This window comes from Schistocerca gregaria, chromosome 3, assembly GCF_023897955.1.
Source record: "Schistocerca gregaria isolate iqSchGreg1 chromosome 3, iqSchGreg1.2, whole genome shotgun sequence".
NCBI lineage: Eukaryota > Metazoa > Arthropoda > Insecta > Orthoptera > Acrididae > Schistocerca > Schistocerca gregaria.
Window position 1 is genome coordinate 408,567,058 of NC_064922.1, and position 72,089 is coordinate 408,639,146.

Genomic DNA, 72,089 nt, shown 5'->3' on the forward strand with positions numbered 1-72,089 from the left:
AAACACCAATAAAAAGGTGTTAGCATGTGGACGTAATGTTCTGTTCCAGTCTCTTCTGCATCTAAAGTCAATCACCGTTCCCTTTGGATCCCTACGTAATTCGTTGCTCTCCGATACACACGATCGAACAGCGGAGGAATGGTACTCAGGTTACAATATCTCCGGATGTAATTAACGTTTTACAATGCAACAAACGGCACTGATTACGTATTTGTTTATATATTAAGATGTGCTAACAAATCTAACGGGGTTCCATTTAAAAAAAACGTAGGTTTGTGTTAAAAAACATAATTCCGTGCATTTTTTTCTGTGGTTTGTATTAACCAATTACACTAGCCCCTCTCCTCACGTTTGGTCTGGGGAATCGATTCGTCAGTATTTGATGTGGTTTACGAAATATATCCAGCGGTAAGGTTAGGTGACTCACCCTGTATATGGAAAGTAAGTCGTGAAGCTTGTTCTTTCTCAGTATGTATTACTCGTTAATATGCATCAATTACATACACGCCAGTAACGCTTCAAATAACGGCATAAATGGCTGGTTTTCTAGGCCCAAAATTCTACTATGTGGTGGCCTTCAGAGAGTTAAGATCCAGTAGCTGACGCACCCAGTAAATGATGCACCCAGCAGCTGCTGGATAACTGAGTACACCTTGAAAAGTTGAAATTAGGCAGATGGAAGCACAGCAACCCTTATTTCGAAGCAATATGAAATGCAAAGATACAACACACACATTTCAGACTAAGTTCCCTTGATGACATGTATCTAAAACTGTGCATGCCTCTGCTGTCATGTTCCTCAGAAATTTGGAAACTGAGATAATTTTTGATACTTGTGTTATCAAGATATGGCTTGCCGGTTAATGGATTTTTCTGCGCGTTGGAACTTTTTGACTCAGCATTGCGGTGTATAACAAATGTGAAACATTATGTTGCATGAGCGTGTGACATGGCAGTTAGCCTGTTATTGTTGCTCCACTGTAATCTTTGCCATCATTCAATTCTTTTCTTTTTGCATGCAAAATGTTAGTATGAAATGGTTCAAATGGCTCTGAGCACTATGGGACTCAACTTCTGTGGTCATCAGTCCCCTAGAACTTAGAACTACTTAAACCTAACTAACCTAAGGACACCACATACATCCATGCCCGAGGCAGGATTCGAACCTGCGACCGTAGCAGTCGCACGGTTCCGGACTGCGCGCCTAGAACCGCGAGACCACCGCAGCCGGCAATATAAAATGCACTCCACACTACTTCTACTAACAGAATTTATCTTTTGCTTCTCAACTTTTGTTGTAACACAAGAGAACAGGTATTCTTCTACTTCCGTGTTATAGAGCTTGAGGCACCTCAACACAGGTAGAAGCATAAAATACACTGAAAGAATATAAGCGTTGCAGAATTATCACCATCCATTGTTGAACGCGAGATGTGACAACAACAAATCTAGAGCAACGATGCTGCTTTATCTGAAAGACTGCAAAATATATATGCCTATCAGTGTTGGTGAACTTGATTTTCTCAGCAGTGCAGCAAAATGGCAGCGTGTATAACATATTAGTTCCTACTCACACAGTGTCACGCAATGGAACTATAAGGGAAATTCGTATTTGCTCTCCGAAAGAAGGTTACTGTGGTTTCATGTTTCATTCATAAGAGCGTTTGATTCTCATATACAAATTTGTTACTTTTGCTTTTGATCCAAACACTTTTTCAGAAATGAGTGCGAAAACAATGCACTTATTTGAGAAGTAGTGCTTTAAAGATACTGAACACTTTCTTGCATTTTAATTGTGTGAAAGGTATGAATGTATTAATTGACTGAACTGTTTCTTTTCAAGTATGACAAAGTGGCTGGTTGTCACATTAGGGACTGTTATTCATGTTTTATACAGTTTGCTCATAAACTGCAATTCAGTCCTATTTCGGTTTTATTAATGCAGACAAAGTAGTCAAAATTTGGCTGTCTAGTAGAGTCGTCTCAAATACTTTTTTTTAAATTTATTAACAAAAAATATTAATTTTTCTGCAGAAAATATTTTTTTTTAACTTCCTAATGGGGGAATATTAATGAATGTAGTACCAGAGGTGGTTTTTTATGTTATACAGAATCTCTGAAAATTTCATTCATTTATCTATGATAGTTTCTGATACAATGGGGCACATGTACCGAAAATTTTAGTTTGCGGTAAATTGACTTTAAAGAAAAAACTTTTGGAATTTGTTACTTACAGTTCATTAAAACTGTCCTGCTGCATATGACGGCCCTTCTTTGGCCTCTAGCAGGTCTTCCAGCTTCTTTTTCACCTTCCTTGATTTTTGTCATGCTTTCTTGGCGATATTAGATGCAGACCTGTCTGCATCGGCTGTCCTCATTTTATTGCATTGTTGCAGCGCAGTGATCATATTTTCACCAGGATTAATTACCAGCTTTTTCAGTACCCAACTCCTTCCAATATTACAATTGAGTGTAATAACAGCAGCATAAACTCCTAGTTTCATTGTATGCATACCTACAAATACAGTTTTAGGAAGGCGATTCCGAATTATGCTGTGAAACATTCATTCGGATTCTGTGTCTGCGCATGCAGACATTTCCTTGGAAGGTCAGGATGAGCCAAAGTCTCTGAAAATAGGTTTAACTGCTGTAATAACAGCAGCAGGAAGAGAGTGCTGGTGAGAATAAGATTCTCCAGTTGCCTGAGCCATATTGTATTTGCACCACGAATTTTCTCCTGATGGACACAATCCATGACATGGCTTACCATCAGTAGAGGACTTTTGGAAAAATATGGCCCAAACATCTCTCTTCATTACCTCCAGATTTTCTTTATTTCTCCTAATTATCTGCCCATAGTATACCTGCAACTTTTCTGTAACAACTACTCGCAATCAGACTTTAACAAAACCAACCACGTGTTCGAAAGCGTGTTGTTTACAAACAACAGAAACAAAAGAATACCATGCGTTGCATTCCAAAGATAGCTATAACACTCGGGAGTAAAAAAACCCTAACGTGCAAATGTAGGGGATATAAAGATCTAAAATATGTGCAGAGAAGTGGGTGACAAAAAAGTGGGCTTGGCACATAAACACATGTGGTAGGAAAATGCTCTTTAAATGCTCGAAAAAGATTTTTCTCAGCAAAATACTTTTCAGAGTACTTCAATAAAACCTTAATCTATCAAAATGTTATGAAAACCGAAAATCGATTTTTTTCGAACTCAACCACGGTGTGGTCCCCTTAAATTTACAAGAAATTTCTGAAAAATCTGCTTGTATCAAACATAAGTCCTTACTGTCCGAGGAAGAAATCTCTGATAACATACGTTTGGAGCACAGCACTTCATGGCAGTGAAACACTGACTGCCGGAAAACCGAAACAAAAGAGATTAGAAGCATTTGAGATGTGGTGCTACAGAACAATGTTGAAAATTAGGTGGGCTGGTAAGGTGTAGAATGAGGAGGTCCACGGTATAATGGGCGAGGAAAGGAATATGTGAAAAACACTGACAAAAAGAACGGACAGGATCATAGGATATCTGTTAAGACGAAGGGAATAATGTATATGGTTCTCGAGGGAGCTCTAGGGGGTAAAAACTACAGAGGAAATCAGAGATTGGAATGCAGCCAGCAAATAACTGAGGACTTTGGTTGTAATTGCTACTCTGAGATGAAAAGAATGGCACAGGAGGGGATTTCATCGTGGACAGCATCAAACCGGTCGGAAGAGTGATGACTCAAAAAAGAAAAACAGAGGGTTGAATTGGGAGGTTGGGGAAGTAAAACTTTATGTTGGGAAAATTACGTATTGCAAAGGTCCACACTATTGAGCATACACCAGTTACATGTGTACCTGTAAAGTACGGAAATAATGCTAGGAAAAATAAAGTTGGTTGTTTGCTACCTAAATTACAGAAACGTACATTTTTATTTTTGTTTGTTTTTTAGGAAAAAATCTTCACATAATACTGGGTGAGAGTTTTTGCACACGTGGTATCACCACTCCTCGCGGCAGCGGCCGGCGCCGTGCCGCTTGCCGCCGAGGCAGACCTCGCCCGGGTCCACGATGCGGTCCGGCGCGCGAATGATGTGTCCCTCGCGCACGTTCTCCTTGCGAAGCTGCTCCCCCTGCAGCACTTTGGCGCGGCGCGCCTGCGCAGCCTGGCCCGGAGCTCGCACCAGCACGCGCCTCACAGCGTCCACGCTGGGTGGCAGCACCGTCAGCAGCAGAAGCAGCGACGCGAACGCCAGCGCCGCGGTGGCCGTCCCGCGCATGACGCTGCACGCTGCAAACAGTGGAAATTGGCACAGGTGACGCGAATTATTATTTGAAAACAAAGTCTTAAAAGTTTTTACTTCTCTCTGAGCTGTAATTTATTTACAAATTCCTCATTGGATTCGTTTATTGCTTACTCACTGTATAGATTGAATGACACTGAATATAGGCAACGAAACTCATTCCGTGCTCATATACTGCCTGCTGTCATATCGTTTGACTTGCAAATGCTGTCTGGTTTCTTCACAAGCAGGCGATCATTGTAGGCAAAACCACCCCTCCCTTCCGTCTCCTCGACGTCTATATCACCATTTATGGCCATCCTATCACCCTCACCCCCACCCTTAAGTACCTTGGCGTCATCCTTGACCGTCGCTTCTCCTGGACCCCCCATCTCCGGACAACCCGAGCCGAGGCACATTCCCGACTCCGTCTCCTCAAGCTCCGTTCTGGCCACACATGGGGTCTGGACCCCTCCACCATCCTCCACACCTATAAATCCCTCATACACCCTATCCTCTGCTACGCCCGTCCCGCCTGGATATCTGCTCCTCCTACCTTTTACACATCCCTTCAAATCCTAGAACGCCATGCGCTGTGCCTCGCCTATTGCATCTGCCTTCCCTTCCCCACAAGGATCCTGTACGACCTTATTCCGTTCCCACACCTCCACCGCTTCGTCGAACAAATACAGATCCTCTACACTTCCCGTAAACTTCATCTCCCTCACTCGCTTGACTCTCCCATCCTATCCCACCCCGTCCGCTGCTGCGCTGGTATTCCCACGTCCCACCTGCTCTCCATCTCTCAACTCTTCATACCCTCTCCCAAGGTGGCTTCTGCCAACTCCCCCTCTCTGATGATGCCCTCATCCCCTCCATCTACCCCTCCTCCCAACTTTAAACTTCCCCTTCCACCCCCTGTGTCTTTTCCCACAGGTACCCTCTCTCCCTTCTCCTTTCCTCCCTCCCTCCTCTCCCCTGAGCTTCCTCTACCCCACTACCTTCTTTCCTCCCCCTCCCATCTCTTCTGCCACTGGCATTACACCCTCCCCTCTCCCTCCTTTCCCACCTGTCACCCTTTGGCAGGTCCCCGGACTCGTACACGTATAGTGAACTTTTGCGCACTGGAGATCATCACCTAGTGTTTGTGTGTGCCGTCGTGTTCGTGTTCCAATGTTTCATCGTTTGTGCTCCATCATTCGAGTGTGTCATCTCTGTCATCTCTGCATGTGTCCACGTTTCTGAACAATTTTTATTTTGGACACTGTGCCCGTGAACGGCTCCATGTGTTTGAAGTTTGTATGTCTACGTGTGTATACCCACCATGTCTGTTTTTCGATTGTCTCCATTTGTATCGTTTGTCATATCTGTGGCCGAAGAGTGGCGTAGTATGGCGCTGCCGGCCTACCTGTGTCAGGTGTGAAAATAACAATAAAGGAAAAAAAATTCTTCACAAGCTGCACACAGCCTTTGAGACTCACATTTTGTCTCTCTTTTCTTCACATTTCCAAGTTAACATTGTAATTCCTCTATTCTAAATCTATGAACGCCATAAGCGTTTTCATCTGTATTCAGTCACCTACCAACGCCATAGGAGGAGTTTTATCTGTATGCGTTGTATCTGCTACGATACGTCGTAAAATTGTTGTTGCCTCGCACATTCTTATATTTCTCCAAAACCTCAAATGCTTCATCCATGGGTCGGATAATTGATGTGAGTATTTTGGAACCAACACTTACTAAACTGATGGTTCGGTGATATTCACACCTATCAGTATCTCTTTTTATTATTCTTTTATTTTTTCGAATATTACATACTTCTTGTAACATTTATGGCATACACCATTGGCACTTGGAAGAACATAGAAGTATTTAAAAAATTGAACAGACGTTCTTCTTTCTGTTAGCGTTTACCCCGACGAGCTGCCGACTCTGCTTAACTCAGGCTTTGGCAAATTAATTTTTATTTAACTTTGCTGTCGGATGCCTTTCCCGCCGCCCGAGTCGTCAGTTACCTGACGGAGGGAAGTCGCATGCAACACATATGCGAATGGTGTAAACTTTGCTCTGTGTGTGACAGTGGTGGCAGCACAAGAGCACGTGAACGCCCTAACTTTTGATACCTAGCGGTTTTTTTTTAATCCTGTTAAACGTAATATAGATGTGGTAATCTGAAATACACAGAACCAAATCTACCACGCTGTGCTACATATTGCTCCTATAGACTCGGTGAAACTTGACATCATCATTAGTGTTGAGAGCACAACTTCACTTGTGCACGTTTTAATGAGCTTCTGCACATGGGCAACTGGAGTGACGTAATTGCCTTATGGGCAAATACTTACGGCATAGATAAACAATGTGCAGGGGTCACTGAGAGCCCCATACCAGTCAACTGCAAGTTTACGTTAATGCCACCAGGTGGTAGCACATTGCAGCAGATGTTTATCTACGCTCGCTTGGCATAAATTCCGCTAGGCAGTAGCACACTTCACAGATATGCGAATTCACTCACTATATAGTAAAATTAGATCGGGCATCAGAAAAACGTATTTTGTGGGGTTATGAATGAGACATGGTACATTAAGTTTTGGATTTTATCATAGAGGAATCCATTTGAGACCCTAAGAACCGTTAAGCACATACATCTTCGATTGTGAGACTGTAGTAGCATTTATTCATGTTTCTGACAAATGTTGATCTCATCGTGTGTCAGGCTTATCTGTAATGTAGGCCCACAATGTATGTATATATGAAGATTCACGAAAAGTTGTCTCACTGGTTTCTCTTATATTTACTTAAATATGGTCGAAGACGGTGTGCTTTTGGCGTTATGGCTCTCAGCGCCTCATTTGTATTCAAGTCAAGTGACCTTGATGGTTGATAGTGCTGTTGTTGTTGTTGTTGTTGTCTTCAGTCCTGAGACTGGTTTAATGCAGCTCTCCATGCTTCTCTATCCTGTGCAAGCTTCTACATCTCCCAGTACCTACTGCAACATACATCCTTCTAAATCTTCTTAGTGTATTCATCTCTTGGTCTCCCTCTACGATTTTTACCCTCCACGGTGCCCTCCAATGCTAAATTTGTGATCCCTTGATGCCTCAGAACATGTCCTACCAACCGGTCCCTTCTTCTAGTCAAGTTGTGCCACAAACTCCTCTTCTCCCCAATTCTATTCAATACCTCCTCATAAGTTATGTGATCGAAATGGTTCAAATGGCTCTGAGCACTATGGGACTTAACACCTGTGGTCATCAGTCCACTAGAACTTAGAACTACTTAAACCTAACCAGCCTAAGGACATCACACACATCCATGCCCGAAGTAGGATTCGAATCTGCGACCGTAGCAGTCACGCGGTTCCGGACTGAGCGCCTTAACCGCGAGACCACTGCGGCCGGCAGTTATGTGATCTACCCATCTAATCTTCAACATTCTTCTGTAGCACCACATTTCGAAAGCTTCTATTCTCTTCTTGTCCAAACTATTTATCGTCTATGTTTCACTTCCATACATGGCTACACTCCACACAAATACTTTCAGAAACGACTTCCTGACACCTAAATCTATACCTGATGTTAACAAATTTCTCTTCTTCAGAAACGCTTTCCTTGCCATTGCCAGTCTACATTTTACATCCTCTCTACTTCGACCACCTTCAGTTATTTTGCTCCCCAAATAGCAAAACTCATTTACTACTTTAAATGTCTCATTTCCTAATCTAATTCCCTCAGCATCACCCGACTTAATTCGACTACATTCCATTATCCTCGTTTTGCTTTTGTTGGTGTTCATCTTATATCCTGCTTTCAAGACACTGCCCATTCCGTTCAACTGCTCTTCCAAGTCCTTGGCTGTCTCTGACAGAATTACAATGTAATCGGCAAACCTCAACGTTTTTATTTCTTCTCCATGAACTTTAATACCTACTCCGAATTTTTCTTTTGTTTCCTTTATTGCTTGTTCAATATACAGATTGAATAACATCGGGGACACGCTGCAACCCTGTCTCACTCCCTTCCCAACCACTGCTTCCCTTTCATGCCCCTCGACTCTTATAACTACCATTTGGTTTCTGCACAAATTGTAAATAGCCTTCCGCTCCCTGTATTTTACCCCTGCCACCTTTAGAGTTTGAAACAGACTATTCCAGTCAACATTGTCAAAATCTTTCTCTAAATCCACAAATGCTAGAAATGTAGGTTTGCCTTTCCTTAATCTATTTTCTAAGGCAACTCGTAGGGTCAGTATTGCCTTACGTGTTCCAACATTTCTGCGGAATCCAAACTGATCTTCGCCGAGGTCGGCTTCTACCAGTTTTTCCATTTTTCTGTAAAGAATTCGCGTTAGTATTTTGCAGCTGTGACTTATTAAACTGATAGTTCGGTAATTTTCACATCTGTCAACACCTGCTTTCTTTGGGATTGGAATTATTATATTCTTCATCAAGTATGAGGGTATTTCGCCTGTCTCATACATCATGCTCACCAGATGGTAGAGTTTTTTCAGGACTGGCTCTCCCAAGACTGTCAGTAGTTCTAATGGAATGTTGTCTACTCCGGGGGCCTTGTTTCGACTCAGGTCTTTCAGTGCTCTGTCAAACTCTTCACGCAGTATCGTATTACCCATTTCATCTTCATCTACATCCTCTTCCATTTCCATAATATTGTCCTCAAGTACATCGCCCTTGTATAGACCCTCTATATACTCCTGCCACCTTTCTGCTTTCCCTTCTTTGCTTAGAACTGGGTTTCCATTTGAACTCTTGATGTTCATACAAGTGGTTCTCTTATCTCCAAGAATTTTCCTGTATGCTGTATCTTATTCCTAGTGAGATAAGCCTCTATATCCTTACATTTGTCCTCAAGCCATCCTGTCAATTGTTCCCTTATGCTCTCCCTGAAGCTCTGTACAACCTCTGGTTTAGTCAGTTTATCCAGGTCCCATCTCCTTAAATTCCCACCTTTTTGCAGTTTCTTTAGTTTTAATCTACAGTTCATAACCAATAGAGTGTGCTCAGAATTCACATCTGCACCTGGAAATCTCTCACAATTTAAAACCTGGTTCCTAAGTCTCTGTCTTACCTTTATATAATCTGATACCTTCTAGTATCTCCAGGATTCTTCCATGTATACAACCTTCTTTCATGATTCTTGAGCCAAGTGTTAGCTATGATTAAGTTATGCTCTGTGCAAAATTCTACCAGACGGGTTCCTCTTTCATTTCTCTCCCCCAATCCATATTCACCCACTATGTTTCCTTCTCTCCCTTTTCCTACTCTCGAATTCCAGTCACCCATGACTATTAAATTTTCGTGTCCCTTCACTACCGAAATAATTTCTTTTATCTCAAACATTTCATCAATTTCTTCATCATCTGCAGAGCCAGTTGGCATATTAACTTGTACTACTGTAGTAGTCATGGGCTTCGTGTCTATCTTGGCCACAATAATGCGTTCACTATGCTGTTGGTAGTACCTTATCCGCACTCCTACTTTTTTGTTCATTATTAAACATACTCCTACATTACCCCTATTTGATTTTGTATTTATAACACTGTATTCACCTGACCAAAAGTCTTGTTCCTCCTGCCACCGAACTTCAATAATTCCCACTAAATCTAACTTCAACCTATCCATTTCCCTTTTTAAATTTTCTAACCTACCTGCCCGATTAAGGGATCTGACATTCCACGCTCCGATCCGTAGAACGCCAGTTTTCTTTCTCCTGATAACGACGTCCTCTTGAGTAGTCCCCGCCCGGAGATCCGAATGGGGGACTATTTTACCTTCGGAATATTTTACCCAAGAGGACGCCATCATCATTTAACCATACATAAAGCTGCATGCCCTCTTTAAAAATTACGACCGTAGTTTCCCCTTGCTTTCAGCCGTTCGCAGTACCAGCACAGCAAGTCCGTTTTGGTTAGTGTTGCAAGGCCAGATCAGTCAATCATCGAGACTGTTGCCCCTGCAATTACTGAAAAGGCTACTGCCCCTCTTCAGGAGCCCGCATCTCGTGGTCGTGTGGTAGCGTTCTCGCTTCCCACGCCCGGGTTCCCGGGTTCGATTCCCGGGGGGGTCAGGGATTTTCTCAGCCTCGTGATGGCTGGGTGTTGTGTGATGTCCTTAGGTTAGTTAGGTTTAAGTATTTCTAAGTTCTAGGAGACTGATGACCTAAGATGTTAAGTCCCATAGTGCTCAGAGCCATTTGAGCCAACCCTCTTCAGGAACCACACGTTTGTCTGGCCTCTCAACAGATACCTCTCCGTTGTGGTTGCACCTACGGTACGGTCATCTGTATCGCTGAGGCACGCAAGCCTCCCCACTAACGCAAGGTCCATGGTTCATGGGGATAGATGATAGTAGGTGATAGTACTACCTGAATTTAAATACTTTTACAAACGCAAGTTTGTGTTTGGAATTGGTTTTCTACTGTGCACGAATCGGATTTCCCGTGGAGTGTCAACACGAACTCTGTTGAAACCGTATTAAGCGCCAACAGAAAAGAAAATTATCACTAAAATTTAGGCGCAAAGAAACTAGTGCATTCCAGACCATATCTGTTGTCCGAGAAAGTGACGAAATCAAATAAGCGTAACCACAAGCGAACATTTAACAAAGAAGTTTTTGTGTGGGTGGAACGTAATAATGTCTGATTTTCAGCCCAGAAGTTAATTCGTTACTAATACATGTACCTTTGTCCGAAAAAAATGAAAATCCCACCTACACAAAAATTGGAAACAGAGAGTAGTGGAAGCTTTAACAATATTTCGTCCTTGCCATAAACTGTACTTAATTATGTGCAAAACAACAAAACTCCGCCAAAGCAATTATTCTTTTATTCAGACAGGTTATGCATATTACTACTATAATTACTGTTCTTATTGCTATGATTATTATTGTTATTACTGACAGTGGCTGAAGTTGTATAAATAAGCATAACTGTTATACAGCAGATACTATAAATTGAGCAATTTCTTATTTATCTGAATTTAAAATTTTTTGGACATCCAGAATGTATATCTACGAGCCACCACTGGTGTGTGGTCATATATTAGCTGTTTGTGTAATGTACTTGCTTAGGCGGAAACTGGTGAACAGCCCAGAGTTTGCCTAATCGACGATGAAAAACCGCCTGGAAACCATTCCCAGGCTGGCTGGTGCACCAGCCACGGTCGTTAATTCAGCTCGCGGAATCCATGCGGGGCTGCTGACCTTCCCGTCTCGAAAGCTAGCGCCCTGCCGTTACTCTTTACAAGAATGTGATTGATGTTCCAGAATAATGTTTATTTTACATTTTCTTTCCAACCGGCTTTCTGCTTTGTAGATAATCATCAAAATGATAACATCCTTCGACACTCATTTCTAAACGGAAAATGAAAAAGATCTCATACTGAAATGTTAATACCATATTTTACTGTTTTCAGTATTACATTCTTCTTGAAGTATGAGAGTTCTTCCCCGTGACTCATAACCTGATTGGTTTCCACATGTATCTTAATACTCCTGAGGGAATTTCTTCTACTCTTTGTGCTGTATTTCTTTTACCCTTCGTAATATCTAGATGACTAAGACAGAAAGGTTTGCTGTGAGCCGGCATTGATGTAAATTAATGGGGAAAATTAATAATATGTGCCACACCACGATTCGAACCTGGGGCTTCTGCTTAGTAGGCATTTGCGTTGACCACTGTGCTATCCAGACACAGTGGGCATTACAACCGCATTCACTGCCCTAGCACGCCTCCCTTCACACCCAGATTCTCAACCCATCCACACTCTACTAATGTAGTGTCCCTTACCCATTATCCCCGTTAGTCAAAACATTTCCCCGATTCCCGTAAGAGTTCATCTACACTGAAGAGCTCTTTCGACATCCTTGCCTCATTTATAGAGCGTGATTTTTTCCATCGTGTACAAACTCTAGGGATTGATCGATTAGAGGATACGGAACAAAAAAGATCTAATGTACTTATGTCTGGAAATGCATGGTTTCCATTCTAGAGACCTTTTATTCCATCATCATTGCTACAGTTAGAGTATGTGTTGGTTTCCATGTGCCTCAACACATGCGTGTAAGCGCCATAACATGTCCTGTCTCACATGTTCACACTGCCAGGCTGAATCCGAATAGTGTCAGAGGCAGCATTAATACGGTGCTCCAGTGTCCCCACATCTGGAATGGGCTCTACACACATGATTCTTTTGAGATTACCCCATAATCAGAAACTGAACGGGTTGAGATCCGGTGAACGAGCAGGCCGTGCAACTGGACCCCCTCGTCCAATCCATCGACCAGGGAAGACACGATTGAGATGAGTGTGGACGTTAATGGGAGGGTGCGCCATGCAGCCGCTGTGGCCGAGCGGTTCTAGGCGCTTCAGTCTGGAACCGCGCTGCTACTACGGTCGCAGGTTCGAATCCTGCCTCGGGCATGGATGTTTGTGATGCCCTTAGGTTAGTTAGGTTTAAGTAGTTCTAAGTGCAGGGGACTGATGACCTCAGATGTGAAGCCCCATAGTGCTTAGAGCCATTTGAACCATTTTGAAGGTGGGCTGGAGCACCATCATGTAGGAGTCACACAACCCTTCGAATCATCAATGGCACTTCTTCCAGTAGCGGAGATAAAGTCACCTGCAAGAAACGCCAATAATTCCGGCCTGTTAGGCGACTTGGATGGAAGACTATTCCCAAAATACCGTCGCCAACTATCCCGGCCCGCACGTTCCAGCTGCACCGATGCTGATGATTCGCTGTCACCATGCCAGAGACGTTGTGGATACTAGCTCATAAATCGTGGTTGCCTTGTGAAGAAATAGTGACAAAACTGCTCCCTATGTGGAAAGTCTGTCGGTAGTAAGATCTGCACACGCTGTAAGTGATAAGGTAGTAACAATTATTTTGGAGAATGTTCCACACGACGTTCTGGCTTACCCTGAACTGGCAGGTCACCTGCCTGGTTCTGACACGGCGGTCGCGTTCCACAGTATTAATCACACTGTCCTCCAAGTCTGGTTTCCAAACATTTCGCGTATGTCCTTAATGATTTCCTGCTTCCTGAAACGACACTGTCTCACACAAATGGCGGAACACTGTCGCAAACATTGAATGCTGTGGTTGTTGTCGTCAGGAAAGGTCTCCTGATAGAACCTTGCTGCCCTACGCCCGTTGCCATTTGCCTTTCCGTAAGTAAACACCATGACGACAAGCTCTCAATCCGAATACGTAACGACTGTGCACAAGGCTGCATCACATCCACTACAAGGTTAGTCAGCAAGAGAAGTGAATTGGACATAATATTACCAATTACTACTGCAGGAGAGGGCGCTAGAGGATGACACATGAGGAACAGTACCACCCTCTAGGAAGAAACCATTCATACCATACCTGTGGCTGCATGGTACAGCGGTATTAGACCGCAGTCTCTGTAACAAAGTATGACTGCTTAAATGGTCTCTAGTATGGAAACCCATCATTTCCAGACATAAATACATTAGACCTTTTTTGTTCCGTATCCTCTCATCGATCAATTAAAAATGGTTAAAATGGCTCTGAGCACTATGGGACATAACATCTGAGATCATCAGTCCCCTAGAACTTAGAATTACTTAAACCCAACTAACCTAAGGACATCAGACACATCCATGCCCGAGGCAGGATTCGAACCTGCGACCGTAGGGGTCATGCGGTTCCAGACTGAAGCGCGTAGAACCGCAGCGCCACACCGGCCGGCCTCATCGATCAAGACCTGGAGTTTGTACACGATGGAAGAAATCACCCTGTATAAATGAGGCAAGGATGTCGAAAGAGCTCTTCAGTGCAGATGCACAACAGGCTTGAACTCTTACTGGAATCGGGGAAATGCTGTTATTAACGACGATAATGGGTAAGGAACTCTACATTAGTAGTGTGCGGATAAGTTAGGGATCTGGGTGTGACGGGAGGCGTACTAGGGTTGTGCATGCAGTTGTGATGCCGACATCCCGATGCGACGAGGACTTGCATATTTAAATGGACCTTCTCCTAAGAAGGAAAAGTCAAGACGAAGGTAGAATACCCGACGCAGCCACACCCGCATTTTTCGTACATGGTTGGGGAGACGAGGTAAATATCAGGCCGTACACCAAAATTCAAAGGAATTAATCTTCAATGAACGTTCCAGAAATGCCACAAAGTCTCTTAATGCGCATCCATCCACAACTTCGTGCATTTCTAGGCTTACAATTACTGTTGCAGCTAAAAGTGCATTAGTATAACTACGTCAGCTCTAAACAATTCGCATTATCGCTCTCCCTAACCACCATATCCCGCGATCTATACTAGGACGTCGCCATCGAGAGAGAGTTAGCACGTTTGTAAAAATATAAAATAATTATATATTTTTTTAAGTTTTGTATTATACTAATTGTTGTCTTTCTCTGTTTCATGAGTGAGATACTATACTATCTCAACGAGGATGGAAATTACACGATGTGCAAAAGTTTAAACACAATCAATTGGAGAATTAATTCCGGAAGCAGCGAAAAAAACCAACGAAACGCAGGAAAGTAAACGATCTATTGCGTGCACGGCTGCGCTTCGTAGCGTGTCTGCCAACAGTCATCGTAGTACCTTTACTAATCCAATTCCCAAAAGGAAGCATTCTCTTAACATACGTAGACATTTGGACAGAAAATTAATTTTGAGTAGAGAAACCTGTGCATGCAATTGAGTTACGCAGAAAATGTACACTACTGGGCATTAAAATTGCTACACCAAGATGAAATGCAGATGATAAACGGGTATTCAGTGGACAAATATACTATACTACAAGTGGCATGTGATTACATTTTCACGCAATTTGGGTGCAAAGATCCTGAGAAATCAGTACCCAGAACAACCACCTCTGGCCGTAATAACGGCCTTGATACGCCTGGGCATTGAGTCAAACAGAGCATGGATGGCGTGTAGAGGTACAGCTGCCCATGCAGCTTCAACACGATACCACAGTTCATCAAGAGTAGTGACTGGCGTATTGTGACGAGCCAGTTGGTCGGCCACCATTGACCAGCCGTTTTCAATTGGGTGAGAGATCTGGAGAAAGTGTTGGCCAGGCCAGCAGTCGAACATTTTCTGTATTCAGAAAGGCCCGTACAGGACCTGCAACATGCGGTCGTGCATTATCCTGCTGAAATGTAGGGTTTCGCAGGCATAGAATGAAGGGTAGAGCCACGGGTTGTATCACATCTGAAATGTAACGTTCATTGTTCAAAGTGCCGTCAATGCGAACAAGAGGTGACCGAGACGTGTAAGCAGTGGCACCACGTATCATTACGCTGGGTGATAGGCCAGCATGGCGATGACGAATACGCGCTTCCAATGTGTGTTCACCGCGATGTCACCAAACACGGGTGCGACCATCATGATGCTGTAAACAGTACCTGGATTCATCCGAAAAAATGACGTTTTGCCATTCGTCCACCCAGGTTCGTCGTTGAGTACACCATCCCAGGCGCTCCTGTCTGTGATGCAGCGTCAAGCGTAACCGCAGCCATGATCTCCGAGCTGATAGTCCCTGTTGCTGCAAACTTCGTCGAACTGTTCGTGCAGATGGTTGTTGTCTTGCAAACGTCCCCATCTGTTGACTCAGGGATCGAGATGTGGCTGTACGATCCGTTACAGCCATGCGGATAAGATGCCTGTCATCTCGACTGCTAGTGATATGAGGCCGTTGGGACCCAGTACGGCGTTCCGTATTACCCTCCTGAACCCACCGATTCCATATTCTGCTAACAGTCATTGGATCTCGACCAACGCGAGCCGCAATGTTGCGATACGATAAACCGCAATCGCGCTAGGCTACAATCCGACCTTTGTTAAAGTCGGAAACGTGATGGTACGCATTTCTCCTCCTTACACGAGGCATCACAACAACGTTTCAGCAGGCAACGCCGGTCAACTGCTGTGTGTGTACGAGAAATTGGTTGGAAACTTTCCTCATGTCATCACGTTGTCGGTGTCGCCACCAGCGCCAACCTTGTTTGAATGCTCTGAAAAGCTAATCATTTGCATATCACAGCATCTTCTTCCTGCTGGTTAAATTTCGCGTCTGTAGCACGTCACCTTCGTGGTGTAGCAATTTTAATGGCCAGAAGTGTATTTTGACACATGTTAGCGAGGCACCACTGAATAGATTTCGTAGTGGTTTCTTCACTATTCCAAACAGAATATTTAATTTTCAGAAATACTATTTATTTTGTAATTCTTTAAATTATCAAAAAATGAGTACACAAGATAGGCACATTGTTGCCAATCCGTTGCTGGAAAGCCAGGCATAAGATATCACCAACATGGACATTGTAACAAACGAAATCGAAACAGAATATGTCGGTAGCAGTGATAACGACCAATTACATTTTTCAATTACCATGCACACAGATGACAGGGACATTATCATTCGCAATGATACTACGTTGACAACAGATCAGACAGGGTCACAGTTTTCTCCAGGGAGTACTTTTTCTCTTGGTGAAAACGTAACGGGCGTCAGCGCAGACTTGTTAAATCTTTCTTTGCCTAGTGCAAACGTGATTGGACAGCGTGCACTGTGCACACCGGAAACCCCGAGCAAGATACAAATGCTACAACAGTTATTTAAACAAGGCTTCAATGATTTCAAGAACGAGTTTAAAGACGAGCAAAAACACACAAACAAAGTATTGATGAAAAATTTAATGATTTTTCAAAACAACAGACAGTTACACAAAAGGAATAACTTGAACAGCAAATGCCAATTATTGATTCTTTCAAAACCGACATAAAACAATAGTTCAGTGACTTGGCAAAAGATTTGTGTAGTGATCTTTCACATGAATTATCGGATGAACTTGTAGGTGTGGGGGAAAACCTAAAAACACAATTTCTCACCGATTTGTCACAAAATACGAGTATAAATAATTTAACCCAAAAACTGCCATCAGTAGGCGATATACAAGAACAGTTCACGGAAAAGGTAAAGACGTATCTGAGTCTCAGACAAAAATGCCGCAGGAGCATTCACAATTGTACCAGAATATAAACACACTAGCGGGTACCGTTGACGAGTTGCAAACAGCGTACAAAGGCTACCTGAGCAGGTGAAAGACCTGTCATTCCAACTGCGTAGCATAATATTAAATACCCAGTTCATGAGAAAGGAATAAGAAAAGATAGATAAAGACATTAGGGGAGTAAAGCATAGATCCGACGCTGGTATAGTGGACCAAGACAGTAAACTGTCGTAGAAGGTAGTCCAGGAAAACAAGGTTTATATAGACGTGATCGAGAAATCGATGTATATCAGAGGTTGAAAGCAGTGAAGAAAAATTGCGCAGTAACGTCGTTAGTAAAATTGAAAAGGAAAGGGAACATTCAACCCCAGGCTATAAGATGTCAACAGACGAGACAGATATTTCGAACATCTATCCGCACTTGAACTCTACCTGTCAGGTCTAGAAGAGCGTAGCGTTCCAACTGATTGGAAAAGGGCACAGGTCATCCCCGTTTTCAAGAAGGGACGTCGAACAGATGTGCAGAAGTATATCTCTAACGTCGATCAGTTGTAGGTTTTTGGAACACTTATTATGTTCTAGTATAATGACTTTTCTGGAGACTAGTAATTTTCTCCGTAGGAATCAGTATCGGTTTCGAATAAGACGATCGTGTGAAACCCAGCTCACGCTATTCTTCCACAAGACTCAGAGGGCCAAAGACCCGGGTTCCCAGGTAGGTGCCGTGTTTCTTGACTTCCGCAAGGCGTTTGATACAGTACCCCACAGTCGTTTAATGAACAAAGTAAGAGCATACGGACTATCAGACGAATTGTGTGATTGGATTGAAGAGTTCCTAGATAACAGAAAGCAGCATATCATTCTCAATGGAGAGAAGTCTTCCGAATTAAGAGTGATTTCAGGTGTGCCGCAGGGGAGTGTCATAGGACCGTTGCTATTCACAATATACGTAAATGACCTTGTGGATGACATCGGAAGTCCACTGAGGCTTTTTGCAGATGATGCTGTGGTGTATCGAGAAGTTATAACAACGGAAAATTGTACTGAAATGCAGGAGGATCTGCAACGAATTGTCGCATGGTGCAGGTAATGGCAATTGAATCTCAATTTGGACAAGTGTAATGTGCTGAGAATACATAGAAAGAAAGATCCTTTATCATTTAGCTACAAAATAGCACGTCACCAGCTGGAAGCAGTTAATTCCAAAAATTATCTGGGAATAGGCATTAGGAGTGATTTAAAATGGAATGACCATACAAAATTAATCGTCGGTAAAGTAGATATCAGACTGAGATTCATTGGAAGAATTCTAAGGATATGCAGTCCTAAAACACGGGAAGTAGGTTCAAGTACATTTGTTCGCCCACTGCTTGAATACTGCTCACCGGGGTGGGATCCGTACGACATAGGGATGATAGAAGAGATAGAGAAGATCCAACGGAGAGCAGCGCGCTTCGTTACAGGATCATTTAGTAATCGCGAAAGCGTTACGGAGATGATAGATAAACCCCAGTGGAAGACTCTGCAAGAGAGACGCTCAGTAGCTCGGTATGGGCTTTTGTTGAAGTTTCGAGAACATACCTCCACCGAGGAGTCAAGCAGTATATTGCTCCCTCCTACGTATATCTCGCGAAGAGAGCATAAGGATAAAATCAGAGAGATTAGAGCCCGCACAGAGGCATACTGACAATCTTTCTTTCCACGAACAATACGAGACTGGGATAGAAGGGAGAACCGATAGAAGTACTCAAGGTACCCTCTGCCACACACCGCCAGGTGGCTTGCGGAGTACGGATGTAGATGTAGATGCAGCAGTCGTTGTCATTCTCAGTCCCTGTCTCGCAGAGCCATTGGGAATACGATCCGAAACATCCAAACAATGCCCGCCGGCAAGAGACACTTCTGCATACCTTTCTTCTTTGCTCGCGGATGAAGGCCTGTTACGACACAGGCAGTTTCCGATTTTTTCTTCCGAAGATAAACGAACAAACCCAGTCGCGTTCACAAGTGCCTTCCGGAACCTTTTGCCAAGGGACTGGACCGAAGCGCAGAAGATACGCTTTGTGATAGATTATACACAGTGTGATGTCTTGCTTGGGGGCACTGACATGGCGGGAAATTGTCACACCTACGAACAGTTTGAAAGGGCATTCCTAGACAAGTTCTGGTCTATCGCGGTACAAGAGTGACTTTAGCGCGAAGTGTTTAACCCGGCGCCATTCAGCAGTAAACACGGAGGGCTCGGAAGATGTTTTCAGAAGTATCTAAATAAAACCCGTTAGTGGACAAACCCGGTGTCACACGTAGATGTCCTAAAAATTTTGGGAAGCTGACTACGAGCTAGCATACGTGAGAAATTAATCGCCTCCTCTGAGCACGACATAGAGAATTTCCTCTCAGTTCTCGATTCCACTAATCTTATCTACTAAGAGAGACCTGAGCAAGCACGAAGTGATAGCTCGCAGGTAGAATCCAAACGAACTAACGAATAACACGGTGGGAATGGCAACAACAACCAACACGGTTGGCAGCCATATCTCCTCTCTGCAATACCAACAGGAACGAATTTGGTAACAGAAAGGGACAAAAATTCAAGTTAGGATAGAAAAAGGATACAAAAATAACCAAAGACAGAATTTCAGTCGGTCAGGATTTAATGAGCAGAGAGGTTACAGTCAGCAAGTCGGCAAAGCGCCGCCAACCGGGGGCAATGGCCCGAACGGCGACTGGCAGGGACAGAACGCAACCGGGCGACAAAATAATCTGCCGCCGCCTGACTGTAATCAGTACAATCAAAATTACGTTTCGAACAGCTCCCAGGGTCGGCGAAAGTTCGAACCAAAAGCCGCGTAAGATGCTAAATGGCTAAACCAGACGCATAATGTGCAGTATTTGAGGTTACCCCTAACGGAGATGGTCATTTCTCAGGGTAATTCGGAAAGCTCGAACGAGTCGCGATAGGCTCCCGTTCGATGATCAGTAACAGGGATGGGGGCGTGGAACTACTTAAAAGGTGTTTTCTTAGATACAACTGTGGTGATATCAAAGATGACTCGTGTCAGGAAGATCTAGCAACTGAGAAGATTAAAATGAAGGCACACTACAGACAGTAATCAATGCACAAATACTTGGTTTAAGGGTACGCATAGCACTGGTCATTGGAGCTACCACGAATATAATCTCACGGGGGGTGTTTGATCAATTGCAAAAACGAGGACACATAACGACACCTACAGTCAAAAACTGTAAATCCAATAGTTGTAGGAGATAAGTCTAAAGGTGTGAAATTGCAGGCATGGATTCCTATCAGGTTCAGAGCTTCTCTTTACAATGCATTTTTCTTGTGGTTGAAGGGCTAATAGTAAACCTCATGTGGCGTGGGTACCTTTAGGAAGTACCAAGCACAAATTGACATTGTTAAAGGGAAGTGTCATCTCGTTGTGAACGACCAATAGTATTCAGTACACCTAGTCAAGTCATACGCGGAGAAAGCTAACCAAAACACACTGTTAAAGTTCGAATACAATTCTTCAACCCAACCACACCAACGTTTATAAGCACACAGGGAATTGAGCAATCTCAGGACGTGGAAATGGGCTCTGATATCGTGCACGCCAAGGTAAGTGAATCAGCGTGTCTTACGGAAGAACAAAAGAAAGAACTGCAGGAGCTTTTAATATGTCATGTTCATGTTTTTGAACGACGCCCCGGAATAATCAAAGGATACAGATACAAAATGGAGACGTATCCATACGAAACCTTCTGCTCTTCGTCTTACCCCATTCCTTGGTCCAAGAAGGAGGCTGTGATGAAAGAGATGAATGGACTGCTAAACGTGTAATTAATACAACCATCCTTATCTGCATACTGTAACCCCGGTTTGGCCGTTAGCAATTCATACGGTAGTGTCCGCTTTGTGCTCGACGCACGAGGAATAAATAAAATTATTATGCCTGTCAGGATGCGGCCTGACAACCTGGAAGAACAACTTCGAAAATTCCTTCACGCTTATTACCTCATCATTATGCCAATTGCATAACATGAGGCCGGCCGGAGTGGCCGAGCGGTTCTAGGCGCTACAGTCTGGAACCGCGCGACCACAACGGTCGCAGGTTCGAATCCTGCCTCGGGCATGGATGTGTGTGATGTCCTTAGGTTAGTTAGGTTGAGGCAGTTCTAAGTTCTAGGGGACTGATGACCTAAGAAGTTATGTCCCATTGTGCTCAGAGCCATTTGAACCATTTTGAACCACAACATGAAGAGAGCCGTAAGTACAGTGCCTTTCATACAGGGACAGAAGCTATGAGTTCGGTGTTCTCTCTTTTGCTTTAAAAGTCAGTGCAGGCGTGTTTATTTAGAGCGAGTTTTAGGACCTGAATTGTTAAGTAGGATCACTGCGCCCGTTGAGGATTTATACTTAAGCTCTTGGCTCAAATCCTGTATAGGTTTATAGAATACGGGGTCGCAGCCACTCTAATGAAGTCACATATCGGTAAGGAAAGGGTTAAATTCCTTGGACACTTACTGTCACCTCAAGGCATACTTTCAGACCCTAAGAAGCTTAATGCTATCAGACACTGCCCTGTACCTCAAAACAAGAAAGAATTGAAGGGATAACTTGACACAGTATCTTTCTTCAGAAATTTTGTACCACAGCAGCTTTTAAATAGTGATACTTGATTGAATCTTCTGCGAAAGAACCACCACTGGCTGTGGAACAAGCAATACCAAACTGATTTTGACAACATTAAAGAACTTCTTTTGAATGCCAACATCTAACGTCATCCTGACATGATCCATGATTTTCGTCCATGTACAAACGTGTCCTCCCAAATCAGTGACACGAATGGGGAGCTTAACAGCAGGTTAATTAGTTTTGCTAGTAGTAGCGTATCGGAAGCTGGCCGAGCATATTTAAGAAGGGGAGCTCTGCAGGTAATACGGAAATGTATAGTGTGCCAGAAAGCTAAGCATACAAATAAGTCAAAACTAATTGAAATACACCCGATAATGCCTGAAATACCCTTGGAGATAGCCTCCTAGGACGCGATTGGACGATCTCACAAGGGAAAGGAGGTGTAAAATGCGTTGTTGCTCTATACGACATTTTCTGCAAGTATTTAAAATTGTATGATGTGCGTTCAGTGACTGGGAGCACCATCATCAGAAGAATTACTACGGATTATCTACCAATAGTAGGCAAGCCAGAAATACTGATAACGGCCAATGTATCATAGTTTACAGGCAACCGTTGGAAAGAGTTCGTGAACATTCACAACATTAAACATACGCTTGCATCCAGGTTTCACCCAGATGTAAGTCCCAGAGTGATGATATTTAAGGAATTTAACAGGTTTATCTGGACTTTCACTCCCCACAAACACACAAAGTGGATTGATACGTAACTCGATTCCCGCACCTTGTGAACAATTTCCCACATAGCAAAACCGTTTCTACATGTACGGAATTGGTGTTTGACAAAAGAGAAGCAGACAGTTGGGAAAAACCTCTACCGAAGGTTCCTAGGAAGGAAGTACCCCATGAGGAGAAAATACGTCGGGCACTGGTTAGCATTGACGAAAAGCCAGAATACAGAAAAAAATTGTATCCTAAGAAATTAGGACGCACTGTACAGGACCATGTAGGAGAACAAGTATTCCTCAGGACTCATCCAAAATCGACAAACGATGGTAATTTGATTCGGAAGTGGCAACTGCTGTACACAGGGCCATTCGTTATATCAGGAAGCCCTCATCCAGGAGCCTACAAGTTAGTATACTTAAGCAGTGGTAAGGGAAAAGGTCTCTACCCACAAAAAGATTTACGTGAATTTCAGCACTTATCAGAATTTGAAACTGATCATGCACGGCTTAGAGTTATGTGTGTAAATGTATACAAGAGATGACACTCTATCCGCTTGAATATACTTATTACGATGGATGTTTAGTCTTAAGGAATGACTTTTTATGCCATTTTCATGTGTGTTGCCTTACTAGGAAGTAAGATTTAATCATGCAAGATTTTCATCGTGTGTTTACGGGCCAGAGAAGCTCAGAAAATATTACCCTCGCCGAGGGCGAGAAATTATTCACCTTGACACTTGACCGTTTAAATACACAGAAGGTGTACGATTGAGATGCAGCACGTGGGAGGGGCGAAGTGGAGTGAGGACAGAACTGCGCGCGCAGTAGCTAGCTTTAAGGTTGACAACCTTCGCGCAGACGGGATGTACAGCGTAGGCCGACGGATCGCCGGCATACGACGGTAGCTTGGCAAAGAAACGCCGAGTAGTCTACACTTATACAGGGTGTTACAAAAAGGTACGGCCAAACTTTCGGGAAACATTCCTCACACACAAAGAAAGAAAATATTTTATGTGGACATGTGTCCGGAAACGCTTACTTTCCATGTTAGAGCACATTTTATCACTTCTCTTCAAATCACATTAATCATGGAATGGAAACACACATCAACAGAACGCACCAGCGTGACTTCAAACACTTTGTTACTGGAAATGTTCAAAATGTCCTCCGTTAGCGAGGATACATGCATCCACCCTCCGTCGCATGGAATCCCTGATGCGCTGATGCAGCCAGGCAGCCCTGGAGAATGGCGTATTGTATCACAGCCGTCCACAATACGAGCACAAGGAGTCTCTACATTTGGTACCAGGGTTGCGTAGGCAAGAGCTTTCAAATGCCCCCATAAATGAAAGTCAGGAGGGTTGAGGTCAGGAGACTGTGGAGGCCATGGAATTGGCCCGCCTCTACCAATCCATCGGTCACCGAATCTGTTGTTGAGAAGCGTACGAACACTTCGACTGAAATGTGCAGGAGCTCCATCGTGCATGAACCGCATGTTGTGTCGTACTTGTAAAGGCACATGTTCTAGCAGCACAGGTAGAGGATCCCGTATGAAATCATGATAACGTGCTCCATTGACCGTAGGTGGAAGAACATGGGGCCCAATAAAGACATCACCAACAATGCCTCCCCAACCGTTCACAGAAAATATGTGTTGATGACGTGATTGCACAATTGCGTGCGGATTCTCGTCAGCCCAATGTTGATTGTGAAAATTTACAATTTCATCACGTTGGAAAGAGGCCTCATCCGTAAAGAGAACATCTGCACTGAAATGAGGAGTGACACATTGTTGGATGAACCGTTCGTAGAAGTGTACCCGTGGCGGCCAATCAGCTGCTGATAGTGCCTGCACTCGCTGTACATGTTACGGAAACAACTAGTTCTCCCGTAGCACTCTCCATACAGTGATGTGGTCAACGTTACCTTGTACAGCAGCAACTTCTCTGACGCTGACATTAGGGTTATCGTCAACTGCACGAAGAATTACCTCGTCTATTGCAGGTGTCTTCCCCAGTCGCGAGTCATAGGCTGGAATGTTCCGTGCTCCCTAAGACGCCGATCAATTGCTTCGAACGTCTTCCTGTCGGGACACCTTCGTTCTGGAAATCTGTCTCGATACAAACGTACCGCGCCACAGCTATTGCCCCGTGCTAATCCATACATCAAATGGGCATCTGCCAACTCAGCATTTGTAAACATTGCACTGAGTGCAAAACCACGTTCGTGATTATCACTAACCTGTTGATTCTACGTACTGATGTGCTTGATGCTAGTACTGTAGAGCAATGAGTTGCATGCCAACAAAAGCACCGAAGTCAACATTACATTTCTTCAATTGGGCCAACTGGCGGTAAATCAAGGAAGTACAGCAGACACTGACGAAACTAAAATGAACTCTAACATGGAAATTAAGCGTTTCCTGACACATGTCTACATAACATCTTTTCTTTATTTGTGTGTGAGGAATGTTTCCCGAAAGTTTGGCCGTACCTTTTTGTAACACCCTGTAGAAACCTTATGGGTTGGCTAGTAATGAAATAAAACGTTTACACGACAGAAGAAAAGTAAGATTAAGAAATTAGGAAGAACTAAGCTAAGGAATATCAAATGAAAACCTTAAATTTGTAATAACAAATCGAAATTTCGCGCCGTTATCCTGTAAGATGGTAAACGTGCTGCAAACAGCGTGGCGTGCAGAATGGCCTGTAGATGGCAGTATAGTGTACATGGACACATACCGTCGCAGTATCAGTATAAAGATGGCCGCCCCACTTGCGACTTGCACCAGGGAAGAAAAGCGATCTGTTATTCGGTTTTTGCGTAGCGAAGGTGTGAGACCTGCTGAAATTAATCGACGAATGAAGGTTCAGTACGGTGATGCATATTTGTCACAGCAGCAAGTCTACGAATGGAGTAGGAAGTTCGCGAATGGTATAACTTCAGTGGAAGATGCTCCTCGTCCAGGTCAGGCACAGCGAGTTGTGACTCCACAGAACATTTGCAGCAGTTGAAGGCATAGTGAAGGAAAACTTCCGAGTGACACTGAATGACATTGCAGCATGTTTACAGATTAGTCGTGGGTCAGCACACCACATTGTGCATGATCTGCTCCAGTTTCAAAAAGTGTCTGCAAGATGGGTGTCACGGCAGCTGACTCCTGAAATGACAGAATGACGTGTTGATGCTTGTGAAGTACTTCTTCGACACTTTGAACGAGAAGGTGATGGCTTCCTTGCAAGAATCGTTACTGGGGACGAAACCTGGGTTCACTTCCACCAACCGGAAACAAAGAGAGCGAGCAAGGAATGGCACCAATCCTCATCACCAAAAGCATAGAAGTTTCGAACAGAACCATCAGCAGGGAAAGTTATGCTGACTCTCATTTGGGACGAAAAAGGCGTCATTTTGGAACATTACATGCCTAGATGGTCCACTGTCAGCAGGGCCTCATACACAGAGCTCCTAAAAAATCGTCTGCGGCATGCATTCAAATCAAAGCACGTGGATTGCTGTCAGCAGGTGTCCTTCTGCAACATGACAATGCAAGGCCTCACACTGCCCATACAACAGTTGCAACAATCACAGACCTGCGTTCTGAGTGTCTTCCTCATCCACCATACTCACTAGACCTTGCCCCAAGTGATTTTCATATGTTTGGACCACTCAAAGACGCAACGGGAGGGAAGAAGTTCCGCTCTGATGAAGAGGTACGCCACGCGGTGCATGAGTGGTTGCGCGGACTACCAAAAGAATTTTTTTCTAAAGGAATTTAGGCACTTTGTTAGCGCTGGAGGACTTGCATTGAGCGTGGGGGAGTTTATGTTGAAAAGTGATACAGCTTTGTACTACTTCTGCACAACAAATAGTATTTAAAAAAAATATTTATGGTTTCCATTTGACTCACCATCGTACATAAGAGAGAGAGGGAGAGAGAGAGAGAGAGAGAGAGAGAGAGAGAGAGAGAGAGCAGATATCTGCATGATGAATGAAGGGGACATATGTACTATGAGAGATAGGATGTGCCCCGCTTACAACGACACTTTTCTTTAGAGGTGGAAAAAGCTAAGTCAAAAAGACAACCGCAGTACGAACATGTGCGCTCTTACAACTCACAAAAAACTGATAAAGAATGAACTGCGTACTGATAGAAACCGATCATATGAACATTGACAACGGTGCAAAGTCAGGTCCTGGGTAAAACAGGGAACACAGCAGTTGGGTGTTTGGTACCAAAGCATAAGGGCCGTACCGAAAATAAATAATCGTATGTATAACAATATGTGTGAGTTTGAATGTGTGCATGAAAGAGCTACAGTAAGCCAGATGTATAAAAAAGTTGAACTTAGGTCTTTTGCTACAAAATGAAAAGGGCTCAGACCAAGCACTAGAAGTCCGTGTGACTCAGAAGAGCGCCAAGCAAGAGTTATTACCGTGCATTTGCACACGAACACCAGCTGTTTCAACATTGTTTTACACTTGTCCATTGGCACAATTCTCGTAGAAATATGGTATATTCACGCACAATATAATACAAAAGAGTGATATCATGTAGCACAAAGAAGTATACGTCACCGGCATTGAAGTATACTGTTTACAACAGATGATGACAGTTGGATAACACAATATTCTGCTGTCAGAATGTATCGGTAGATAGTAAGTGGATTAACACGAGTAGATAGACATGAAATCATGTACTCAATAGTTCTCTCGTGATGAACGGAGGACTGCAGTAGTAGAGTAAAAATGAATGCTTCTTACTGCCCATAACATTTCCTGTAGACCAGTAAGACACATCCCAGTAAACTTGGCAGAGGCTTAGCTAAACATAGTTATGTAGGCTTATCGCGATTTCTTGTTATGAGGATTCTTTCCTCAGCATTTTTAACGAGGGATACTCGCGTCAGGTGCGATGTCTAAACACAAAGCGAGCGAGGTGGCTCAGTAGTTAGCACACTGGACTCGCATGCGGGAGGACGACGGTTCAATCCCACGTCCGGCCACCCTGATTTAGGTTTTCCGTGCTTTCCCTAAATCGCTACAGGTAAATGCCGGGATGGTCCCTTTGAAAGAGCACGGCCGACTTCCTTCCCCGTCCTTCCTCAATCCGATGAGACGGATGACCTCGCTGTCTGGTCTCCTCCCCCCAAACAACCCAACCCCTATGAACACAAAACTCATGCACGTCATGTGATAATTTTGTATGCAAATATTTTGTCAATTCCGGAAAATAAGACTGAAAAAATGACAGCCTGAGAAATGTTAAAGTAAACTGAGATTATGATTATAGATTGTTCACAAATGAACATTCAAAAAGATAATGCCCGAGAGGAAAAGTGATAAAAATGGTAATGTAAAACGCGAAAATGTTACGTGACATAAAATCACAAGAAATGTATGTAATATTAACTGTCTCGTATGGATAATTTCTCTACAGTGTTTATTCAAATCTTTGTACAGTATTTAAGTACAGAAATGTAAATTACATATGAGTTGGGTTGCTTGGGTGAGGAGACCAGACAGCGTGGTCATCAGTCTCATCGGATTACGGAAGGACGGGGAAGGAAATCGGCCGTGCTCTTTCAAAGGAACCATCCCGGCATTCGCCTGGAGTGATCTAGGGAAATCACGGTAAACCTAAATCAGGATGGCCGGTCGCGGGATTGAACCGTCGTCCTCCCGAACGCGAGTCCAGTGTGCTAGCTACTGCGCCACCTCGCTCGGTAAATGTCATATGAAAATGTGTATGCGCGGAGTAATAAATACGCAAACCTGGCGTGTCAATATATTTTAAAATGTAAATACCTAGGTTATCGTAACAATGCAATGATGAAACGTAAAAACTACGTATTTGACGCAGTGTCACGCGGAATAGGTTTTCCAGGACTGCATATATGAACTAATAACTGTAAATGTGCTACGAACATTTTGTGACACACGTAATTCCGTGTGTTCTCGTAAAAAAAAAACCCTCATAAAAATGCTGAGCGGTAACGAACATTCATATTTTCAGTGGACTCGGGTATCAACAAGACATTCTACCACTGACAGGATATGGAAACGAATAGAGGCATTGGAGAATTACCTTGAACCCATTCAGATGTTTTCGGAATGCTGATAGCGTGTGCCTGGTTAAACCACTGAAACCTGCAGCTAAGACAAGAACAAATGCCTGGGCCGTAAATGATGAACCTCCTCGCCATGGCGTCGATGGTTCCAACATCCATAAGCCTCACCACGTTGCAGCAATGGGTTGAACGCTTTAACTGACTTTGTGTAAATAAGTGAAATTGCAACACACTCATGGACAGCTCAACTGAACTACAGCGTTAACGAACTCAAGTGAGCGCCCAGCACATGTCATGTGAGGTGCACGTGCTAAACAATGCCGCAATAGCAGCTGTTAGATTTCAGAAATCGATCTACAGACTCTGAATTCAAATGTGCCTGTTGATGCAACCTTTAAAACTTTTGTAAGTAGTAGTAGTAATAGATCGTTAAGTCTACATTAAACAAAATTAGATATGTATATTATGTAATGACACTTTCTGGGGGCAAACGAGGTAAGCTTGGCCACGAATAAAGATCTCAGTACTCAGACAAGCCAAGAGTTTAAAGTACAAAAAAGGTGCAAATAGTGTAATGCACCATCACTCTGTACTGATGTCTTATGATATGGACCACGCCAGTATTCAGAGGAGGGGAGGGGCCAGTCGTGTAGGTTCATTAGATGGCCTACACGTATAAATATTTGCAATGATTCTTATTAGCGCCGTTTTCGTGAGGCAAAGATATCGTAGGGAGGTGTGATTGCATCTGAGTAAGCTGACAAAAAATTTAAAGCTATACTATCAATTTTTTTGTACCTTAATTGTTTTTTTTTTTTTTCGCCGATCTCGGTGGTGCGATAAAGAAGTATGTACTAGCACTCTACCACTATTGCGTTAATCAAAAGTTATAATATACGGAAGTCGCAAGTTTTCATTCTCCTACCGAGCTACATCCTAATGTCAACATCCTGATGCGATGAGGACTTGCATTTTTAAATGGACCTTTAAGGAGAAGAAGTCATGACGAAGAGAGAATAGCCGACGCAGCAACGGCGGCATTGTTGTACATCGTTGGGGACATGAGGTAAATAAGCCGTACACCAAAATTCAAAGGAATTTATCTTCCAGAACTGCCACAAAGTTTCTTAACCTGCACGCATCCATACCTGCGTGCATTAGCATAACTACGTCAGCTCTTAACAGTTCACGTTGTCTCTCTCCCTAACCACCATAACCACCATAGCGCGCTTGTTCACATGGATGTAGGGTGCAATAGTTATGCAAAGATGAAGAGGTTTTTATAAAGTGCAGTAATCAGCCAGCTCCTTCAAAACAGTTTTTAGGATAGAAGAAGACGAAAACAACAACAAACCGCTGAGGACGCATCAGAAATAATTATGATGCTAGAACTTTTAAATGTGAATCACTGAAAATTGGAGACGCCCTCGTTCCATTACCCTACTCCCTTTCTGCCAGTAACACCGAATCATTCTAAATGATGACATAAAAATTATAAGCAGAACATTGTGAAATAATTTTAGGGAACAATAGACAGCAGATAGGGACTCTTTATGGTCAGGATAAAAGTGCATCGCAATATTCCAGACAATGAAATTGCGATGGTCAAGCGCAAATTTTCACCGTCCAGCTAAACAAGTCAGTTTCAATAGATAAATATCGGCGCCCCAGTTAGTTTTTCACATAAAAAGGCATACAAAGGCAATATGGTCAAGCCAAAAGTCTGTAAGAAACAAAAAAAACATATATCTATTCATCTGGTCATACATGATCAATTAGGTTCAGCTGAAAACTGTTCCTGAATGTTTTCAAAAAAGTTTGCACTTGCGTACAACTATTGTTGTTACTATAAAACATTATTTTCCAATTAAGCAAGTAAGAAGAGCCAAACAATTGTTGTGAGTGAGGAGAGGTCGATTACATTCTGCTCGGTTACTTATACAAGAAGCTGCTCTCAAATAATCAATTTTTTTTTTCTTTTGTGAAGAGTCATAGACCTAGACCGCACGTTACCTTCAAACTGAGTGGCCGTACTGCCTATAAATGAGCGAGGAGAGGTCGATTACACTACTACTTTCTAAATATCAATTTAACATAATTTACATAAGTGGATTAAAATTTGCTGGTGCTTTACCCAACAAAGTTCTGTAAATGACAGTTGTTTTAGAAGTGTGTGCAAGGATTCGGAAATTAGCTTCAGAGGACAAGGATATTTAAAGAATATTTGCTATGTCAACTCGACTAGTATTTTATTTACATACACAAGTGTTTAACAACGTCCAGAAATGCTGGGCTGGTTCCACATCCCCGATTCAGAACTGCAGCACATAGTTTACACAATTTATTTATGGTAAATAGTATCTCTCCAGGTCCTTTCCAGTTTCGCTACTCACTTTCAATGAAGCGTCGGTGAGTTTACGAGATTTGTATATAGAAATAATGTAAAATATAGGATGAAACATGAACCTCCGCGCCATAGGGACTAATGCTAGAAAAGACAAAGTTCTCTTTCCAGTCTCTTTAATTTTCCCTATAGCTATACAATTTTACTATCTAATTAATTAAGTAACAAAAATGATTGTTAATTAATTACCCAAAGTATTCAGTACTCACGTAGGTAGGTGTAATCGTTTAAAGTGGGACGAGGTATTATTAATAATATGAAAACCATTAACATCAAAATAAGTAAATACATAAATCACGTTCCGGATTGATAGTCTGTTCCCTACATGTTGTTATAGCTTTATCGCTAAAATACCATCATAATCATTAACTGTTAACTCTGAGCTATGTTCTTTAAGCTTACCTGCTGATATGCCACCTTGTCATCTCATTCTGGATCCGGATCAAAATTAGGAGTAGTTCTCTCAGTCGAAGTTGTTGGAACAGCTGTAGTTGTTGGGGAAGCTGATGAAGTTGTTGTTTGTAGAGTTGTAGTAGTGGTCGTAGGGGCTAAAGTAGTGCTCGTGGTAGTTGTCGTTGTAGGGGTAGTGGGGGTCGAGGTCGACGACGGTGAAGTAGTAGTTGTAGTAGTTTGTAGTGTGGTAGTGGTGGTCGTTGGCACTGTAGCAATAGTCGTGGTCGTTTGCAAAGGGGTGGTGGTCGTCGGCAATGAAGTTGTAGTTGCTTGTAGGGTGGAAGTGAAGGTAGCTGGAGATGAAGGAGTTGCTGTTTGTTCGGTGGTGATTGTTGCTATGGAAGCTGCAGTTGTATTCTCAGATGTCACCTCTCCAGGAGATGACGTGGTCAGTGACGTTGCAGTGGCGGTCGGAGCCGACGGTTCTTCGGAGGAGACTGTAGAGATCGTCGTCGTTGTAGTAGTGGTCCGTCTCCGTCTTTTTGTTGTTCTAGGACGCCTGGTGCTCGTTACAGGAGCAGGTGTAGTCGGGAAGGAACTTCCTGATGCGGTGGTGAGCGTCTCCAGCTCTGTTGCGTTTGCTGGCAGGGTTGTAGTTGCTGAAGGTTGGCTTATTCCAGTCTCAGTACTTGCCGAAATCGTCGATGTGGCTCCAGTTGCAATGGTTTGATGAGTAGTGTTGTTGTTCCCCGCAGCGGTTTGCGACGTGACTGTAACAGGCAACGAAGTGGAACCAGTGCCAGCAGCTGTAGCGATGCTCGGAGTCGACGTCTGTTCGGTGGGGACAGTTGTGGTGGTGGTCGTCGTCCGTCTTCTTCTTTTTGTTGTTCTAGGACGCCTGGTGCTCGTTACAGGAGCAGGTGGAGTCGGGAAGGAACTTCTTGATGCGGTGGAGAGCGTCTCCAGTTCTGTTGCGTTTGCTGGCAGGGTTGTAGTTGCTAAAGGTTGGCTTATTCCACTCTCAGTACTTGCCGTAATTGTCGATGTGGCGCCTGATGCAGTGGTTTGATGAGTGGTGTTGTTGTTACCCGCAGCCGTTTGCGCCGTGGTTGTAGGTATTGGCGTGACAGTGCTTGTGAATCTCTCTGTACTGGGTGACATCGTAGGTTTTTCAGTGATAGCTGCTCCTGTGCCTGAAGTGGAAGTAGTTGTTACTTCCAGAGTACTAATTACGGTATTTCTCGCTGTGGTAGTCGTCGTCAGTCGAGAAGCAGTTGTTCCAGCTGTAGAGGAAATCGCTTCCGTCGTAGTTATTGGGACTGAAGCAACGGTTGTCGTTGTAGGCTTAGTGTTTCTAGACTCTGTCGTGGAGACTGGCGTGGAAGTAGTTGTAGGTGCTGCAGTTGTCGTTTGCTGACTGATCGTGGTAGTGGTAGCTGATAGGCTTGTTGGCGAGGAGTTCTCCACTGTTGTTGTTGTTGTTGTGAACGATGTAGATGTTGTTTCTGGTGTTGTGCTCCTGACTGTAGTTCTGGGCGGTGTCAAATCAGTAGGAGTTGGCTGTGAAGTAGACTCGGTCGGCGGCCTTGTCTTAGGAACAAAAGTCGTGGTGGAAACTGTGTCACGACCAGTTGTTGCATGCTGTGTTGTAGCTGACTGAGTGACTTCTGCATTTTCGCACTCGTAGCAGAAGACGTAGTAACCGTAGGAAAGGCACGGTCCTGGCACAAGTGCACCGTCTGGCATCATGTACATGCACATGATCGGCTGAGCAGACGCATACGTGCTCAGAAATAGGTTACACACCAGAAGTATGACACACGTATTTACAACTGTGAAAACACTCATTTTTAAGTGATACGTTTACCTTATTAACTTCTGTATAGATAACTAACGACGATGATTGGTGTCAACTGCGTCCACACTAGAAATGATAACCACGTTACGGAAAACACACGTCGCAATAAACACTCTGGTAAAATTACCGTATATTCGGTCTGACGAAAGTCGGTAAGTTAACACGAACATTTCCACAAAATAAATCATTCCTCCTTAGACCATTGTCACAGAGTCGTCAACGACACTTCTGTTTAAGCGCACTAACACGCAAAACTTTATTTTTCAGATGCGGTGTTATCTGGTCTACTTTGACGCCGTCACCGCGCAAATAAAATCACAAACTACCTAGAAAAATTAAAACGTACAGTAAGGCAGTTTTGAAACGACACGACTGCTTCGAAAACTTTCGCTTGCTTCAGAGGAGGATGGTTGTTTATTAGGAACATCTTGGCACACTAAAGGTTTATCGGAAGAGCTGAACTTTAGCGATATTTTTTTTTCTTACTGACCCGCTTTTCTCTTTGAACGCACGATAACAAGAGAACTAACAGCTAATCTATTTGCAGCGGCAGAATCCTCTGAATGTTTATGGCCGTTATTTATTTTTAGTGCCGGCCGCGGTGGCCAAGCGGTTCTAGGCGCTTCAGTCCGGAACTGTGCGACTGCTAAGGTCGCAGGTTCGAATCCTGCCTCGGGCATGGATGTGTGTGATGTCCTTAGGTTAGTTAGGTTTAAGTAGTTCTAAGTTCTAGGGGACTGATGACCTCAGATGTTAAGCCCCATAGTGCTCAGAGCCATTTTATTTTTAGTATTACGGGTGTATGTATCAGATAATTATTTTTATGATACAGCTTCTCTCATGGCTGATCGAATCTTGGTGACGTGCTCTCACGTAATTGCTAATCTGTGGGAATTTAATACACATTTGTAAAGACGAGTTGAAAATGGGTGAAGTGTACGTGTAGACAATTTGACATAGCGTTATTTTGGACATAATTTGGCAACGAAAATTGCTCTATAGATTGTCATCAGTAACAACTGTCTTGCTCAAATAACTGCCGAACTGTTCAGACCCCTCAGAATAGAGAGCACCAAGTAGATTACAGAAATCATCAACATCTTAAAGAGTGGTGTCATCCCGTACTCGCAGAGGTAAATAAGTACACTAGACTACATTTCTCTAGAACATTGTTATGACTGCTGAAGTTGTGGAGGAATCAAACTTATATCGTACAAATAAAAGATATCTGGAAATCTTCTTCCCTCTTCCACACTGTTCGTCCTGGCGTTCGCAGTTCGCTGTTCACGTGACTTGACAAACTGATTTTACTTTTCTCTTTGTAAGCGGATGCCATTCTTATCACCACAGTTGTCATTTAACCTACGGAAGGGAAATCATGAGCACCATCTGTCAGAGCATCGTGTAATCTTCGGTCTGAGTGTATTTTAACTGTTTGTGTGCTGCATTTTTCTGAGTTGGCGATTGGGAACCAATTCCACTTTTGATACCACCGCGAGTATTCGATCCGGACCTGGCTCACCTCCCCGTCTCGTAAACTAGCGTGGTGCGCGTTAAGCTACACGAGCATGTAAAATGAATGCCTTCTCGTAAGTGAAAATCTGTTTTGATTAATCCCTGCCACAGCCCATTATGGTGGAAAATGGATGTCACAAACCACTCAATTAATGGTAAGTACTTCTTGTACTAAATAAAGAAATCATTTGTGCGTGGAACGCTTCGACGGTACATAATATACCTGAGTATTACGTAAACGGCCGGCCGGAGTGGCCGAGCTGTTCTAGGTGCTACAGACTGGAACCGCGCTACCGCTACGGTCGCAGGTTCGATCCTGCCTCGGGCATGGATGTGTGTGATGTCCTTAGATTAGTTAGGTTTAAATAGTTCTAAGTTCTAGGGGACTGATGACCTCAGCAGTTAAGTCCCATAGTGCTCAGAGCCATTTGAACCATTTTTTTATTACGTAAACATTATTATATACTCTTTTAATCTTGCTCAAATACGTGTGAGGAATCAGTTCCGATAATGGAAGCCATCGATATAATTATTAGCGTACATCACCCAATCTCTCATTTTGTTTAACATTTTCGTGAGTTACGTGACTAAAAATTTCTAGTATCTCATTTATTTTAACCATCAGGGATGTATTTCTATGGGCAGAGGACAATCGTGTAATTTGAAGAAAATTTTGAATCAGCGGAGGAACAAGTTAGCATCAGCTTGTCTGTCAGTAGGACTTAAATCCATTAATTCTGCCAATTAATGCATTTCCAGTTATTGCAAACTTGAACTGGTCCATAAATGCATAATTCAGTTCGTAGAGGATGAAAATTCACTTTGTACCTTCAGTTTTTCATTAAACTTCATTCGTAGACCGCTTTTGTAAATTTATGTTTTCCGTCGTCAATATTGTGTAATGGCATGAAGTCATTCTTACGCATCAATAGTAGTGGTAATGGAAATAGAAATTTCCGAAGCAGGTCTGCGAATAAAATTGAAAGAAAAACTGTCGTGTTCGGTGCATCTTCTTCGTCTATAAAATAACTTTGACCCGCAAATACGTCAGAGTAATGAAATCAAAATACCAGGACATCAAGTATACATTCCAGCTTCAGTAGTGCCATACACTGGATAAGTATACAGTACTGTGCAGTAATCGGCCCACTCTCACTAGAGTCCTGTGTGATAGAAAAATGACCATCAGAACCAAAGGCAAAGTATAGGAAATCTGAAACTTCCTTGCAGATTAAAACTGTGTGCCGGACCGAGACTCGAACTCGGGACCTTTGCCTTTCGCGGGCAACTGTTCTACCATCTGAGCTACGCGAGCATGACTTACGCCCCCTCCTCACCGCTTAACTTCTGCCAGTACATCGTCTCCTACCTTCCAAACTTTGCAGAAGCTCTCCTGCGAACCTTGCACAACTACCACTCCTGAAAGAAAGGATATTGCGGAGACATGGCTTAGCCACAGCCTGGGAGATGTTTCCAGAATGAGGCTTTCATTCTGCAGCGGAGTGTGCGCTGATATGAAACTTCCTGGCAGATTAAAACTGTGTGCCCGACCGAGACTCGAACCCGGGGACCTTTGCCTTTCGCGGGCAAGTGCTCCACCATCTGAGCTACGCAAGCACGACTCTCGCTCCGTCCTCACAGGAGTCGCCCGGTCCTCACAAAGGGTGTGGGGTAAATTTAAAAAATGCAAATTTCGTTCATCGTTGTTGTCTTTTACTTACAACATAATTTTCAAAGAGATATTGTTGTCTAAGTAAGATCATCAAACTGAAAATACTGAATATGATATTCATTGGGGAAAGTGACGTCTATCACTGAGACTTAAATTTTTAGGTTAAATTTAACTGAAAAACGTAAAACATTTATGGAATCTGGTACAAGAAATCAACGGGAACGATAATTATTTTTTCCAAAATTTTAAAATGTGCAGTAACTGCAACAATATATTCACAAATTAGGCACAGAGTTCCCCAAGCTCTCTTCCCCCCCCCCCCCCCTCCCCTTCTTAGTATTGCGGCGAGGGTTGAATGTGTTCCTACAAACGATCATTTCTCTCGTATCCCTTAACACAGGTTGAGTTACAAAGGACTTTACAACTTTCGAATGATACAGAAATTTATAGAGATACCTTATATAATGAGTAGAGATGACATTTTGCAGCAAACAACCTCAAGTTTGAGTTTCGCAGTACAGCGGTATCCAATCCGCCAACATGAGCGCCAGCGTAGTACACAGTTAAAATGGCTGCTTTCAGTGGTGTGGACCGTGCTCGCTGTGTGTTTTTGTTTCATGAAACGAACTCTGCCTGAAAAGTTCTTAATTCCACAGATCGATGGAGACGACCAAGATGGGATTGTTTACAACCAGCAAGACGTGCACCGCCCCATTTCGTGAGAGAACTTCGAGGCTTCCTCATTAATCGCTTCTCAGCTCGTTGGATTGGTCGTGAAGGGCCAATCGCATGACCACCTCGCTCACCAGACCTGACACCACTGCTTTTCTCTCTCTGGGTTTTTGTTAAAGATTGTATGTCTGTTCCTCCTCTACCAAACAGTTTATCCGACCTGAAAAATCGAATCTATGCTGCCGTTGCCCAAGTTACGCCCGATTTGCTGTTACGAGTGTGGGAAGAAATTGATTACTCGTGGGATGTTTGCCACACAACAAAAGGTAGTCATATCGAACCAAAATTACACTTAAAACTTGAGGTTGTTTGACACACCTACCGATTCTGTAAGTTATCTCAATAGATATCTACCTCATTCGAAAGTTGTAAAGTCCTTTTTGCCTCACATTGTATTGACCAGATTACAGATTACAGAGTACCTGATGGCTCAACATAAAAGTTTTGTCTCAAGTACAGATAATGTTGAGGATCAGTGGACAAAGTTGAAAACCATCGTACAATATGCGTTAGATGAGTATGCGCCAAGCAAGATCGTAAGAGATGGAAAATAGTCACCGTGGTACAAAAACTGAGTTAGAAAACTGCTGCGGAAGCAAAGGGAACTTCACAGCAAACATAAACATAGCCAAAGCCTTGCAGACAAACAAAAATTACGCGAAGCGAAATGTAGTGTGAGGAGGGCTATGCAAGAGGCGTTCAATGAATTCGAAAGTAAAGTTCTATGTACTGACTTGGCAGAAAATCTTAAGAAATTTTGGTCCTATGTCAAAGCGGTAGGTGGATCAAAACAAAATGTCCAGACACTCTGTGACCAAAATGGTACTGAAACAGAGGATGATAGACTAAAGGCCGAAGTACTAAATGTCTTTTTCCAAAGCTGTTTCACAGAGTAAGACTGCAATAGTTCCTTCTCTAGATTGTCGCACAGATGACAAAATGGTAGATGTCGAAATAGACGACAGAGGGATAGAGAAACAATTAAAATCGCTCAAAAGAGGAAAGGCCGCTGGACCTGATGGGATACCAGTTCGATTTTACACAGAGTACGCGAAGGAACTTGCCCCCATTCTTGCAGCAGTGTACCGTAGGTCTCTAGAAGAGCGTAGCGTTGCAAGGGATTGGAAAAGGGCACACGTCATCCCAGTTTTCAAGAACGGACGTCGAACAGATGTGCAGAAGTATAGACCTATATCTCTAACGTCGATCAGTTGTAGTATTTTGGAACACGTATTATGTTCGAGTATAATGACTTTTCTGGAGACTAGAAATCTACTCTGTAGGAATCAGCATCGGTTTCGAATAAGACGATCGTGTGAAAACCAGCTCGCGCTATTCTTCCACGAGATTCACAGGGCCATAGACACGGGTTCACAGGTAGATGCCGTGTTTCTTGACTTCCGCAAGGCGCTCGATACAGTTCCCCACAGTCGTTTAATGGACTATCAGACCAATTGTGTGATTGGATTGAAGAGTTCCTAGATAACAGAACGCAGCATGTCATTCTCAATGGAGAGAAGTCTTCCAAAGTAAGAGTGATTTCAGGTGTGCCGCAGGGGAGTGTCATAGGACCGTTGCTCTTCACAATTTACATAAATGACCTTCTGGATGAAATCGGAAGTTCACTGAGGCTTTTTGCAGATGATGTTGTGGGGTATCGAGAGATTGTAACAATGGAAAATTGTACTGAAATGCAGGAGGATCTGCAGCGAATTGACGCATGGTGCAGGGAACGGCAACTTAATCTCAATGTAGAAAAGTGTAATGTGCTGCGAATAAAATAGAAAGATAGATCCCTTATCATTTAGCTACAAAATAGCAGGTCAGCAACTGGAAGCAGTTAATTCCAAAAATTATCTGGGAGTACGCATTAGGAGTGATTTAAAATGGAATGATCATATAAAGTTGATCGTCGGTAAAGCAGATGCCAGACTGAGATTCATTGGAAGAATCCTAAGGAAGTGCAATCCGAAAACAAAGGAAGTAGGTTACAGTACGCTTGTTCGCCCACTGCTTGAATACTGCTCACCGGGGTGGGATCCGTACGAGATAGGGTTGATAGAAGGGATAGGGAAGATCCAACGGAGAGCAGCGCGCTTCGTTACAGTATCATTTAGTAATCGCGAAAGCGTTACGGAGACGATACATAAACTCCAGTGGAAGACTCTGCAGGAGAGACGCTCAGTAGCTCGGTACGGGCTTTTTTTGAAGTTTCGAGAACATACCTTCACCGAGGAGTCAAGCAGTATATTGCTCCCTCCTACGTATATCTCGCGAAGAGACCATGAGGATAAAATCAGAGAGATTAGAGCCCGCACAGAAGCATACCGACAATCCTTCTTTCCACGAACAATACGAGACTAGAACAGAAGGGAGAACCGATAGAGGTACTCGGGGTACCCTTCGCCACACACCGTCAGGTGGCTTGCGGATTATGGATGTAGATGTAGATGTACAGATGTAGATGTACACCATACTCCCTGGGATACCCAGTATAACTGTTACAAGTTTTGCCTCATAAATTGGGATTTGAAATTCACGGTACGTCATTTCACCTGGCCCACCTAGGCGGCCACGGCGACACAGTCTTTATCCAGACGACGCGCCCAGCGGCGTTCGTGCTGTGCCTGGCACCGCGAGGCGGTGGGTGTTTAGTTCCCCGCTCCGCTCGCAACGCGTAACGCTCATCTCAAACCACTTCCTGCGATCGTGACGTCATTTTGACGTCACGCACACGAGAGGGCCAGCGCAATGTCCACAATCGTTGCGTCAGCGCCGTATTTATTTTGGCATATTTAGCTGTTATGTATTATAGGTTACAGTAGGCATTTTCGAGGCAACAGCGTATTGAAAATGTATCACAAACACGTCCCATTCATCATTAAATGTCAGTTAATAACGTATCAACTATATAAGCCTCAAAACGGAGCGAAGTGGCACAGCGATAAGCGCCTTTCGAGAGTACGACGGTTCAAACTCACGTTCGGCCATCGCCATCGAGATGTTCTTCGGTGATTTCCAAAGTTGACTCAGGAAAATGTCGGGATAGCTCCCCAGAAAGAGCGTGGCCTTTATCTTTCCCCATCCTTGACAATCCGCGCTTCTTAGATCGTGAAGAAAAACGAGCGTATAACATTTTAGTAGCAAAATTCTACTCGACGATGCAGTGGAATGCCTCTTCCGACTGCGTTGTAACGGAGACGTATCAGAAATTAATGAACTCCTCAAGGACAACATAATACACTCGATAGGTGCCCGCTGTTAGGCCAGAAAAAATGTTCAAATGTCTGTGAAATCTTATGGGACTTAACTGCTAAGTTCATCAGTCCCTATGCTTTTTTTTTTAATCAGTCTACTGACTGGTTTGATGCGGCCCGCCACGAATTCCTTTCCTGTGCTAACCTCTTCATCTCAGAGTAGCACTTGCAACCTACGTCCTCAATTTTTTGCTTGACGTATTCCAATCTCTGTCTTCCTCTACAGTTTTTGCCCTCTACAGCTCCCTCTAGTACCATGGAAGTCATTCCCTCATGTCTTAGCAGATGTCCTATCATCCTGTCCCTTCTCCTTATCAGTGTTTTCCACAGATTCCTTTTCTCTCCGATTCTGCGTAGAGCCTCCTCATTCCTTACCTTATCAGTCCATCTAATTTTCAACATTCGTCTATAGCACCACATCTCAAATGCTTCGATTCTCTTCTGTTCCGGTTTTCCCACAGTCCACGTTTCACTACCATACAATGCTGTACTCCAGACGTACATCCTCAGAAATTTCTTCCTCAAATTAAGGCCGGTATTTGATATTAGTAGACTTCTCTTGGCCAGAATTGCCTTTTTTGCCATAGCGAGTCTGCTTTTGATGTCCTCCTTGCTCCGTCCGTCATTAGTTATTTTACTGCCTAGGTAGCAGAATTCCTTAACTTCATCGACTTCGTGACCATCAATCCTGATGTTAAGTTTCTCGCTGTTCTCATTTCGGCTACTTCTCATTACCTTCGTCTTTCCCCGATTTACTCTCAAACCATACTGTGTACTCATTAGACTGTTCATTCCGTTCAGCAGATCATTTAACTCTTCTTCACTTTCACTCGAGATAGCAATGTCATCAGCAAATCGTATCATTGATATCCTTTCACCTTGTATTTTAATTCCACTCCTGAACCTTTCTTTTATTTCCATCATTGCTTCCTCGATGTACAGATTGAAGAGTAGGGGCGAAAGGCTACAGCCTTGTCTTACTCCCTTCTTAATACGAGCACTTCGTTCTTGATCGTCCACTCTTATTATTCCCTCTTGGTTGTTGTACATATTGTATATGACCCGTCTCTCCCTATAGCTTACCCCTACTTTTTTCAGAATCTCGAACAGCTTGCACCATTTTATATTGTCGAACGCTTTTTCCAGGTCGACAAATCCTATGAACGTGTGTTGATTTTTCTTTAGCCTTGCTTCCATTATTAACCGTAACGTCAGAATTGCCTCTCTCGTGCCTTTACTTTTCCGAAAGCCAAACTGATCGTCACCTAGCGCATTCTCAATTTTCTTTTCCATTCTTCTGTATATTATTCTTGTAAGCAGCTTAGATGCATGAGCTGTTAAGCTGATTGTGCGATAATTCTCGCACTTGTCAGCTCTTGCCGTCTTCGGAATTGTGTGGATGATGCTTTTCCGAAAGTCAGATGGTATGTCGCCAGACTCATATATTCTACACACCAATGTGAATAGTCGTTTTGTTGCCACTTCCCCTAATAATTTTAGAAATTCTGATGGAATGTTATCTATCCCTTCTGGCTTATTTGACCGTAAGTCCTCCAAAGCTCTTTTAAATTCCGATTCTAATACTGGATCCCCTATCTCTTCTAAATCGACTCCTGTTTCTTCTTCTATCACATCAGACAAATCTTCACCCTCATAGAGGCTTTCAATGTATTCTTTCCACCTATCTGGTCTCTCCTCTGCATTTAACAGTGGAATTCCCGTTGCACTCTTAATGTTACCTCCGTTGCTTTTCATGTCACCAAAGGTTGTTTTGACTTTCCTGTAAGCTGAGTCTGTCCTTCCGACAATCATATCTTTTTCGATATCTTCACATTTTTCCTGCAGCCATTTCGTCTTAGCTTCCCTGTACTTCCTATTTATTTCATTCCTCAGCGACTTGTATTTCTGTATTCCTGATTTTCCCGGAACATGTTTGTACTTCCTCCTTTCATCAATCAACTGAAGTATTTCTTCTGTTACCCATGGTTTCTTCGCAGCTACTTTCTTTGTACCTATGTTTTCCTTCCCAACTTCTGTGATGGCCCAACTTCTGTGACGTCCATTCCTCTTCAACTGTGTTGCCTACTGCGCTATTCCTTATTGCTGTATCTATAGAGTTAGAGAACTTCAAACGTATCTCGTCATTCCTTAGAACTTCCGTATCCCATTTCTTAGCGTATTGATTCTTCCTGACTAATGTCTTGAACTTCAGCCTACTCTTCATCACTACTATATTGTGATCTGAGTCTATATCTGCTCCTGTGTACGCCTTACAATCCAGTATCTGATTTCGGAATCTCTGTCTGACCATGATGTAATCTAATTGAAATCTTCCCGTATCTCCCGGCCTTTTCCAAGTATACCTCCTCCTCTTGTGATTCTTGAACAGGGTATTCGCTATTACTAGATGAAACTTGTTACATAACTCAATTAGTCTTTCTCCTCTTTCATTCCTTGTCCCAAGCCCATATTCTCCTGTAACCTTTTCTTCTACTCCTTCCCCTACAACTGCATTCCAGTCGGCCATGACTATTAGATTTTCGTCCCCCTTTACATACTGCATTACCCTTTCAATATCCTCATACACTTTCTCTATCTGTTCATCTTCAGCCTGCGACGTCGGCATGTATACCTGAACTATCGTTGTCGGTGTTGGTCTGCTGTCGATTCTGATTAGAGCAACCCGGTCACTGAACTGTTCACAGTAACACACCCTCTGCCCTACCTTCCTATTCATAACGAATCCTACACCTGTTATACCATTTTCTGCTGCTGTTGATATTACCCGATACTCATTTGATCAGAAATCCTTGTCTTCCTTCCACTTCACTTCACTGACCCCTACTATATCTAGATTGAGCCTTTGCATTTCCCTTTTCAGATTTTCTAGTTTCCCTACCACGTTCAAGCTTCTGACATTCCACGCCCCGACTCGTAGAACATTATCCTTTCGTTGATTATTCAATCTTTTTCTCATGGTAACCTCCCCCTTGGCAGTCCCCTCCCGGAGATCCTAATGGGGGACTATTCCGAAATCTTTTGCCAATGGAGAGATCATCATGACACTTCTTCAACTACAGGCCACATGTCCTGTGGATACACGTTACGTGTCTTTAATGCGGTGGTTTTCATTGCCTTCTGCATCATCATGTCGTTGATCATTGCTGATTCTTACGCCTTTAGGGGCAATTTCTCACCCCTAGGACAAGAGAGTGCCCTGAATCTCTATCCGCTCCTCCGCCCTCTTTGACAAGGCCGTTGGCAGGAATGAGGCTGACTTCTTATGCCGGAAGTCTTCGGCCGCCAATGCTTACACACTACTTAACCTAAATTATCCTAAGGACATGCCCGAGGGAGGACTTGAACCTCCGCCGGTGTTAGGCCAGAGCTGAAGGCTCCACTCTGAGGAACGAGTTCACTGAGTACTTCAACGAGCCGAATATTACTCGTCGTTCACAGTACTGATCACTATAATAACAACATCCAACTCATTATAACTGGGTTAAAGGCTCAGTACAGGTATTATTTACAAATTTATTACACTGGAAGGGAACCAAAGACATTTCTTCTTACATGTTTCACTCATTTTTCTTCCGGTTTCTATCCCAATTAACTCCTTTTACATTTAGTTCTTCAGCTGGAAGCCAGCTATTCGGATACCCAACCGATAAGCTCCTCATCCTCTGAGGCAGATAAGCGGTCAGCTGGCATTTCTGGTGAATGTGTCAATAATTAGACCGGAAGGATTACTTACTCTGGTGCTGCCTCTACGCGCGGTACAAATACTGCGGTAGGCTAGTAGTCCCTGGTGCTCAGTTCGACTTCCTCCTCTCCTCCAACCACGCAAATTCCAGCGCCGTACGGTACAGACTCCTCATGAAGCACGCAAAACATGTCCCGCAGCTAGAGCCCACAGCGGCGCTAGCTTGTCCGCACCCTAGGAAAACAGTCTAGTGTGTTCATATTGTGCGAGTGGAGAGCGCGGTCTCACACGCGTTTTACGCAACATGTTGGGAGAAATTGCCGCAGCTTCGAAAAAATAATGAGATGTCACTATGGGCAGTTGATGCTGTGAGGGTGAGGACAACCAAGAGTCACTAGGTGGAAAACGATCTGGAAGTAAGTAACTGCGAGCTGTTGGGCGATAGTGCCGAGACTTTTGTAATCACGAGCAGTCGACACAGGACTGGCCGAGCGGTGTGGACTAGGACAGTTGATATTTTTAAAAATATCCTGAAACCAATACAGCGATATGTAAGATAATATCACTATCTGCTCTCGATATATCGAAGAAAAGTATCGATATACAAACGAAATAAAAATCGCCTATATAAATATCGTCTGCACGTTATATATATATATATATATAATGCCGATCTTAAATATGTGTATTTAAGTACTAATTTATTGCAAGAAGCTAGCAATCTGCTTATCCATTTTTGAGCAAGACTTGAAAGCCTTTAGAATGCAGTATAGTGGCGATTCTGGTTGACACGTATTTGACAAGACCTTGGATTGCGCGGCCCTCCCGCCGGATGTTCAAGTTCTCCCTCCGGCATGGGTGTGTATGTTGTTTAAGTTAGTTTACGTAGTGTGTAAGTCTAGGGACCGATGACCTCCGCAGTTTGGTCGCTTAGGAATTCATACACCAGCGACTGACAAGTCCTTGGTAGACTTCCGCTCGCATACAATGGCTTTGCTAACAAAGGTAACTGCATGCGAGTGGCACAATAGAAGGTTTCCAACGTGTCCGTCGTTCGGTTTCGTCACAGATCGAATTCCTCCAGAACACTTCATGTCGACTTCCCTGTTTTTTCATTTCTGCCAACGCCAGAGATCTAACAGCCGTAGTGTCAAAATTGTTTGTTGAAGCTAAACGTTGCAGTTTCTGTGGGAAGCACCAAGCGTCGACTACGTAAGCATTTCCTCTCACACATCTCTGTCCACCGCAATCCAATGTCGTCATATTTTTGAAGAATGCCCATGTGCAGAAATAGCACAGTAGTTGTGCTGAAATTTGTTTTTTAAGGCAACTGTGTGCTATTTCTTCATATCGGAAATGTTGTTATTCCATTGATACTGCCACGCCAGTGCAACCGTACCGGACGTGATGAAAGATCAAAAAGTAGTAAGACTTCTTCACACAGTGAAAGTAAAACGATGTTCCACTACAATTTCAAAAGAACAGCTTCGAACATTTACTGAAATTTGTGAAAAAAATACAATGTAAAATAAAAATATCGGCAGTCGATACTATTATGTTGTTATCGATATATCTTGGGCAGAAACACTGCCAATGTTTATCCATGTAGTCGAATTAAGTCTGGTGATGCTGAGGGGGTTAGATTAGGAAATGAAGACACTTAAATTAGTAAATGAGATTTGCGATTTGGGGAGCAAAATAACTGATGATGGTCGAAGTAGAGAGGATATAAAATGTAGACTGGCAATGGCAAGGAAAGCGTTTCTGAAGAAGAGCAATTTGTTAACATCGAGTATAGATTTAAGTGCCAGGAAGTCGTTTCTGAAATTATTTGTATGGAGCGTAGCCATGTATGGAAGTTAAACATGGACGGTAAATAGTTTAGACAAGAAGAGAATAGAAGATTTCGAAATGTGGTGCTACAGAAGAATGCTGAAGATTAGATGGGTAGATCACGTAACTAATGAGGAGGTATTGAATAGGATTAGGGAGAAGAGACGTTTGTGGCACAAGTTGACAAGAAGAAGGGACCGGTTGGTAGGGCATGTTCAGAGGCATCAAGGGGTCACAAATTTAGCATTGGAGGGCAGCGTGGAGGGTAAATATCAAAGAGGGAGACCACGAGATGAATACACTAAGCAGATTCAGAAGGATGTAGGTTGTAGTAAGTACTGGGAAATGAAGAATCTTGCACAGGATAGAGTAGCAGGACTGAAGACCACAACAACAACATCTCTAGTAAAAGTTATCGATATTTTGTCATCGACCCTAGTGTGGGCATAACAGGCCAGGAGGCAGAAGTGTCTTTCCCGATTACTATCCCATCATGATAGTTCCGTGCATCAATGGAAATGTGTGATCTTGTTACGTTTCTTGATGCACAAGGTCGATGGTCGTCATCCAGGCGAACGACTGCTCGAAACCTGCAGTGTGCCACTGGCACTGGCTGGTGAAGGCAGTGTTATATTACAAGGGGGGAGGGGGGGGGAGGGGCAGTGGGGGAGGACATTCACTTGGCTTTGTATGAGACATGTGCCAGTAATCGAGGGCACCATGACAGCTGCAGCTACGTGCAAATTATTGCGCATCATTACCTGACAGGTATGGCGTTGCCCAGTAGAGTGCATTCCGGGCAGGCTCGTGACTCGGTGGTTTGACAAGAATGACGGTTAACTCACGGTGACGTATCGGTCGCCAAACTCGCCTGATTTGAACCCAATGGAACACACAAGGGAAAGTGTCGGGTGCTAGCTCCGCATCCGCAAACCGCTGGCCCGTAATTTACGAGATCTGTGTGAGCTGCCCATGGGCATCTGATGCCACATAGGCCGGAAGCCTACCAACGACTTGTGAAATACATGCCAACCAGAATCGCTACTATACTGCGCTCTACAGATGGACTGCAACGTTATTAAGAAGATTTTCGTAATGGTTTGGTTCAAAAATGCTTCAAATGGCTCTAAGCACTATGGGACTTAACATCTGAGGCCATCAGTCCCCCTAGAACGTAGAACTACTTAAACCTAACTAGCCTAAGGACATCACACACATCCGTGCCCGAGGCAGGATTCGAACCTGCGACAGTAGTAGCAGCACGGTTCCGGACTGAAGCGCCTAGAACCGCTCGGCTCCAGCGGCCAGCCATAATGGTTTGGTTTATCGCTCAAAGTTGAAACATCCGGCGAAGATAGAGAAAAGTGAGGCAAACATTCCCCGTGTGTGAGCTCCAAATCTGAACCACATCTGTTGCAAGCATGCCTGTAGCCGCTGGAGCATTACTAGGCCAATAAAACTTTCAAAGGGCTACGGTATGTCACTATGATACCACACTGAAGCCTACTTAGGACTGTATTCGTAAAATTCATACATTTCGTGTTAATCTTACTAACGCAATATATTCTGAATTTTAACTACCTGTCTGCAGTGTTCATTTTCCTTTAGTTATTTCAATCTAACCAGAAGGTTTCGGCAAGCTATCAAGTACGATTACAATGACGTAACTTAATTTGCATTATATCTGCCGGAGATTGAGAGGAACCTGGCCAGCTTTTGAATTTCAAATAGGAAAACTGATGGACAGTCGTTAATAACCTTTTTTTGGCGTATAAAGTTGTAATTTTTTCCTAGTACGTACTTAAAAATTCATTTTCCTACTGTGTAGATGAAAAACCTTTCACTAAAAAGACGTTCATTTTATCCGCTAAAAATGTGTGGTTTCTAAATTTGAAATACTCTTTGCATATGGGACGGATTGCAAAATAATCTGTTCACAGTATGCGCGGCTGTCTTAAATATTTCGTTGAGAAAGATACCTAAATATCTAGAAAATTATAATTGTAAGCATAGGGGAATCGGCTTAAACTTGTCTTCTTTTAAGAATCAACTGGTGAGTTGTCGGAGCTATCCATTCTTGTAAAGTGCACGGAATTTTGAAAATAACTGGATAGCAATGATATTAACTAAAATGACCAGTATCTATATCAGATGAGTAAAAGGTTGTCGTGCATGGAAAAAAAATATGGAAAAAACATCTGGCAGATGGTATCTGTACGTACTGTAATAGACTGAGGGAAAAAAATCGCAACACCAAAAATGAGTTGTGCGATATAAATAAGAGTTGGTAGGCGTGCTTCCACATCTGAAAGATGATATCTGTTCAGATCTCACGCCAGCCGCGTAAGAGTGACACTAGTTGCGGCACTATGAGAATGAAAACCAGGTTTGCTTTAAACACACGCTGTAACGGCTCTGAGCGTTAGTCACCTTTCAGACTGGATATGGTGAGTTGATATTAGTGAAGAATTCTTTCAGGTGGCGGATACCCATTATCGAGATATCTCTGAGTTTGAACGTGGTCGTGTTAGAGGTCTGCTAGAAGCTGGATATTCCTCCGGCGACCCTGCACAAAGATTTGGCAGGAACATAGGCTCTGTATATGATTACTGGCATCGGTGGTCACGAAAATGTTCGGCGGCAAAAAGATTGGGCTCCAGATGGCCACGTGACACTGCCGAGAGGGAAGACCATGGTGTTCGGCGTATGGCTCTAGCACATCGTACTGCATCTGCAGCAGGAATTTGAGCAGCAGTTGGTATCAGAGTGACAAAATGAATTGTTGCAAACTGATTACTTCAATGACAGCTCCGAGCCAACGACTTGTAGGGTCTCTTTCACTGACCCTTAACCACAGTCATTTTCGACTTCAGTGGTGTTACGCAAGAGCTGATTGTATGACAAAATGGAGGTCTGCTGCCTTTTCTGACAGAAGCTGGTTCTGCCCTGCCGCCAGTGATGCACTTCTGTTGGTCACAAGGACGCCAGTTGATGGCTTGTAACCACCCTGTCTACGTGCCAGACACACTGGATCTATACCTGCAGTAATGGTCTGGGGTAGGAGTTTGTATGAAAGTAGGAGCACTCTCGTTGTTATGCCAAGGACTCTGACTGCAAATTTGTACGTCAGTCTGGTGATTCGGCCTGCTTTGCCGTCATTCATGGACAGCATTCCACAGGGCGTTTTCCAACAGGATAACGCTCGCGCACACACCGCTGTTGTAACCCAAGATGCTCTTTAGACTGTCGAAATGCTATAACATGCAGGTCACACGACCTGTCTCCAATCGACCACATGTAGGAGATCATCGGACGACAAAAAAATGGCTCTGAGCACTACGGGACTTAACTTCTAAGGTCATCAGTCCCCTAGAACTTAGAACTACTTAAATCTAACTAACCTATGGACATTAGACACATCCATGCCCGAGTCAGGATTCGAACCTGCGACCGTAGAGGTTAAAAAAATGGTTCAAATAGTTCTGGGCACTATGGGACTTAACATCTGTGGTCATCAGTCCCCTAGAACTTAGAACTACTTAAACCTAACTAACCTAAGAACATCACACACATCCATGCCCGAGACAGGATTCGAACCTGCGACCGTAGAGGTCGCGCGGTTCCTGACTAGCGCCTAGAACCGCTCGGCCGAGGTGGCATCGTACGACGACTCCAGCTTCACCCACAAACAGCATTAACCATCGGCCAATAAAGGTATTGGCCGACCAAGTGCAACAGGCTTGGAACTCCATGCCACAAACATCTTCCAACTATGCAACACAATGCATGCACGTTTGCTCGCTTGTATTCAACATTCTGGGGGCTACACAAGTTACTGAAGTACCAGCATTTTGTAATTGCAATGAGTTATCTTGCGCTTACATTAATGTGTGATCGTTTAATGTTAATCACTTAAATAGTTTTACCTCTCGACAAATGTATTCCCGAAATTTCGTTATTCTGTATTAATTATTTTTTGGTCTTGCAATTTTTTTTCCGTCAGTATACAATGAGATATACTTGAGAAGTAAAACTAACACATACAATATGAATTACATGAGGGGTCTCAATTACGTCCGCCAGTGAGAAAAATATAATTTCAAGAGCTTCATATCATTTAAAGCACATAAAAGAAAAGAATACAGAAACTGGTAACCTCTTGAGTGGGAATTTTCCGTGTAATCCCCTTTAACATGTTAATAAACAACTGAAAATGTCAGTGAGTCCGAAATCAATACAGCACGTCTTGTCGCCTTTCTCTCCTTCTTGACATTAATTAGCTGCAGCCCATTGCCACTCTGATTCAAAGCGCAGAAAATATAAAATTTATTTCTTTAAAAAGCGCGTCTAAACCTACATATGACGCGACGGCTACGACTCTTGCTTGTTAGCACTGTAGCTGCGATATTTCCTACGACTCTTACCTCCGATAGAACAAAAGTACGTTCGTACTCTGCCGAAAATTCCTTCCTAAGTGCAGGAGTTGTAGTTGACCGGCAAAAGTAACTAATGTCCTCGTTCGGTTCACGGACGACACTCAGGATTTTCAGACATATAAACTGCTTTTAAACACCGACATAATTTGCTGGCATAAACTACTTTACTTACGTGTAGTGAAACTTTTTCCGACTTTGGTGCAGATCACACTGTCGATACAGGAGGCACGTATGACGCCATTCCTATCTCCTGCTGTCGAATGACGTCTGCGCAGATAGGAGACGTAATCTTATCTCCTTGTAGAGCTCTTGGAGAGACATTCCTCCAGATGAGTTGCAGAGCGACACGGCATTGGTCTCTCATGCTAAGGACTGTCGTCAAAACTGCTCGTACAGCTTAAAGCGGGTCGCGCTAACTTCGAGAGATGGAAACGTGGACCACATCTAGGTCGAATCCGGGAGTCTGTCTTGAGGCTGAAACTCACTCTTGTGCCCGTGTTTTCTTATAAATTGTTTTTGGATAGGCTCCGCCGCGAAGAAACCTTTTTTTTTCTTTTCTTATCGCTGAAATTACAGCATCATCAGTAGGTTTTATATTTACAGTTTATTAAATTACAGGAAAAATAGATTTGCATTTGTTAGTAAAACATTCACAAATTTGATAACAGAATTTGTTATGTGTACCTGTTTGACACAAGCCTTGCTTTCTGTGGTACCATGTATTTACGTGGTAGCTGTTTTCCTTTCACAGTTTCTCATCCGCAAAGACAGAGAACTTGATGTAGAAAATATTTTTAATCGAGAATGTTGGACTGTTATGGTTAAACTTACTTTCTTCTATGAGAAAAAATGTGTGAATGTGTGTGTGTGTGTGAGTGTGTGTGTGTGTGTGTGTGTGTGTGTGTGTGTGTGTGTGTGTGTGTGTATGTGTGTGTAAGTAGTAAGTTTACACTTACTTTTACAGGTTTCCACATTGTTTTGACTACGAAACTGCACTTTTAGCTTTTACTGCGTGTCTTGTTTTCATACTTCGTAAACAGTGACAAAGTGCAAGTTTAAAGCAGACTTTCGCAGTCTAAACAAGGTGGCAAACCTGTAAAACTATGTGTAAACATATTCCTTGCATACACACACACTCTGACATTGTAATTCTGTCAGAGACAGCAAAGGACTTGGAAGAGCAGTTGAATGGAATGAACAGTGTCTTGAAAGGAGGGTATAAGATGAACATCAACAAAAGCAAAACGAGGATAATGGAACGTAGTCGAATTAAGTCGGGTGATGCTGAAGGAATTAGATTAGGAAATGAGACACTTAAAGTAGAAAAGGAGTTTTGCTATTTGGGGAGCAAAATAACTGATGATGGTCGAAGTAGAGAGGATATAAAATGTAGACTGGCAATGGCAAGGAAAGCGTTTCTGAAGAAGAGAAATTTGTTAACATCGAGTATAGATTTATGTATCAAGAAGTCATTTCTGAAAGTATTTGTATGGAGTGTAGCCATGTATGGAAGTGAAACATGGACGATAAATTGTTTAGACAAGAAGAGAATAGAAGCTTTCGAAATGTGGTGCTGCAGAAGAATGCTGAAGATTAGATGGGTAGGTCACGTAACTATTGAGGAGGTATTGAATAGAATTGGGGAGAAGAGGAATTTGTGGCACAACTTGACAAGAAGAAGGGACCGGTTGGTAGGACAGTTCTGAGGCATCGAGGGATCACAAATTTAGCATTGGAGGGCAGTGTGGAGGGTAAAAATCATAGAGGGAGACCAAGAGATGAATACACTAAGCAGATTCAGAAGGACGTAGGTTGCAGTAAGTTCTGGGAGATGAAGAAGCTTGCAAAGGATAGAGTAGCATGGAGAGTTGCATCAAACCAGTCTCAGGACTGAAGACCACAACAACAAGACAACACACACACACACACACACACACACACACACACACACGCACACACACACACACACACACACACACACACACACATATAACATACACGCACACTTTTTCCAGTAGAATAAAATAATTTTAACCACAATCAATAGTGAAAAATTGCCTGTCTTTAATTTGCAGTGTAGATATATATGGTAAACAGTGAAGGAAAAACAGCTATGACGCAGGGTACAGTAAGCTATAGAAACGACTGCATGTGCTAACCACTTAATTATATAAGAATACTTTACTACAACACTCATAAATTTGGACAACATGGTCTAGAGGAGTAACAACGCTTTGCTTATAACACTGAGTTACAACAAGAGTCTAGATTGCAATAACACTTTATAAATCACCGGTTTCGACTTCATGTAGGAGTCACCTGTAGAAAATGTGCACAAGAACAGCAAAATTACAGCAAGTTTGATGATTACAATGTCAGTGGAAATATAATGTCGTAGCAATTTAGCATATACCCGTCTGGCTGCTGCCGGCAGTTCCTCGGATGCTCGGGCGGCAACGTGCTCGTAAACTGCAGACTGATGGCTGCGGACCCACGAGTGGGACAGTGTGTAAACCTCGTGGTGGAAACGGGTTATGTCAGATCGAGACATTGGTAAACGCCTCACAAAATGTGAGATATTGATGTTACATAGAATTTACAAAATAATTTAGCGGAAACTAGGTAAACAGTTACATATCATGTGACAAGTAGTTTTTTATGTTAAAATATGTGAGCTTACACCGTGGGAGAAGATGAAGTGCCACCTAGTGCCACTGGCGCAAGTTAAAAAGACCTGGTTCCTAATAGTTTCCAAACAATAAGCAAAAGAACAATACAAACATTTTTTTATTTTCTATATGCCGGGTGATCAAAAAGTCAGTATAAATTTGAAAACTGAATAAATCACGGACAAATGTAGATAGAGAGATACAAATAGACACACATGCTTGGAATGACATGGGGTTTTATTACAACAAAAGAAGCAAATGAACTAAAAGTTTGTTGGATTGGCGTAGCACTGAATAAACCGTCCGCTTCCTAGTGTTGCTAACATCTTCAGCAGGCTTTGAATACATAGCATTAATTACATGGGCCTTGTGACTAAATGTTTGTGAGTGGGCACAATTCTTAAATTTGTTCCTTTGCAAACACGCCGATTGTGCGTGTCCTTTCTTGCCACAAGCGTGACACTGTGCTTGTCAGGATAGGCAGTCTTGGCGTTTGTGCCATGAATAGCACCGAGGAGATGACTTAATTCCGTTCGCCCTTGCAACCGCCGGTGTAAACAACCGTTTGTGGGCGGTGGAGACTTTCTTATGTGGTGCGGTGCGTGCAAGCTGCCGCTGCCTAATGGGCCAGTTACGAGCAATGGAGTCAACCTGACATAATGTTAGCTGTTCAGATTAATCAGCCGACGAGGCAACTGAATTGTACTGATCTAGTATTTGCACTAAATGTTGAAATGATGGCTGGGACTGTTTGAAAATCTGTTCTATATGTTTGACATCAGTGGCATTGTACACGACAACACGCAACATAATATCTGAGTATAAAGCACCGCAAGCACATCTGAATTTGCATTTCCTTGTCATACCCTGCAAATCTGTTACCCAGCCACGATAAGTTTGTTCTGACCATTTCTTGCAATTAAAGAATTAGTAACTATCAGTTACCACATGCACTTGGTCATAACAGTTAGCGAATCTACAACATGATCATATGAAAGTTCACTCAGAGTGGTGTAAGAAAACTGTTTCGGGATGAGTGTAAATACTGCAGTTCCCACTGTGGACAGAAAATAAGGGAGTTTTACGGTACCTGATACATTGTGAGCAATACGTAGGCTTCAAACTGTTGCCACCATAGGTGGGTTGCTCATTTTGGAAAGGAGAAATGCAAAACAGACCAGGCAAGTAACAAAAGTAAGTAAAAAAGCAAAGAAAATTTCTGCAATGCACACCTGAAAACACTGATCAGCAAAAACGCGATAAGAGACTGTTAAAGCAACTAAATACACGCCTGCAAGGAAAAGACAAAGTAGAATTTAGGAGTCAGCAAAACACAAAAGAAAATATTTGTGGCCACGAGGGGTGGTGTTTGTTTGTAAACCCATCGCCAATGTTCTGTCCTGCCTACTCGTCGAATATGGGGTGCCTAGGAAACCTGCTTTCTCGGATCGCTAGACAACAACTCGAGCAAATCGTACTAATAAAGTTTATTACAAAAGGAAATGATTATAATAATCAACTTTGTGAAATGCAGAAGTGTCGCAAGCAATGGGCGACAGTATATACAATTCGTAATACAAGTGAAATAATACAGTTCGTAAGTCACTGCTGTAGAGCTCGTAGATCAGCTAGGCTCCAACTGGGCCGCGGCCAGGCAGTGCGACGCTTATATTCTCTTCGCCTAGATGCTGCTGCTGTCTCGGTGTCGTCCTAGAAAGGGGTCGGTCAGTGTACTATTGGCTGACGACGTCTCACAGCCCTCCTCTGTACTCTACTGCTCTTCACCGGTTTGCCGGCACTTGATGTCACGCCGGAACAGAGTGCGATGCTGGAGACAATGAAAGAAGGGAGACAGGGAAACTCGGTGCCAGCCTAACACAACTCGAGGAGCACCAAGGGGGTGGTTGAGCTTAAGGTCCCTATCCAACAGATGGAGCACCATCAACTCTGTTGCGCCAATGGGGTCGTTGAGCTTAACGTCCCTATCCAACTGATGGATCACCATCAACACTGTTGCACGCCCTCCCTTAATGAAACCTTGTGGAAAGTATTGGAGCTTAATCCAGAACATTGGCGCAAAGACTGGTGATCAAGCATTCTGTGCCACCACCATTACAGCCCCATCTGAAAAGGAAAGGAGAAAATTGTCAACAGTACACAGCATACCAAGATAGTCACTCAGCCCATGTACCCTTTGACAGAAGGCAAGTGTAGCAGTAGAGGTACCTACAGAACGAAACCTAGTCGAAAATTATTCAGTGCCACAGTTAAGTCAATGCAGTTCACAGAATCACACAAAGCAAGCATTTACAAGTGTGCAATTCTGTAAGATTTTCACTTTTAGATCTATAGGGTACAGAATCAAGATAAGAACAAAACGTATCAGAGAGAAATTGTCTTAAGACCTATTTACTGATTGTTGATGTGCCTGCTAACAGCTCTGTCTGAAAAGAGGCAAAAATCTTGTCTCCAATGAGGCTAGAACTGAAAACTAACACAGTAGCTACTGATAGTTTTCAGCAATCCTTGTATAAATATCAAGTCACCGATCACTAGCTAAATTGGTTGTCCAACTGCAGCTGTCTCAGTATGTCACTCAAAGATACAATCCCCTTCTTGTCTAACTGCAACCCTTGAAGCCATAAGAAGCGTAGCTACAACCCAAAAGAAACTCCTTTCCTCTTCCACGACATCGCGTGTCTGTTACAAGGGATTGTAAATTTATGACAGTGACTTTAGTAGTGCAAAGACAGTGAAGGTTTTGCTGTATCGTTTGAAAAATCTATTATGATCAGGGCGTTGACAAGCTAATTCGAAAACTAATTCTACTTTACTTCCCTTATACGTTACTCACACGTTCTGGTCTCGTGCAAAGTAACGCCGTGAGATGCACCTGAAATCAATTTGTTAGACACTATGACTATATTAGGTAAACCTGTAACCCTTAGAGTACCAGTGGTTTCTGCCTGAAAACATCATTTATTTATTATTTTCTAAGTACCAGTGCCTTTAGCATGAAACAACCGATACTGTCGCAAGACAGAGAACTCTAGTAGTAAAATGGAGTACTTCTACGAATGTAGTGGATTTTAGCAGTCTTCTAACCGTTCAATGCAATAATCGGCGTGGAGATTGTGCTAGATGATTGTAGCACGTGACCTTTTTTATAGTGAAAGTTGTAACCTCCCCACAAAATAAAATAATATGAATAAATACTCTCATTTAGCGTAACTACCCAACAGTGAAAATATAATACAATGTGACAAACCTATAACCTTTCAATAACTGACAGTCAATTTAACCTGGTAAATTTTGGACGTCAGCAATGCCGCGTCATGGCCATGATACATCATTCTGAATAAACTGAAAAATCTTACCTTAATTAGATCGCCGGATAACGCGTATATATCTGCTCCCATAAGAAATTATCCTGGTGCAGCTAAGTGCAATGCTGGCCGATAGATTTCTCTTATAAAAAGGAAAGAACTGATTTTTCTTTTCAATAATCGGGATTGTCAAGGATTGGAGAAATTAGTGAATTCTTTAAATTGAGATAAATGTCAAAAGTTACTTTTTATGAGAAAGATTATTATTAACAGATTTTTTTAAACATTTGCATGGGACTTGATGTAACAATACTACATATGCGCGAGGCTGCTTTTACCTTATCCTACAACGCTCAGGCTCTGCCATCGCTGCACACGACCGGCCCAGCCAACACGATACACCAGACACGACTGCTCGCTAGTAACAACTTACTCCTACTGCTACGCAGTTCTTACTGCAGTCAATACTACTCTTTGGTCTCAGATTCTCTTATAGCTTACATATCGCAGGCACCGCGTGAGCAATACATCGAAATTACATCAGCTCGAGTGCGCTAGCAACAAATTCTTTAATTATGGACCTCTTACATAACCCTCCACTGGGGGGCAAAAATTTGGCAGCGATGGTGAGTCAATTGGACTTGCCATGAGCAACAAATTTTTCTATAATCTATTTAGTTTACTAAGGCTACAATCACAGAGTATATACATCATTGATAAGTGCAGAACACATTAAGAAATTAAATAAAGTGCACACGCACTGAGTACAAAACATATTCAGAAATGACAAAGTATATACGGAATGAGTACAAATATATTAACAAATGACATAAAGTGCACACGCACTGTATATGTGTTTAGTATTTTTACATGAACTAATCACATTAACAAATGAAATAAAGTGCCCACGCACTGTATATGTCTTTATCATTTTACAAGAATTTAAATGCACTGTATAAGTCTTTACCATTTCTTTTTTTACATGAACTGAAAACATTAAGAAATTAAATAAAGTGCACACGCACTATAAAAGTTTTTAACATTTTGTAAGAACTAGGAAAGGAATGGGAAGGATTGCATCATGGTTGTAGCACAGTAGGTTGCACGTAGCTGCACTGAAAGTCCATATCTTTCTACAGAAGCACAACACCAAGTGAGACAATCTGAAGTTCTCTTCCCTGAATTATTTATCAGTGTAGCCAAGACACTGAAATGTTGTATTAATATTCAATGTTATGATTTTGGTAGTACATTAGGTACACCAAACAGTGGGACCATAATAACATCTCCATCGTTCAAGGTTGTGGACAGCTTGATATGTCAACACCATATTCTTGTAGAATCCATACTCTTGCAGCAACGTAGAATTAGTGCAAAAACTAATATAGTGCTCCATGATCATGAGGATGGACAGGATAAACGGATATTGCAGTAATTAGGTCAGAAGGTGAAGGACACATTAAGTCTTATGCTAGTCATCATAGAATTACACTAATGTATCAACCGATCTGAATAATTATTGGCATTCAATGGCTAGTTACAAAGTATTCATATAGTGTTACAAAACATTATTCAGTGTTATTCACAAGTCATCATTTAAACAGGAGTTACTGAGTGTAGCATCAAGCTACTGGTGTTTATATATGATATCATGTAAGTGACATAAGAAATATTTAAAATGTAAGACATCGGAACTATTACTCAAGGTCGGTATTCCAATAATACATAAACATAATGGAATCAATATACAGAAAATTTGCATTATCTTTAGGACTAAAAATATATCTTAAACTGATAGCATTATTTAGTTGTATACTGGTAATAGTTGGGACTCGTAATAATTTTTTTTTTTTTTTTTTTTTTTTGGCAATGCATTGCACTGGGATCGATAATTAATTGCTGGGGCATGAAAATATTTGCTTTTGACTTATTGCTGGAAATATGGATTATTAACGTCATTCGTCATGAGTCAGCTGTAGCAACGTTATGAAACAAGTACAGTATATGTGATCACATTCATAAATGATAGACACAACTGGGTAACAAAATGCAAGTACTAGAACAGGTTTAATAACTAACTACTTATAGCATATTATGTCACGAAAAGCTTCTCCTGGAAAAAATACAAAATGGATTATTGAGCTGAAAGAAGAAATGCATATTATGCTGAAAAATAGTGAACTTCGAATTAACAGGTAATGAAACATGTACTTAATATATATGTACTCTAGCTGTCTTTTCCAAAACATTCAGTCATTATACTATGCGACATAAGACATACTGTGAAAAGGAACTGCAACAAATACTTTACATAGCATTTCTTAACTAACAGTAAATATATAAACTTCATCATTATCATCATCTGCAAAGAAAAACTTCATTATTCATATTAGCATATTCTTCATATAACTATTCATCATCATTTATTAACATCTGCAAAAAATAGACACTTCATTATGCACATTCATATTACCATTTACTTCACACAACTATTCATTATCATTCATTACTTCATATAGTGTAGAGTTTCTTACTTCTAGCATATTTCATCACTAAAATTAACATCTGTAGTTCTGTCTGACAGTCTGCATCAATCCCCTTGTATTCTGAAAGAAAAATAATTAGTCAAGACTGCTATCATACGATGTGTACAGTATATTCTGGTTAATGTTTGTTAATTCTGATCCATTTACTCTTCATGACAAGATATTGCATTTTCTTTCCTTAATTCTGATGGTAAAATTTCCATTTCATAGTAAACCACTGTGGTTGTTTAATTCCTTTCTTTTACACGGTATTGCTTTCTGAAAAATGGTGAATATGGATTAATATCTTGCATTTAATTCATGTACCCATTAAATAAAAACTTGTTTCTAGTAATATAATTAAGCATACAGCATAGCATGACAGAAAACGTATTAGGTCAAAAACATTGTCAGTTGCCAAGTGCTAAAATGTACACACAGTATCATAATGTAGTAGCAAAAAATGTAAAATAGTCAAGATGTTGAGATATCATAATGCAAAATGTCAATGTCAACTGGTGTTTGTTACATCTTAAACATTTCATAGTGCATAAAGACAAAAATTCTACTTTCGATAGGAAAACAATCATACATACACAAAAAAAATCGAAAATGTGCACGGTCTGATATATAACGACAAGAAAAGCGACCGTCTAACTTTACCTTGCCGGGCACTTGCCAAAAAAAAAAAAAAAAAAAAAAAAAAAAAGATAATCATCAGTAAGTGTTCATCTCAGTAACCGGAAAAGGCATTACAATGTGATAAATCGTAAAGTATGTTCATTCAATATAGGGTTTAATATTGGAAATATGGTGATTGCCCTTGCTTTTTCTGGTTCTCAAAGTTTCAACATGTACCACATTGGGATGAGGGATGCTGCGAATTCTGTATGGACCTGAGTATAGAAGTTCAAATTTACTGCATCTACTCTTTCCTCTGTTGGATAAATAATGCGTGCGTACTAATATCTTCTGTCCAATGTGGAAGTCACGACATGTACAAACCTGTTTGTGCTGTCGTCTCCGGCGCTCTGCGGCACGTTTGATGTTATTGAGCGCAATGTCAATTATTTCATGGTGACGTAGTCGACGAGATGTAGGAAAAGATACTAATTCTTTAATCTTGTTAGGTGGTTCAACATTTTTCAATATAACAGTCGGAGATAGCGTAGTAGATTCATTTGGTATGGAGTTAATTACATCCTGGAATGAGAGTATGTGTGTATCCCAATCAATATGTCTTTTATGGCAGTACATTCTACACAGTTTACCAATTTCTTTCATCAGTCGTTCACAAGGGTTCGAAGAAGCGTGATACTTGGATATATAGATCGGAGAAATGTTTCTAGCTCGTAACATACGTGTCCATATCGCAGATCGAAATTGTGGTCCATTGTCGGAAATTACTTTCAATACATGCTCTACATGAAATAAAAAAATGTTTTACAAATGCCTTCGAAATAGATTTAGCAGTAGCTTTGCGCAATGGAGTGAAGGTAACAAATTTCGAAGTGAGTTCAACAGCGACAAAGATGTAGCAAAAACCTCTATTAGTTATGGGAATCGGTCCAAAAATGTCTACAGCGGCCATGTGTCTCAATTTAACAGGTACCATGGGATGTAACGGAGGAATATGTGAAGTCGTGTGTGATTTAGCTTTCTGGCACATTTTACATGACAATAAAACTCGTCGAATACGTTTCTCCATGTTGGCAAAATAACAGTTCTGTCTCAGTATAAGAAAACAGTTTCTGGCTCCATAATGTGCGTAACTTAAATGAGTATACCAAATTATTTTGTTAACAAGTTCGTCAGGAATGCATAATAACCAGTTGTTCCCGTCATCGTGAGAGCGGCGGAACAGAATGTTATTGCGTGCCGTGTAATGGTTTCTAATGGTAACGTTATTCTTATCTTGCCAAAGGTGTTCAATTTCTTTCCATACGTTGTCTTTACTCTGCTCTTGTGCTATGTCTCGTAATGACGATGAAATAAAATTTTCAAATGCGACATGTTGAATATACATGGCGCTAGAATTTTCTTGGCAGAAGTTGGTTGCGATGTCTTGCTGATTGTTGCTGAGAGAACGGCATAGTGCGTCTGCTACAATATTTTGTGTTAGGATATGTGAACAATTGTAAAATTAAATTCCTGTAAATACAGTTTCCATCTGCTCAATCTGACATGTGTAAATTTAGCGGAAAGTAAAAACTGGATAGCTCTATGGTCTGTGTAAACGGTAGTATTTCTTCCATAAAGAATATGCCTAAATCGGGTAAATGCCCATACAACACATAATGTTTCAAGTTCTGTAACAGAATAATTGCGTTCAGCAGGTGACAGAACGCGACTTGCAAAAGCGATGTTTTTAATTACTGTATTACCGTCTTCTTCAATTTCCTGAAAAATTTGTCAGCCTAAAGCTGTGTTACAACTGTCGGTGGCAATGGAAAAATTTCTAGTGAGATCTGGGTGTGATAAAAGTGGTGCGTTCAACAAAGCTTGTTTCAGATTGACAAATTCAGACTGCGCTTGACTATCCCAGGACCAGACAGTGTTTTTACCCGTCAGTTGGCATAATATAGGGGTGTCTAAAGCAGAGTAATGAATAAATTTACGGAAAAAGTTAATTAACCCCAGAAAGCTGCGTAGTTGTTTCTTTGTCGTTGGAACAGTAATGTCACGTAAAGCTTGAAGTTTTTCCGGGTCAGGCGCAATGCCTTCTGCTGAAATTACATGTCCAAGAAATTATATGGAAGATCTGCCGAAGTGCGATTTGTTAAGATTAACTGTGAGTCCTTGTGCACGAAAAGTCTGCAACAGCTGTTCCAGAATCAAATTGTGTTCAGACCAGTTAGTTTCTGCAATAAGAATGTCGTCTACATACGTTGTGATTCTGTCTTTAAGTTCTGTCGGAAGTATAGCATTCAAACCGCGAATATGCTGCTGAAGAAATTGTTAAACCGAACGGTAATTTGCAAAATTGATAACAGTCACCAAAACAGAGAAATGCTGTGTACTTTCTGCAGTTGGGATGGAGCTGAATTTGTCAAAATCCCGATCTCAAATCTAATGTGGAATAAATAGCAGTACCATGAAATTTCTGTAGAAGTTCTTCTAGTGTTTGTGGGCGATCTGTTTCATTAATAATAATGTCATTGATGTGAAGCGAATCAAGTATGAGGCGAAGTGAGCCATCCTTTTTCTTAACAATATGGAGCGGGTTTATGTACGGACTAACTGCTGGTTCAATAATACCTTAGTCAAGCATAGTTTGCAATTCTTTCTTAACTTGTTCTCTATGAATATACGGAATGGGATAATGTTTGGCTTTAAATGTATCGTGCTGTTTAACTTGAAATTCATACATGAAACCGGACATAGTACCAGGGATGTTGTCAAAAACTGGAGCTTGCTGTAAAAGAATTTTGCATAGTTGCGTACGTTCGTCGTCTGTATTTGCACTCCTCTGTTGAACCTTATCCGAAATCATTTGTATAACGTCATAGTCGGCTTCGTCTGGTGTATTGTAGTTGTGTACGAACGTATTTGTGAACAATGTGGAATGACAGTCTATGTTACGTGATGCAGAAATGACCTCTGTCCGATTAATTGTTTGTTCTTCTACAGATAAAGAGTGCTGAAAATCTAATGCCAGTTGTACATTTTCATCCTTTAACATTAAATAGGAATTTTGAAAGTCAATAATTGCGTCGTGTTGTACCAAAAAATTCGTACCTAAAAAACGTCTGTTGTCAATAAGGGAACAATCCAAAAATTTGAGTGGAACGTATGACCTGCAATACAAAATGATAAGTGCGTCTGTAATTTTACATCTACTCCTTTACCAGATACTGCTCCTTTTACTTTAGTTTTCCCTAATGGTAATGTAGGATAAGTATTCTCTTTGTTACAAGCGTTGAAAGTTTCCTCATTTATAACTGACATAGGTGATCCAGAGTCGATTACTGCCGAAAATGCGGATGATCCAATCTTTACTTTAATGACAGGGTGGGAAATGGTTTCTTGAATAACTGGTTTTTCATGCAAAAGAGTGTCTCGGATGTCGTCAAAAGTAATAATATTTTCGTGAACAAGAGTCTGTGTATCAAAAGTATTGCTTACATCGCTGGAAGGTTCAATCTGTGCTGTATCTAGTCAAATTCTTTCTGACGTGCTGTTATTTACGGGAGGATGCTGTGACATTTCGACTATTTGTACTGTTCTGTTATTTCTTCCTGACGTATTAGGTGCGGGATGATACCGATTGTCTGGTTCATTATGATAATCTGTTGTAGCCGCTGATTCTGCTGCTGGTAAGACCGACTGTTACGCTGAAAACTGTGCTCATTACTTTTACGTCTGTCATAATAATCGTTGCTATACGGCGCATTGCGATATGAGTTGAAATGGTGTGTTCTCTGTACGTAGTGATTTCCTTGTTGCTGTGCGTTACTGTTTGGTGGAGCCGACTCTATACGTGTAGGCGGCGAAACATTAAAGCTTGGTTGACCTTGCAGACTCCATTGTTGGTTAGGTATGCCAACCGGCTGGTTTTGATGCTGTTGCGGAAAAAATCCTCTATTGTTGCCAAAATATGTTTGCGATTGCTGATAATTTTGCATATACTGATGGTTAAAATGTTGTCTGTTATTAAAATTACGCTGGTAGTTCTTGTCGCTTCGGGAGTGTCTAAAGAAAACTGTCACTTTCGGTAAAACTTATCATATCAGGTTTTCTTTACTTAGTCTTAATCCTAGATAGATCGATAGTTGAAGAGCTGTTTTGATACATATAAAGGATAGTAGAAGAGAAGGCAGCAGTGCAGAAAACTAAAGATGAAATAGCACTACTACGGCTCGGGGCCCTGTGCACGCTACGGCACATATTCATCGAAGCGTAATGAATCCCCTGAGGTCACTTACGCGCTGCAAATAAATTTTAGTTTCTGCATTACAGGCAATGTCGGTGAGAATTCAAATGCAAATTGTTGTATCCAGGTCAATTCTAGTTTCTGCATTACACGCCAAGCTGATGAAAATACAAAAGCAAATTGTCGTATCCAGTCCAAAAGATGTATTTGTGTTCTGTCATTTTTAAATACCTTAGATTTTTTCACGGATAAAATTTGCTTATAATCAAAATTATCGTCTCGAAATGTCTGAACAGGTTCAGGATTGTATGATAATCTGTTTGTCTGTGACTGTTCGGAATCTAAGTCACGTACTCTCTGTAAATTACCTAAATTGTAGTGGCTGTGTGAGTGTGGCAAATGTTCGGAATGTGGCGTATGCTGTGTCGTGTTAGAGGCTGAAACATTTTCCATTTCTGTCACTTTAAAACGTTCGTCAATTTGACTGTTCTGTTTTTCAAATTTCTCATCGACTTTCACATCCGGAGTGCGTGAAAATTCTGCTGACATTAATTTCAACTCGTCGCGTAAATGTGTTGCGTTTTCTGAACATTGTTTGCTAACCACACTAATTTCATCTCTAAGTGATTCTGTTGTGGCTGCATGTGTATTACTTAATTCTTGTGCAACAGATCTAATTTCTTCACTACTGTTCCTAGCACAACCCTTAATTTCTTCACGTAATTGTTCTTTAGTATCATAACTTTGCACGGTAACGTCTGAAATCTGTTCACTAAGTTGTTTGGTCTGTTCATTAAGGTTGTCGTGTTTTTCATTCGACTGTTTGAAACTTTCATTAAATTGTTTGCACGATTCAGTGTTTATAATTGTTGTCTAGATTTTCATTCCACTGTTTGAGATTTTCATTAAGTTGTTTGAAATGGTTGTCGTATTTTTCATTGAGTTGTAACAATGATGCCACAACTTGATCCCAGCCAAAATTATCGACTCTTTTCTCTGTACTGTGTGATGGTGTATCTGCATTTGTCACTTTTTGTATAACCATTTGCTCATTGTATGATTCACAAAAAGGTTTGCTAATCGGATGTGCTTTGTTGGTCACTACAGCGGAATCAAATAAATCTGACGTGCTTTGTGTATATTGGTCACCTTCGTTAGAAACAATTATCTGCTCACTACGTAAATTTTGCAAATCAGGTGTTTCAAACTGGACAGCGTTCATTGTAACGGAACGTGCCGCGTCATCAATTGTCGTTAAATTAACAGAGGACACAATTGAATTTGTTTGCTCATCATTAGCATCAAAAACATTACTAGTGATCGGCATACACTGATTATCTGTAATTAGAGGATTATCACTATTACATTGAGTGTCGCTAGTATAATCGGTCAAATTATTCGAGTCAGCTTTTTCACTCATTGCACATCGCGATGAACTGTTAGCAGTTTTTCGCGGCATTTTCACAGATCAAAGAAAAGCACAAAATCAAACAAAGACAAAGCAAAATGGAACAAATACATTTACAACAAAGAGCAATAAATTGCCGATGATCTGCGAAAGAAAAAGTGACAAATTAGTAAATGCGTTTACCCAGATGCAAACTACTTTTAATATTAAGTAAATAAGAGCAGATATATAGCTGAACACTTCTCAGAAATTCACAAAAATACGATCCTGGCCGGTTGACGCCAAGTGTAAACTCCCCACAAAATAAAATAATATGAATGATACTCTCATTTAGCGTAACTACCCAACAGTGAAAATATAATACAATGTGACAAACCTATAACCTTTCAATAACTGACAGTCAATTTAACCTGGTAAATTTTGGACGTCAGCAATGCCGCGTCATGGCCATGATACATCATTCTGAATAAACTGAAAAATCTTACCTTAATTAGATCGCCGGATAACGCGTATATATCTGCTCCCATAAGAAATTATCCTGGTGCAGCTAAGTGCAATGCTGGCCGATAGATTTCTCTTATAAAAAGGAAAGAACTGATTTTTCTTTTCAATAATCGGGATTGCCAAGGATTGGAGAAATTAGTGAATTCTTTAAATTGAGATAAATGTCAAAAGTTACTTTTTATGAGAAAGATTATTATTAACAGATTTTTTTAAACATTTGCATGGGACTTGATGTAACAATACTACATATGCGCGAGGCTGCTTTTACCTTATCCTACAACGCTCAGGCTCTGCCATCGCTGCACACGACCGGCCCAGCCAACACGATACACCAGACACGACTGCTCGCTAGTAACAACTTACTCCTACTGCTACGCAGTTCTTACTGCAGTCAATACTACTCTTTGGTCTCAGATTCTCTTATAGCTTACATATCGCAGGCACCTCTTGAGCAATACATCGAAATTACATCAGCTCGAGTGCGCTAGCAACAAATTCTTTAATTATGGACCTCTTACAAAGTAAGTAAATCTAATGTTATTGCAACGTAAATATAGTCTGTACTACTGCTTTCATGAGTGGTTTCCAAAAGAAATGACTGTGGCAGTACGTAGTTTTGATATAAAATTCATCAAATCTTAGGCTCATTTAGCTTGTTTTTTAGTTCTATAATTACACATCGTAAGTTCACGTAAGTTTTGAGATAATGGGATTGCTTCTAGGGGAAACGCGAAATTCCTTTAAAATACGTTGGGATAAATCGGGCACACCTAACAGTAATTAATGTAGAATAATGAAATGTTGGTAATAAATTTGCCCAGGTAACATGCTCAAGTGATTAACATTGCAACAATACAGGCGATGTACGAGCGAGATATGCCACAGAAAACGTAAATTGCTGGTGCATTAATGTTGAGCGCACACATATATGCATTGTGTTCATCTACATATATACTCCGCTAGCCACCAAGCGGTATGTAGCGGAGGGCACAATTCGCGCCAAAGTCATATCCCCCCCCACTCCCTGCCGCTGCCCGACTGGCGGATAGCGTGAGGGAAAAACGACCGTCTGAACGCCTCTGTACGAGCTCTAATTTCCCTAATCTTCAAATGGTGATCATTTCGCGGTTTGAAAGTTGAAAAGATGCTGGATGTCGTTTGTGGTATGGAGTTCCATGTCTGTTGCACTAGGTAGGTCAATACAAGGACGCTTAACGCTGCTTGTCGATGACACTAGAGTTACCGTCAATTGACGTCCCATATGTGCTTGATTGGAGACAGAACTTGTGATCGAGCAGGTCAAGGCAACGTATAGACACTCTGTAGAGCACGTTGGTTTACAGTAGCGGTATATTGCGAGCGTTATCGTGTTCGAAAACACTCCGACGGATGCTGTTCACGAATGGCGGTCCAACAGTTCGAATCACCAGACTGACGTATTTTCAGTCAGTGTGCGTGGGATAACCATCACAGTACTCCTGCTATCATACGAAATTGCACTCCAGACCATAACTCCAGGTGTAAGTCCAGTGCGCCTATCACGTAGAGGTTGTTTGCAGGTCCTCAACTGCCCTCCTTCTAATGAACACACGACCATTAGTGCCACAGAGACAGCTTTCATCACAATATACAACTGACGTCCACCTGCCCTCAAATGAGCTCTCGCTTGACGTCACTGAAGTCGGAAACGACAGTGGTGTATGGTGAGTGAAGTGCACGCTACAGGGCGTCTGGTTCAGTGTTGTCAATGAAGCAACCAGTTTATAACATTTCGTTGTGCCACTGTGAAGCCCATTTCAGCTCACACTGCTGCTGCAGATGCAGTACGATGCTCCAGAGTCATGTGCCGAGCACCATGGTCTTTCCTCTCGATAGTGTCACGTGGTCATCCGGAGCCGAATCTTCTTGCGACCGAACATTCTCGTCACCACTGCGGCCAGCAATCATATACAGAGCCTATATTCCTGCCAAGTATTTGGGCAGTGCCACAGGATGAATATCCAGCTTCCCGTAGACCTATTACACGACCTCGTTCAAACTCAGTGAGGTGTCGACAAAGGATCTTCGCCAACTTAAAGGGTTTTTCACTAACATCAACTTATCATGCCCATTCTGAAAGGCAACTAACGCTCACAACCGTTACAGCCTGTATTTAAAGAAAACCTGATTCTCATTCTCATAACGCCACTAATAGTGCCACTCTTACACGACTGGTGTAAAAATTTGAATAGACTTTATCTTTCGGGTGTAGAAACACACTTATGAATTTTCGTTTATGTCATACAACTCCTTCTTTGTGTTGTGATTTTTTTCCATCAGTGTCTCGTATCTCATGATATTATGGATTGTTGAAAACTGTAGAGCCCAAATTATTGGTATTTGAAAGGTTAAATACATGCAGTCTGTAAAATCAATTTGTGGGGTGGCGGGTCGAAAATTAAATTATTATATTTTCCATTATTAGTTGCCGTTCTCACGTTCTCAACACAGGCTCTCTAACTACAATGCTGGCAACCGGAAAGTGATTATCAAAAACGTGATGCCTGTAATTAGAGTTCACTGTGCCCACTCTGATGGAGAATTAGAGTTATTGATTATTAAAGTTCATTACTCTGAGGATTTAGGATGACGTCTGGGATTCACAGAAAATGCAGTTTACTATAGCAATTTTCACTATATTCTGAAAACGATAAAGCGTAAAATTCCAGACAAATGATAAGTATCAGAGCTGTTCAAAGTCTATTGCGCGGATCCTATTATCCCTAGATAACGAAACTGTTCAATAACTGCTATCGATGTCAATGTTCAAAGTGAATGCTCGCCAAAATTTGATGTTAACACTCATGAAACGCCACACTAGTAATGGTAGAAACTCTGTCCTGCGGCGACACGTGAAAATACGGTATACGCAAACTGAGTAAAATTCACTGGAGTTGTTCAGTAAATAACACTTTACCCCAATGCGAACTTATTGTTAAGTGCATATCGAGTTACGTAATACGGCATCCAAGGCTGTTCCTGACAACTGCACAAACGCGGTCGTAGGTTCGAATCCTGCCTCCGGCATGGATGTGTGCGATGTCCTTAGGTTAGTTAGGTTTCAGTAGTTCTAAGTTCTAGGGGACTGATGACCTCAGATGTTAAGTCCCATAGCGCTCAGAGCCATTTGAACCATTCTCTACTCGTTCCTGAGAAAAAGGGGTCTTAACAGGTGTATGGAGAGACAGACAGACGGACAGCGAAGTGATCTTATAAGGGTTCCGTCTTTACCAATTGATAAACGGAACTCTATAATAAGGAGACGGAGTGCGCGCTGATACGAATCTAGAAGAGAACTGGGGCCTGACTCTATCTCGCACGCTCTTATTTATACAGCAGCGGAGCGGACCGCCGAAGGCGCAGCCGACAAAATTTGCCTTCCTAGCTAGCCGCTGGGCTAACAAAACACCACTTCAAGCTACTAAATAATTAATTGCTTCATTTGCTGAAGGCCAATGAAGATCTCGATCTAATTGTGCATTCAGAACAGAGGTAAGTATCTATAATAAAATTCTAATGTGGCTAGGTTAAATACTTTTGGCGATAGAATTATTTTAGTTGTACTGCACGCAATAGTTGAGCTCTGAACTTGCCGTTTGTAGAGAAGCTACGCAATAGTTTTATAGCTACCTTATTGAAACTTCTCACATCTTTGTTATTATGGCGTATATCCATTCTACCTAAATCCAAAAGATCCTAGCTTTATCTAATCTTTTACTTAATCTATCTTGCTTCCGAGCTTTTAGGACACAAAAACTGAAAATCATGAATTTCAACCGAAATACCACTTTGTGAGATTTACCATGCTTTTTCCATCAAATTTCAATGAAAAAGGCATCTGAACATAAATTTTGATGTTTCTAGCTTCTTTCTGTTGCGCCGATGATTTTTAGGTAAACTGTCCAAATTTCGAAAACTGTTTTTAAGTTACTAAACTGAAACTTCATATATTATTATTTTAGCATCACTTCTGCCGTGCTATTAACTTTTCAGATTATTTACTTTAGTTTTAAGGTATTGCACTCTTTTCTAGCGCTAGTCTACCCTTTATGTCTTCCTTGATTCGTCTGTAACCGGTTATTGATCTTCCAGAGTACGAGAATTTCTTGACTTCGTATACATCGTAGTCACCAATTTTGAATTTAAGCTTGTCGCAAATCTAATTTCTGCTACTGCTCATTACTTTCGTCTTTCTTCAGTTTACTACTATTCGTTAGGGTGTTCATTCCACTCAAAAGCGCCTGTAAGTATTCTTCTCTTTCACCGAGAACAACCACTGGTACAAACCCGAGATGTGGCCTATAGGGGCTCGCCGGTCACCCATCAGTCGATAAATCTCGGACGTGCTCGGTTGTCCGTCGTATATTAAAAAGACATTGGGATCTTGGATGTTCAAATTAGGGATTTCCGTTGCATGTAAGTATTCGACACTTTTATTTCGAAATCCAGTACTTTTAAAACCAAATTATTCTTTCGGTACTTACAATCGAATCGATTTTACCCGTGTGTCCGTGTAATAAGTGGTTGACTGCCTGTGTCTATGGTGTTGCCTTCCGCCACCGCGATGCCGTTCATCCACCGGGCCTGTTCATCTGTTCGTCGGACATACGTTAAATTTCGCATCTGTAGCACGTCATCTTCGTGGTGTAGCAAATTTAATGGCCGGTAGTGTATGTATGAACGTAACAACAATTCTCTTTTGAGAATTGGATTCAGATAAGCCGAAACTGATGGCCAAGACGTCAAAGTGCTTTCAGTATCACGCTCCTCAAACCATTGCAGCACGACTCTGGCCTTGTGACACGTACAGTTATTCTACTGGAAGACGCCATCGCTGTTGAGGAAAACATCAAACACAAGGGGTTATAGGTGGTCCCTAATAATGTTTACTTAGTCCACAGCTGTAATTGTGCCCCCTATTACTACCGCAGGTCCCATGGAAACCCAGGTGAATGTCCTCCGTAACATACTATTGCTCCATCCAGACTTCGTCCGTTGCGCGCGCATGTTTCGAGCACGCTTTCTCCTGGATGATGTCGCATCTGGACACGACCATCGACCAGTTTTAACTATAAACGGGACTCTTCCTACCAGGTGACATGATGCCATTCATCCGCGGTCCAATCTCGATCATCCAGTACGCACTGTATTCATAATTGACGATGATGGGTCAACATGCGAACACGTAGGGGTCCTCTGCTGCGGAACACCATGTTCAACACTATGCGCAGAACGGTGGCTCCAAAACACTGGTATATGCGCCAGCACTGTGTTCTGTCGTCAGATCGTATTCTGTGATGAGATATCGATGTCCAACTTCTTGTCGGCTACTTGTCGTTTCAGCATTCTTCAACCACTTTCGTCAGATGCTCACGACAGTAGCACGCGAACAGCCGATCAGCTACGACGTTTCCGAGATATTTGTTCCCAGGCACTGCGCCGCAAAAGCCTGGTTTTTGTCAAAGTCGCTTGGCGGATTTTCGCATTTGCGCCACTTATCCCTTCCGTCTCTGCTCTGCTCATATACCTCTCTTACCGCATTATGTGCTCTCAGAGCCAACAGGCAGCATGCTGCCTCACGGTGACAGTGTTCGTAATTTTTTGGCTCGTCAGTGTAGACGAATACTTTCCGCCTTACTCACTCGTATCTCTTTGAAGGCTGCCGGCGCCTATAACAAGGTCTCACCAATCCGCTCCTCCGCTGGCTCGGAGAACTGATGAAATACGTCTACATCTACGTCAACATCCGTACTCTGTAAACCACTGTGAAGTGCATGGCAGAGAGTACTTCACACTGTACCAGTTTTAAAGGCTTTTTCCCGTTCCATTCATGTATAGGGCACGGGAGAAAGCATTCTTTAAACTCCTTTGTGTTTGCTGTATTTAGTCTAATCTCGTTATAGCTATCCCCAAGAGGTTTCTAATTTTGACCCTGTCGTCTTATAAACCTTCATGGGCTGGTTTGCGCCTATCTTCACGCGCCCACCAGTTTAGCGTTTCCATGCCTCTCTTCCATACATCTACACATTAACTGAAGAGCCAATGTAACTGGTACACCCACCTAATAAACTGAAGAGCCAATGAAACTGGTACACCCACCTAATACCATGTAAAGCCCCTGTGAGCACGCAGAAGTGCCGCAACATGGGGTGGAATGGACTTAACTAATGAGTGAAGTAGCGCTGGAGGGAACTGACTCA

General features: G+C 42.2%; 1 protein-coding gene across 1 annotated transcript; it reads right to left on the minus strand.

Annotated features, from left to right (window-relative positions):
- Window positions 1-3,914: 3,914 nt before the first annotated feature.
- Window positions 3,915-33,793, minus strand: LOC126355784 (mucin-5AC-like). Its single transcript, XM_050006194.1, has 2 exons — window positions 31,549-33,793; window positions 3,915-4,291 (listed from the first exon to the last, which is right to left on the minus strand). Exon 1 carries the CDS (start codon window positions 33,385-33,387, stop codon window positions 31,573-31,575), a length of 1,815 nt encoding a protein of 604 aa, XP_049862151.1. The 5' UTR covers window positions 33,388-33,793; the 3' UTR covers window positions 3,915-4,291; window positions 31,549-31,572.
- Window positions 33,794-72,089: the final 38,296 nt, after the last annotated feature.

Excerpts from the sequence above, each read along its gene's own strand:
- LOC126355784 (XM_050006194.1), bottom strand. The coding sequence starts at position 33,387 with ATGAGTGTTTTCACAGTTGTAAATACGTGTGTCATACTTCTGGTGTGT.